The following is a 72,089-nucleotide window of genomic DNA, read 5'->3' as shown; positions in this document are numbered from 1 at the left end:
TTGGCTCCGCCCCCCGGAAGTGGGTGAAACAGGCACCTCAAACACTTGGTGGAATTGTTCAAAAATGTTCAAAGTGTTTTTATTTTTATTTTGTATTTTTCTTAGATGCTTCTTTTTATGCAGAATTTTCCCTTTTTTTTTTTTTTTTAATAATTTTTTAATAATTTTTAATAATAAAACAGACAGAATTGCTCAGTAGCCCCCCCCTGCCCAAGAGGACGTTTTGGTATTGCAGCTGAAAGTGCTGTATAAGCCAGAGACAATTGACTTGGGATGAGTATATCTGAGTGATGATTTAGGCTCAAACCTTTTGAAAAAGGTTTGAGGGACATACACCATATGATATTAAATATCAATTTTTTTTTTTTTAATTCATGGTGTAGATCCTTTAAATGGTCTCTTTCACCGCTGACTGACGGTACATTGGTTTAAAACAAAGAATAGCCAGCATTTCAAAGTCCTTCATTGTGTTGACTAAAGCTGTGACTGAACATGTTGGTGGACTATCTGTTTTCACTGACGAAGACTTTCGTACTGATGACTAAAACTGACTAACTGCTGTTTCCGGCACACAGCTACAGTATAAATAAGTATAAATCGGGCATTATGGCGTCATCAAGTCCTGCCTTAATACAATTTAGTCGACTAAATCAACAGTAGATTTTGTTGACTTGAATGGTATAATATTTAGTCAACCAAAACTAGACTAAAACTAAAACATTTTATTTGACTAAAACTAAATGGAATTTTATTCAAAAGACTGAATAAAACAAGTGAAAATAACACTTGGTGCAGTGAGTACTGACTAACCGTCTACAACGGGACATCATAGACATTGAGACCTTTTGAGCATAAAGTGACCATTTTCTCTTCACACAAATATGTTGACACAGATCTTGCCAAGTGTTCCTCTATTTAAATGAACCACGTTAACCCTGGCATCCCTGGTTTATAACGTTGTTCAGATATTGAAACCTTTCAAAAACAGTGAAAGCATCACTTCTAGAAGCTTGTACATTGACTTGTAGATCGGCTCTAAAATCACTATTTGTTGTATGATGATCATGTGTCAGCCCTGTGTTCCCTCTGGTTAGGGTTACTTAGTGTTGAGGGAACATTGGTACTCCTGTATACACAGGGCTTAGTGGTGAAGGGATCCATCACTGTGATGGCATGGCAGAGGCTTATGGTTATGAATCAGTTATTCTGTCATAGCTTCATTTACATGGTTTTGCTCTACAACAGGGGTCTTCAACAGGGGGTCCGGTACCCCTAGGGGGTCCTCAGAGTTACTACAGGGGGTCCCCCAAATCTGAGTGTGATTTGATTTTTTTTTTTTACCTTAACCACTTCAACCCTAGCGTCCCTTTTTCTGAGGAGAACTTTAGCCAAAAATAACCGATCTACAAGCTCACAAGTTGTGAGCTTGTAGATCTGCTATTTTTGGCAAAGAGTTATATGTGTAGAGGGGGGAAAAAGTCTAATCTGAAACACAATTGTATACAATATAGAGTAGGGGGTCCCTGCTTCATCTCTCTCTCAGCTAGGGGGTCCTTGGCCTGAAAAGGTTGAAGACCCCTGGCTCTGAAATCATCATGTATTGCCTGGAGCTTCTGTTCTCTAGTCCAGGCCAAGGGCATCATTTTGGGGTCCTAGGAAAAGGCAACTGGCGCCCCCTAGTGTTCACATTGGGTTATTGTATGCACATTGTGTCCTATGATTCTATGAAGGTGTTTTTCATGGATTGACACATATCATATAGTAGGGGGTACTAAGTGAAAAATCGTTACGCGGCGGATAAAAGCATGAAATTTGATACAGATGTCCCTTGGGTCATCCTAAAACATCCTAGAAGGGGTGCCCAAAAAAATCTTAAACGGGAAGTGAGTTATGGACAAAATCCAAAATGGCCACCTAAACTGTTGACCGTTGACTCAAAAGACACCAAAATAATCTCCAAAAAGCATAAAATGTGGCACACATGTCCTTTGGGTCATCCTAAGACATCCTAGAAGGGGAGCCCAAAAAAATCTGAAACAGGAAGTGAGTTATTGACCAAATTGAAAATGGCCGCCTAGTGTTGTCGATTGACTCAAAAGACAACTAAAGAATCTCCAAAAAGTATAAAATGTGTCACACATGTCCCTTGGGTCATCCTAAGACATCCTAGAAGGGGTGCCCAAAAAATTCTTCAACAGGAAGTGAGTTATTGACTAAATTGAAAATGGCCGCCTACAGTGTTGGCGATTGACTCAAAAAGCCTATAGAATCTCCAAAAAGTATACAATTTGGCACATATGTCCCTTGGGTCATCCTAACACATCCTAGAAGGGGAGCCCAAAAAAATCTGAAACAGGAAGTGAGTTATTGACCAAATTGAAAATGGCCGCCTAGTGTTGTCGATTGACTCAAAAGACAACTAAAGAATCTCCAAAAAGTATAAAATGTGTCACACATGTCCCTTGGGTCATCCTAAGACATCCTAGAAGGGGTGCCCAAAAAAGTCTTCAACAGGAAGTGAGTTATTGACTAAATTGAAAATGGCCGCCTACAGTGTTGGCGATTGACTCAAAAAGCCTATAGAATCTCCAAAAAGCATACAATTTGGCACATATGTCCCTTGGGTCATCCTAACACATCCTAGAAGGGGTGCCCAAAATAATCTGAAACAGGAAGTGAGTTATTGACTAAATTGAAAATGGCTGCCTACAGTGTTGAAAGATGATGCAAGATACCTACAGAATCTCATAAAAGCATGAAATGTGGTACAAATGTCCCTTGGGTGATCTGAACACATCCTACAAGGGGTGCCCAAAAAGGTTTTAAACAGGAAGTGACCGTCTAAAAGCAGTTGACACAAAAGAAAACATAAGGGGACGTCATAAAAGTGTATAATTTGGTACGTACATTGAGTGCTTCTTAATATATCCTAGAAGGGGTTATTTATTTGTTTGCTTGTTTATTAAACTTTTTAGGAAGGGACCATGTTGAAGAAATTCTAAATGGCTGTTTAAACAGTTGACCATGGCAGTCTGCATATTATGCAGACTCAATACGACAGGTTATGCAGTGCATAACTTGCCGTATTTTGTAGTCTACCTTCTGTTTTCATTTCTACATCACTTATTTATTTTACTTTCTGCATAATTTTTTTATTGTACTCTTTGAATCTTCTTTATTTATCTAACTCTCTGCATATTCTCATTTATTTTACTCTGCATCTTATCTTACTCTGCATATTCTTATTTTACTCTCTGCATCTTATTTATTTTGCACTCTACATCTTCTTGCTTGTTTTACACTCTATCTTCTCATGTATTTTCTTCTTGATCATTACTGTTTTTTTGTGATTAGTGTTTAGTAACTACATGTATTCATGTGTGCCATTTCGCAATTACCAGCACATTGGCATAATGCTCTGCAAGGTAACCCAGCATCCCGGCATCTACACTTTCTCGAACAGAAGGGCTCAGCTTTGCAGCCACACTTGAGTTCTCTACAAACTTAAGCAGCCTCTGGCAAGAGTGTCCATAAAGGTGTCCACGAATCAGCGACTTTAATTTATTTGTCAGGAGATGGTAGAGATTGCATAGCTTTCAGGCTTCTGGACCAAATGCTAGATTGGCTGCTCGATTTGAATATTGTAGCAGTGCCCGTGTGGGAGGAGTGTTTTCCATTGAGAGACTATTCAAACTTTTTTTGGCACCCCTTAGGATGCATTCAGATCACCCAAGGGACATTTGTACCAAATGTCATGCTTTTATGAGATTATTTTTTATGAGTGTCTTTTGCATCATCTGTCAAGACTGTACACAGCCATTTTCAATTTAGTCAATAACTCACTTCCTGTTTCAGATCATTTCAGGCACCCCTTCTAGGATGTCTTAGGATGACCCAAGGGACATGTATGCCATTATGAGATTCTTTAGTTGTCTTTTGAGTCAATCGACAACACTGTAGGCGGTCATTTTCAATTTTGTCAATGACTCACTTCCTGTTTAAGATTTTTTTGGGCACCCCTTCTGGGATGTCTTGGGATGACCCAAGGGACATGTATGCCAAATTGTATGCTTTTATGAGATTCTTTAGTTGTCTTTTGAGTCAATAGATAACACTGTAGGCGGCCATTTTCAATTTTGTCAATAACTCAGTTCCTGCTTAAGATTTCTTTGGGCACCCCTTCTAGGATGTCTTAGGATGACCAAAAAGACATGTGTGCCAAATTGTATGCTTTTATGAGATTCTTTAGTTGTCTTTTGAGTCAATCGACAACACTAGGCGGCCATTTTCAATTTAGTCAATAACTCACTTCCTGTTTCAGATTCCTTTGGGCACCCCTTCTAGGATGTCTTAGGATGACCCAAGGGACATATGTGCCAAATTTTATGCTTTTTGGAGATTCTTTTGGTGTCTTTTGAGTCAACGGTCAACAGTTTAGGTGGCCATTTTGAATTTTGTCCATAAGTCACTTCCTGTTTAAGATTTTTTTGGGCACCCCTTCTAGGATGTTTTAGGATGACCCAAGGGACATCTGTATCAAATTTCATGCTTTTATCCGCCGCGTAACGATTTGGCCATTTTTTGTGCTTAGTACCCCCTACTAATATCAAACATCATTTGGAAGCATGTCCTGCACCGAAAATAGCCGATCTACAAGCCCACAACGCCACGTGCAGGCGCAATGTGTTGAGAGCTTGTAGATCCGCTATTTACGGTTATTGGTTATTTTAAAGATTAAAGGAGTAGTTCACCCAAAAAAATTCTTATTTTCAATCGATTACACACCCCATGAAGCCTGAATTCATGGATTTTAAGCCAATAATTTGATGACCAGCGGAGGCGGTAGGAGACACAAATGACCTGTATTTGAGTCTCCTACAGGAGACACCAACGATCATCACACTATTGTCTCAGGATGTGACAAAAATAAAACAAAATCCATGAATTCATGGCTTCATGTGTAATCAATAGAAAGTAAGCAATGTTTTGGGTGAACTACTCCTTTAAAGAGTGTTTGAAGTGTTCGAAAAATAGAACACATGTTCAGAATCATCTTCCATAAAACACTAATGATCTTTGATATTTAATAATGGCTAAGGTTAAAGCCTCGATCTGTGATTTCTTCAACTGGTTGGCTGTATGTTGAACAGCGAGAACGTCATAGTTTAGAATGATAATACATAAACATGATCATTTTACATAATGTGCTGAAACAACTCTGTTTCACTAATCACAGATTAGGACTTTAGGCCTGATCACATGTTTCAGTGATCAGATATCATTTTGATGGGCGATTAGAGTGTCTCAATCTTCATGTAACTCGTGTTTTCTTGTCTTGTCTATGTTTGTCTATAACGTTCATTAAAGGACAAGACCACTTTAGTAGAGGTTTGGGTTGTGTAGTTATCTTGCCAATGATGTAACTCCAAAGATGGGCAAGAAATCTAAAATAATTGCTCCATTCTTTAGAAATTGATAATTCAAAATATGCTCCTCATTAACTTACGGTGAAACAGATCTCAAAGTCACTCTTTTAGCACAAACAAGGTTGATTCAGACAATATAGAACATCAAAAAACACAGTACTGTTTGTTAAAAAATGTTATAAGCATGTTAACTTACTGTCGATATTGCCATTTTTATTAAGATGAAAACCCTTACTGGATCGCCGGATCTTCAAATAGTAAATTAAACAGGAAGTTAACATTTCTATAAAAAAAAAAAAACAGTACTGGGTTTGGTGATGTTCTATATTGTCTGAATCAACTTTGTTTGAGTTCGTTTACGTGCTAAAAGAGTGACTTTGAGAGCTGTTTCACCGTACAATGTAAGTCAATGAGGAGCAGATTTTGAATTATCAATTTCTAATCAATTGAATAATATTTTTTGATGTCTTGTCCATCTTTAGAGTTCCATCATGGCAAGATAACTACACAACCCAAACCTCTACTAAAGTGGTCTTGCCCTTTAAGCGCTTTCAACCTGCTGTCCCTATTTAGGGCATCACGCCATTTTCTACATTTTTACCGCCCCTAAAACTAGCGTAAAATAGCTGATCTACAAGCTCACAAACACGTCGATCTGCTATCTATGCCATTTGTATTTATTTTTCCTTAAATGTCTACAACTGTGTTCTATCAGAAGCCCACATCCCCCTCTGTCTGTCTGTCTGTCTGTCTGTCTGTCTGTCTGTCTGTCTGTCTGATGTTCATTGGTTTAAAACAGTGGTTCTCAAACAGTGGTCCGGGGACCACCAGTGGTCCTTGAGGGAATTCCAGGTGGTCCCCAGCTAAATGATGGAGAGTTGGTAACCAAATGGACCCTTATAGATCTTTAAATCTTGAGAGTGTAAAATGTAACCAAATGGACCCTTATAGATCTTTAACTCTTGAGAGAGTAAAATGAAACCAAATGGACCCTTATAGATCTTTAACTCTTGAGTGTAAAATGTAACCAAATGGACCCTTATAGATCTATAACTCTTGAGAGTGTAAAATGAAACCAAATGGACCCTTATAGATCTATAACTCTTGAGAGTGTAAAATGTAACCAAATGGACCCTTATAGATCTTTAACTCTTGAGAGAGTAAAATGAAACCAAATGGACCCTTATAGATCTTTAACTATTGAGAGTGTAAAATGTAACCAAATGGACCCTTATAGATCTATAACTATTGAGTGAGTAAAATGAAACCAAATGGACCCTTATAGATCTTTAACTCTTGAGAGTGTAAAATGTAACCAAATGGACCCTTATAGATCTTTAACTCTTGAGAGTGTAAAATGTAACCAAATGGACCCTTATAGATCTATAACTCTTGAGTGAGTAAAATGAAACCAAATGGACCCTTATAGATCTTTAACTCTTGAGTGTAAAATGTAACCAAATGGACCCTTATAGATCTATAACTCTTGAGTGAGTAAAATGAAACCAAATGGACCCTTATAGATCTTTAACTCTTGAGTGAGTAAAATGAAACCAAATGAACCCGTATAGATCTTTAACTCTTGAGAGTGTAAAATGTAACCAAATGTACCCTTATAGATCTTTAACTCTTGAGAGTGTAAAATGTAACCAAATGGACCCTTATAGATCTTTAACTCTTGAGAGTGTAAAATGTAACCAAATGGACCCGTATAGATCTTTAACTCTTGAGAGTGTCCATTCGGGTCCATTTGGTTTCATTTTACACTCAAGAGTTAAATTATTGTTAAACATCTGCATTACTTAATTAAATGTTATTTTGATCAACATTTGCCTGTTATCTCTCCTATGGAACCAACATCAATAAAACATGGATGGAATTGTGGACAAAATCAACAATAACAAAATATTCCAAGTTTTGGGTCAGAGGCTAAATCTCATCAAAGGGAGGTTCTGTGGCTCAAATTCCCAATAAATAATGGACCTTGATATGAAAAGGGTTGAAATCCACTGGTTTAAAACAAAGAATAGCAGCACTTTGAAGTCCTTCTGGTTCCTTTTAATGAAACCTAAAGCACCTGGGCAAACAAACACGGGCGTGTTTCATCGTCAAGCCTTCTTCATTCACCAAACACATCCGTGTTTACATTTGCTCGTGCCTTAAAATCCATTACATTAAGACCTGAGGACGATTCTACGCAGTCTTCTAAAAATCTGTAGTTCTCAAGATTTCTTAAAAAACGTTTCAAAAATAGATGTACAAGCTTGTAGATCTGCTATTTTTTAACAGTCCACACAAAGATCTAAAATGACACGCATGCTTTCCCGGTAGTTCACCCCAAAAATATACTTATTTTCTATCAATTACACAACCCATGAAGCCTTGAATTCATGGAGATTTTTTTGTTTTTGTCGCATTCCTAAGAGAATGATTTGATGACCAACTATAGCAGACAGACCTCAGTATTTAAGTCATGTGCTTCACTTTATCAGCACACACACACCTCTACACCAAACACACTTTATCAGCACACACACCTCTACACCAAACACACTTTATCAGCACACACACCTCTACACCAAACACACTTTATCAGCACACACACCTCTACACCAAACACTCCAAATCTCTGTTCTTTTTATAGCGACCAATTAGAAGTCATCCTTTACAACGCTGACTGTGTAACGAGTCATGTGGTCAAATGTTTGCATGTCTGTCAGCATAATGGATTCAAGCTTCCCTTTAACCCTGGATTCTGTCTGTTGTAGCTCAACTGAGAGGTTCAATACTGTTTCTTTCTCATTTTGACTGAGCCAGATGTGGAGATCAGATGTCATGAAGTCAGATTCAGAAGTTATTTGCCCATTTTATCCCGTAATAGAGCGTAATACACACACACAAATCTCACATCAAAGTTGTAACAAGACTTTTATGTATAAATCAGACACAGTTTTATGACTTATATTACCTAGTACAGCATTGAATTCCCTTGAATTATAACCCCAAAAAAAAGCCTTCAGTAAGAAACTGCAGTTTGTAAAGTACACCAAAGTATGTTGGAAGTTTTACATCACATTAAAATATGTAAAGTAGTTTCAACATGCAAATTTTACTGCTAGAGTATGTCCCTATTCAAACAATGTGTTCACAGATAAGAAAAAGAAACGGCCTCTTAATAGACACGTGTGTGTGTGTGTGTGCGTGTGTGTGTGTGTGTGTGTGATGTCTGCAGGGGGCAAGTATTTTTCTTTTCAATGGCTACACGTGAATTGAATTGACAGGAAAAAAAAACGAAGAAAAAATAACGCACATCCTCCGTCTCTTGGTGCTGAGCCAAACTGTAAGAACAGAATCATGTAAACAAAGGCGGGGCTCACAACTCACTTTATTATGCTTTTTTTATTTTGCGACAAACAGCAGATACAGAGGGTGCGTTCGGAATTGCGCACCAGGAGCGCACTCAACCTATTACTTTGTATTGGCCAGTGCGCTCAGTGCTGTATTTCCGAACGCACCCTCTGTATCTGCTGTTTGTCGTAAAATAAAAAAAACTTGGAGCATACAAACAACAATGGTTTTCATTATGCTGCTGTTTTGTTTCACAGTTCAGTGTCAGAGTTACAGCTTCATTTCTCCTCCCTCTAGTACAGAAACTAGCCGCCGGAGTTCACAGGGTGTAGGTGGGTGTAGTTCAGAGTTGGGTGTAGGTGGGTGTAGTTCAGAGTTGGGTGTAGTTGGGTGAGTCAGAGTTGGGTGTTGTTGGGTGTAGCTCAGAGTTGTGTGTAGTTGGGTGTTCTTCAGAGTTGGGTGTAGGTGGGTGTAGTTCAGAGTTGGGTGTAGCTCAGAGTTGGGTGTAGGTGGGTGTTCTTCAGAGTTGGGTGTAGGTGGGTGTTCTTCAGAGTTGGGTGTAGGTGGGTGTAGTTCAGAGTTGGGTGTAGCTCAGAGTTGGGTGTAGTTGGGTGTAGCTCAGAGTTGGGTGTAGTTGGGTGTAGTTCAGAGTTGGGTGTAGTTGGGTGTAGCTCAGAGTTGGGTGTAGTTGGGTGTAGCTCAGAGTTGGGTGTAGTTGGGTGTAGCTCAGAGTTGGGTGTAGTTGGGTGTAGCTCAGAGTTGGGTGTAGTTGGGTGTAGCTCAGAGTTGGGTGTAGTTGGGTGTAGCTCAGAGTTGGGTGTAGGAGGGTGTAGCTCAGAGTTGGGTGTAGTTGGGTGTAGCTCAGAGTTGGGTGTAGTTGGGTGAGTCAGAGGAGGCGGGTGAGCTCTGCTTCTCATCTTGAACTACATTAGAACAACAACCACAGGAACACATTAATACATATGTTGGACTCTGCGTCGTTTTTAAAACCTTGATTGATTGAATAATTCTATTAGTCAACAAACAAGTCTGTCTGTCTGCCTGCCTGCCTGCCTGGCTGTCTGTCTGTCTGTCTGTCTGTCTGTCTGTCTGTCTTTCTTCCCTCGTTTATTTTCAGTCTGTGTGGATCAGGAGGCACGACCAGCAGCTTAGTGTCTGTCCATCAATCTGTTCCGTCACTGTTGTTTTTAACAACGTGGTGCCTAGAGATCTCAAAGGGCCTGAACATTAAGGGCCCGGCCTTAACCGGGCCCTACTGGGCCAGGCTCGGCCCGACCCAACCCAAACAATTACCATACCTTTAGGCCACTTCGTCATTCTATGTCACACAAAAGTAGCTAAAATAGCCGATCTACAGTACAAGCTCAAAACGCGTGAGATCGGCTATTTTTGCTATTTTTTTATTGGAATCCTGAATGTTTTCCTATTTTTTAATTGGAATCCTGAAAAGTAAAGGTTTTGTTTAATTTCAAATGCATTTAGTTATACTTATGTTAACTTTATGAAATTAAATACAAATACATTGGACATAAAAAAAGACAATAGAATTTTAATACTAGAATTTTAAGTCATTAAAGCGGGTCACGTAGGAGACTCTTTGTGTCTCCTACCGCTGCTGGTTATCAAATTATTGTCTTAGGAATGAGACAAAAACGAATAAATATCCATGAATTCAAGTCTCCATGGAGTGACTAATACATATAGTCCATGAGCCAGAGCCCCAAAATTGAGCAATGATTATCTAAAGAGTGGGCAAAACCAAACCTATATTAAATTGTTTATAGGGTCAATACGAGTAAATAAATATATGATAACCTTTACACAGGAGCAGCTTTTTCATAGTTATCACACATTTTGTGAAAATAAATCACAACATTTAAAAAATAGTTATCATAATGAAACTTCCCCAGTTGATTATCGTATTACAAGTTTTCTGAAATTGTATATTTAAATATGCAAATTTGGGCATGTTTTCCTATATAATGCCTAATTTGCATATTTAAATATACAATTTCAGAAAACTTGTAATACAATAAATCATTGTCTTCATGTAAGTAATCAACTGGGGAAGTTTCATTATGATAACTCTTTTTCACCTGTCATGTACTTGTGGGGAAAATAACAAAATGTGTGATAAATATGAAAAAGCTGCTCCTGTGGAAAGGTTATCATGTCTTATCTTATGTATCTTGTCTGGCTCATGGACTAATAGAAAAAAAGTTATTTTGGGGGTGAACTGTTCCTTTAATGTCCTACTGCACCACGTGCCGTTTTACATTTCTGACCAACAAAGTTTTCAACCAATCAAAAGCCACTTTGAGAGAACCGTCACCACGACGCCTACCGTACCTGTTGTGTCTTTAGCCTTCCGGCCAGCGGGGGCGCTCTTGTGCGTCTTAATGTGGGCCGTCATGTCCTTGCGGAGCGGAGTGGAGTGGTCGCACTGCACGCACGTGTAGCTCCCCCTGGTGTTCACCCACAGAACGCGCCTGTTGTTGCGCGTCAGCAGATCTGTAGGAGGAACACATTCAATCAGGGGAAGAGTTTTAGGTCATTTTACATTTTAGCCACGTTAGAGGCTAGTTAGTATACTACGTATTACTACGTATACTAACCACTGATATAGTCCATGAGCCAGAGCCCCAAAATTGAGCAAAAATTATCGAAAGAGTGGGCAAAACCAAACCTATATTAAATTGTTCATAGGGTCAATACGAGTAAATAAATATATGATAACCTCACCACAGGAGCAGCTTTTTCATGGTTATCACACATTTTGTTATTTTCCCCATACGTACACGACAGGTGAAAAAATGACAAAATTTAAAAAAGAGTTATCATAATGAAACTTCCTGAGTTGATTACTTACATGAAGACAATGATTTATCGTATTACAAGTTTTCTGAAATTGTATATTTAAATATGCAAATTAGGCATAGGAAAAAATGCCCAAATTTGCATAACTTTCCAGAATCAACATTGGACAAAGCCAGAGTCAACATACTTATTTCATTTTGTTAAGATGTTGGATTCAAAGGTTTTTAACGAGGGAATATTCAATATCTGCTCAATTTTGGGGCTCTGGCTCATGGACTAAATGCCTAATTTGCATATTTAAATATACAATTTCAGAAAACTTGTAATACGATAAATCATTGTCTTCATGTAAGTAATCAACTCAGGAAGTTTCATTATGATAACTCTTTTTTAAATGTTGTCATTTTTTCACCTGTCGTGTACGTATGGGGAAAATTACAAAATGTGTGATAACTATGAAAAAGCTGCTCCTGTGGAAAGGTTATCATATATTTATTTACTCGTATTGACCCTATGAACAATTTAATATAGGTTTGGTTTTGCCCACTCTTTCGATAATTTTTGCTCAATTTTGGGGCTCTGGCTCATGGACTAATAGAGCAACATCCTTTCTTTTTCAGAATACTGTTTGTTTTTAGAAGACATTTTGTCACCTTCTTAAAATAATGTAAAGTCATTTTTTGGGGAAAATTATATTTGACATAAAGTCAGGTTTATAATACAAATTGGCCGACAGTAAGTCATTTAATCCTCTTATGTTATATAAGTGTCAGACAGTGTTATTTCTAGGTCAATAGTCATGTATTGTTATAAACTTTTTGGGTGAAACGATTAAAAATATCATATAGTTTGTTTTGGTCATTTCTTTCAGTTTTCTGAAATATCAAAGCCTATTTTATACTCCGACACAATGACAGCGTTGCACGACGATAGTCCATCCAACGCAGCACGCTGTGAGCTTGTAGATCGGCTATTTCTATTTTCTGCAAAGAGATTCGGTGTAGAGGGAAAACCTTAGGGGACCCAGTATACGAGCCCTTGGGGGACCCCGGTCAACTAGAGTTTAACCACTTAAAGCCCGGGCATCCGTATTCTGGGGAAGACTTTCGCTGAAAATAGCAGATCTACAAGCTACCAGCAGGTGGCTTTTGCGAGGCGATGTGAGCTTGTCGATCTGCTGTTTTCAGCGACGATATTTAGTGTAGAGGCAAAAAAAACAAAACAGTAAAGTAACATACAGAAAGTATAGATACAGTATATAGTATAATATAGCTCTTGTTAAAGGGGTAGTTCACCCCCAAACTGACTTTTTTTCCTATGGACTAGTCACCCCATAGAGACTTGAATTCATGGATATGTTTTAGTTTTTGTCTCATTCCTAAGACAATAATTTCATGACCAGCGGTTCCGGTAGGAGACACAAAGAGTCTCCTTTGTGTCTCCTACATCAAATTACTGTCTTAGAAATGAGACACAAACTGAAAAAATCTCCATGAATTCAAGTCTCCATGAGGTGAGTCATCTATATATGAAAAAAAGATATTTTCTTTGGGGTGAACTATCCCTTTAAAAGCTTGAAGGCGTCACCTTGATTCTTCTTCCACACAGCAGAGGGGCCGGAGGCCGCCTGGGGGGCCGATGGGGGGGCCACGGCAGGAGGAGGGGCCTGAGGTCGGGGCGGAGCTTGTGGCTGGTGGGTGTGGTTGTGGAGGCGAGGCGGAGCTGTGATGGCTGTTTAGACGGCAGGATACACAACAAGGCTGTCATTTCTTTTTTCATTCATTCTGTTTTCCATTTCAGTTTCAGTCGGTTAAGTTTATTTTGTTGGAGCAGCACTGCTATAGAAACATACTGTTAGGATTAAAACAACTTTTTAATAGATAGAATTCAAAGATTTGTACATTTTCAAGATTTTTCAAAAATAGCAGATCTACAAGCTATGAGCTTGTAGATCTGCTATTTTTGAATAGCCATATAAATCTAAAAATGACACAGATGCGTTCCCGGATTAAATTAGTTAAAGGAACCATTTTTCAACCTTTATCTTCTACCAATGATGGTCCTCACTAATACAATGCTCATTATGAGATGGAAACATTTATGTCCACTCTCTCTCATTGAGAGACCTCCAGAGGGGGTCCCCAAATGATTTTGGGGGGGTCCACAGATGATTAGCTTTAATGTGCAACACTCATGTTCTCACTCAACAATAAACAAACCAACATACATACAGTATAAGTGTATACAGGGTATCTGTACATTTATAAAGTCACCATTTAAGGATACCTCTAAAATGAAAAATTAAACATTGGCCAAATTGTGAAAATAGCAGATCTACAAGCACACAACGCCTTGTGAGCATGTTACATGCTCACAAGGCGTTGTGTGCCTCAACTCCTACACTTCCAAGTGCTTGTCAGAGTGGGGGGGTCCCCAGTTCAAATATGATTATTTTAGGGGGTCCCCAGTTCAAATGTGATTATTTTAGGGGGTCCCCAGTTCAAATATGATTAATTTAGGGGGTCCCCAGTTCAAATATGATTATTTTAGGGGGTCCCCAGTTCAAATATGATTATTTTAGGGGGTCCCCAGTTCAAATATGATTATTTTAGGGGGTCCTCAGTTCAAATATGATTATTTTAGGGGGTCCCTAGTTCAAATATGATTATTTTAGGGGGTCCCCAGTTCAAATATGATTATTTTAGGGGGTCCCCAGTTCAAATATGATTATTTTAGGGGGTCCCCAGTTCAAATATGATTATTTTAGGGGGTCCTCAGTTCAAATATGATTATTTTAGGGGGTCCCTAGTTCAAATATGATTATTTTAGGGGGTCCCCAGTTCAAATATGATTATTTTAGGGGGTCCCCAGTTCAAATATGATTATTTTAGGGGGTCCCCAGTTCAAATATGATTATTTTAGGGGGTCCCCAGTTCAAATATGATTAATTTTAGGGGGTCTCCAGTTCAAATATGATTAATTTTAGGGGGTCTCCAGTTCAAATATGATAATTTTAGGGGGTCCCCAGTTCAAATATGATAATTTTAGGGGGTCCCCAGTTTTAAATACACTGACCTTGCAGTAGCGACGTGGGCGGGGCACAGGCCACCGTCTGGGGGAGGAGCCGGCAGAGCTGGGACTGCTGTGGTTTGACGACGGCCTGGAACGAGCGGCCGTGATTGGCTACGGAGCCGGAGAGAGGCGGGGCCGAGGACACCGCCTGAGGAAGTGCTGCCGGGCGACCACCAGCAGAGGGCAGCAGCAGTCTGCCCGTGGTCTGGATCTGACCTGAGGGGGGCGCTATTTTCTGCTGCTGCTGTTGTTGTTGTTGTTGTTGTTGTTGTTGTTGTTGTTGTTGTGAGCCTTTCTGCTCAGCAGGGCTGTCATCATCATCATCATCATCATCATCATCATCATCATCATCATCACATTGTTATTGTCATTCAACATAATTGCAATTAAACAATTTAATTGTGTTTTTTTTGGGCGGTGAAACCGCCCCTATAAGTGAGATTTGGAAAAATGTACAAATATCTTGGGCAGTGAAACCGCCCCTAAAAGTGAGGTTTGGAAATTTGTACAATTATCCTGCGCTGTGATTGGCCAATCACAGCCTATTCAGGACTGTGATTGGCCAGTGTCACATGACACATGTGCATAGCCCTATATAAGCAACCATAACTTGAAAAAAAAAAAAACATTGGTTTTTTTCAAGTTATGGTTTTGTCCATCATAAAGAGTGTTTCAATAAATGTATTTATCCTTTGTACATGATTGATCGACTCCATTCAGTATTGTGATTAGCTAGCAAGACACCGCCCACTTCACACAGGGTGTGATTTTTTTTATCTCCGTTTGCCTTTTTAGGTTTTGTAAAACAAAAAACTGCACAGGAAATATGCAAAGACATTACTGAGAATGGCCGCGTTTCCCAAAGAGAATCTGCATAGGGAGTTACGTACATAGATATATATATAAGAAAGGCTAGATGGCTCAAGGGGGCGTCGCAAGCATAGCTCAACCGCGGCCATCTTGCGACAGTCATTCATAACATTATGTCTATGGTGCATGTACTATTGAAATAACCATAGCGTGCTCAAGTTTCAAACGGTTTGGTGTGTTGTAAACACCAAAGATGTAGTTATGATACTGCATACTTATATATATATGAAAATAACATTAAGTATGCAAACCGTTTGAAAATCGGATGAAAATTTAGCACGCTATGGTTATTTCAATAGTACATGTACCATAGACATAATGTTATGAATGAGTGAGCTGACTGTCGCAAGATGGTCCTTACGAAGGCTCCGCTAAGAAGACTGCCTTCAGTTACGGGTGTTTCCCCGAACGCGCACGACACGTAAGCTCCTCCCCCAACACAGCGCTACGCCAGCCTGATCTCCAGAGAACTAGTATACATTGCACGGATCCAGTGCACTTCATTCCGTGCATAGTCGCCTAGAAACCCCGAAATTGCGTGCATATGTACGGCGAGTCCCACGGTGGGCGTAACCAGTCGCAACCCGGAAAAACCCGGAAGCAGAGCAGTCCCCACAACAAAATTTACGATTCTGTGCCTATCGGTACATAACTCAAACGGCGCTGAGTAGGCACAAGGGAATGTCGCAACGTTCGGGACGGCAACTCGCTCGCTTTAGCTTGCTCGGTGGCCCCTTACGTGGCGACAATTCCCTTGAGACTGCGCGCCTCCGAAATGGTTTTGTCACAAAGGGAGAGATGTACATATGCACGGAATTTCTGGGTTTCTAGGCGACTATATGCACGGAATGAAGTGCACTGGATCCGTGCAATGTATACTAGTTCTCTGGAGATCGGGTTGGCTACGCAGTACCTGAACCGGTCGGAGCTGGCCAATCAATTGATGCCAGACTAACCCATTGTTCCGCGCAACTTCCTTATGCGTGTCGTGCGCGTCTTACGCAGCTGCGTAACGCTACGCACGACCTGAAATCTCTTTGGGGAACCTGGCCAATGGCCAATAGCAATACTCAAAATAAACGTACAAAAGAAAACAGGCCATCATTTTAAACTTAAAAAAAACTAAAAAAGTGGAAACAGCCGATCGATATAGATATATATAGATTTCCGCTATTTTTGAAAATGTATGAAAATGTTTACAAATTATGCAAATTAATGATTTAGTGAAATTAGTGATTATCTCACATAATTGCGGTTATCTCACATAATTGCGGTTATCTCACATAATTGCGGTCAGGCGGTGACGTAATCATTATAACGGGCCTACCGGTCAACAGTGGTGGTGGTGGTGGGCGCAGTGCCGGCTTTGGCCTCCAGGGGGGGCTGAGTGTCCATGGGTTGTTCGGCCAGCTTCCCTTTGCTCCGGGACACCTTGGAGCAGGTGTGCAGGTGGGTGAGCAGGCCGCGCAGCGAGCGAAGCTTAGAACGACAACTCTCACAGCTACAAACGTTTGGAGAAATGACAGGAGAAATAATGATGATGATGGCAAAACATCTGTGGTGTAACGGTGTTCACATTATTCTTGGCCCCTCCTCATGGCGACACCATTGTCCCCCTCAAAAAAAGGCCTCAGTGGCCTTCATGCCCCAGCTGACTGACCGTACCACTTCCTCCTCTGTCTCTTTCTTATCAACATGCAGACAGTGTCTTTTGTTAAGATTCAGAAGTCCCCATTTAGACCTAGAACGCATCTGTGTCACTTTAGATTTATTTGGCTATTCAAAAATAGCAGATATACAAGCTCATAGCGCGGCACCGAGTGCCGCGCTACGAGCTTGTAGATCTGCTATTTTTGATTTTTTTTTTTTTTTTTTTTTTTTGATTTCTTTTAGGATTTTGATTTTTTTAGACGCGGCCTCAGGTCTTAATGGGTTAAACCAATCCAGTGACTTTGATTGGTGCAGGGCTGAGCGTGGATCAGATGGTAAATACCATCATTTATTTATTTCACTGCAGATAGTCTACATATTAACTCACTGAGTGACAGAATTATTTCTGGCCAGTGCGATTTTCTTTCTTTTTTTCAAAGTAAAAAAAAAAGTGCTTTGGAAGCGAGATACAGACTTTTTCAGTTATAAGTTATACAAGGAGTGGATGGAGCTGCAAATCTTCAGATAATGATATCTTGGGTTCTGAACAAAAACAAGACCAGGAGACCTGGTTCTGCCAGACCCAAAATGAAGTCCTAGTATGTAACACACCTACAAACCACTTTATAACTGAAGTTCATGATGTCATGAATAGTTCGTCACTTTTTTTTGGCTGGGGCCGGAGGACAAATGACCCCTGCCCATGTATGGACGAAACAGATACAAAGCCTCATGTAAGCCAGACCCCCATGGGTCTGGCAAAAATATATATATGTTTTCCAAAAACACGTGAAACACGTGAATGGCACTAAATGAGTACATCCTTAACCCTTAAAGGAGAATTTTGGACTAAAGTTTTCTTACCTTTTCTATGACGTTATGATATCTTAGGATGAATGGTACAGTAGAAAATTTTCATAACTCCACCCCTGAGCCGCCACAGCTTAAAAGGTGCGCGGATAGGCCTTAGGTTAGATCACATATTTTAATTTTTTTTTTTTTTTTGTGAGATCTGACGTTCATAGTGACAGAACACTATGCAACCAAAAAAAAAAAAAAGTGTTCTGTCACTATGAACGTCAGATCTCACCAAAAAAAGAAAAAGAAAAAGCTATTAAAATATGTGATCTAACCTAAGGCCTATCCGCGCACCTTTTAAGCTGTGGCGGCTCAGGGGTGGAGTTATGAAATTTTTTCTACTGTACCATTCATCCTAAGATATCATAACGTCATAGAAAAGGTAAGAAAACTTTAGTCCAAAATTCTCCTTTAAATTCATTTAATTCTTTCAATGGACTAAAATCTTGCCATAATGTTTGTGATGATGTCATAATTTTGTATTTATTTTAATATTCCTATTAAAGTTGTTTTGTTTTGATTGTGTTCCACTTAGATTAGCCATGTAAAGCGACTTTGAGTATTCAGAAAAGCGCTATATAAATCTCAGGTATTATTATTATTGTCTCCGCCGAAGGTGGAGAATATGTTTTCGCTTCGTCCCGCCGTGTGTGAGCAAACATTGTTAGCCAAGCTAACATTGGGCAAGCTCCACGTGACACGTGTCAATTTGTTGACACCAATGCCTCTGATTGGCTAGAGGGACGCGTGACGAAATAAAATTCTATAAATAGGTGTGTCACTTCAAAAAGCCTTTACTTTTTGAAGTGAGGTAAAACAGGATCAATCAGACTTGATTGGAACAGTACCTTCAGTAAGTCCAAATCACCCGTCTGTGCGTGTGTGTGTCCCTCTGAGAACACCTAACATTGGTCAAGCAAAGGCGCAGAAGGCCAAGCCAAAGCTAAGAAAGCATACTCATCTACAACAGTAACACAGAAGAGGACTATAGTTGAATTGATCCCACAACAAGGCCGAAGTCTTAATACGTGTTAATATGTTGACACCAATGCATTTGATTGGCTAGAGTTGATACACCTTTTTATTTAACTAAAATATATATCTTTTACTCTACTGTATCTCATTAGTTATTGCTATGATAATATAATTGCTATAGTCTGCTGGCGGAGACTTGTGCTCCGAGGAGCACATTTTCTAGTTATTAATGTTTGTGACGATGTCATAATGTTTGTGACGATGTCATGCAGTGTGTGATGACATCATAACGTACAGGAAGTAGACGTTGGGTTTGTGGTGTTCTCTCATGTGTTCCATCAGGTTCTTCATGCTGGGCAGAGAGGCTGGGCATCCCACCGCCGAGCAGCTGAACGTCTTACCTACAAAACACACAGAGGAGTCGCCGTTAAGAGAGACTAGTTGTTCTCAAAGTGGGGTCCGGGGACCCCCTAGGCTAGGGGTCCTTGGTGGGGTTTCCAGGGGGTCCCCAGCTAAAGTAGTTAATATAGCGTAAAAATGGCAGAGCTACAAGCTCACGACACGTTGCAACGCGCCGCGTCGTGAGCTTGTATGTCTGCTATTTTCGATACGCAAAGACACCGTCATACGGCCAAGCACAAATGAAGCTTTAAGGTCGTAACACACGCGACGCGTTGTGAGCTTGTAGATCTGCTATTTTCAAATAGCTGATGTATACGTTAAAGTACTCATGTGGCCCCATAGTCGCTTCTTTTGGGCTGGTTTTCCTAGACCCGGTTGCTTGTTTCTCTCACAGAATCTGGCAACACTGAACACGCGGCGAGCGGTTCGCGCGGGCGGTGCCGCTCGGATCAGCGGCGATCGCGCCGCGATCGTTGTCGTTTTTTTTTCCTCCTGCGCGGTGCGGTGAAAAGAAAAGCTCACCACAATCCAGCTCTTGCCGCCCGCGCGCCGCGTGTGTGTGTCTGCACAAACGAGCACGCGCGCAAGAATTTCACGGGGGCCGCGACCCACCTGCCTCACCGACCCTCAACTTCTCCACGCGTCCCAAATAAATCGCCCGCCTCTCATTGAAAATAAATGACATAGGCGCGTTGGCCGCTTGCCGTGTGAAAGGACCTTTATACAGCTGTCTGTCTGCGTCTCCTCCTGATCAGTGCTGAGTACGGGTCTGGTTCGCTCTGTGTTATGATAAACAGAACCTGTCTGTCTGTCTGCACTGTGTTATGATAAACAGAACCTGTCTGTCTGTCTGCAGTGTGTTATGATAAACAGAACCTGTCTGTCTGTCTGCAGTGTGTTATGATAAACAGAACCTGTCTGTCTGTCTGCAGTGTGTTATGATAAACAGAACCTGTCTGTCTGTCTGCAGTGTGTTATGATAAACAGAACCTGTCTGTCTGTCTGTCTGCAGTGTGTTATGATAAATAGAACCTGTCTGTCTGTCTGTCTGCAGTGTGTTATGATAAACAGAACCTGTCTGTCTGTCTGTCTGCAGTGTGTTATGATAAATAGAACCTGTCTGTCTGTCTGCAGTGTGTTATGATAAACAGAACCTGTCTGTCTGTCTGCAGTGTGTTATGATAAACAGAACCTGTCTGTCTGTCTGCAGTGTGTTATGATAAACAGAACCTGTCTGTCTGTCTGCAGTGTGTTATGATAAACAGAACCTGTCTGTCTGTCTGCAGTGTGTTATGATAAACAGAACCTGTCTGTCTGTCTGCACTGTGTTATGATAAACAGAACCTGTCTGTCTGTCTGTCTGCAGTGTGTTATGATAAACAGAACCTGTCTGTCTGTCTGCAGTGTGTTATGATAAACAGAACCTGTCTGTCTGCAGTGTGTTATGATAAACAGAACCTGTCTGTCTGTCTGCAGTGTGTTATGATAAACAGAACCTGTCTGTCTGTCTGCAGTGTGTTATGAGAAACAGAACCTGTCTGTCTGTCTACAGTGTGTTATGATAAACAGAACCTGTCTGTCTGCAGTGTGTTATGATAAACAGAACCTGTCTGTCTGCAGTGTGTTATGAGAAACAGAACCTGTCTGTCTGTCTACAGTGTGTTATGATAAACAGAACCTGTCTGTCTATCTGCACTGTGTTATGATAAACAGAACCTGTCTGTCTGTCTGCACTGTGTTATGATAAACAGAACCTGTCTGTCTGTCTGTCTGTCTGTCTGCAGTGTGTTATGATAAACAGAACCTGTCTGTCTGTCTGCAGTGTGTTATGATAAACAGAACCTGTCTGTCTGTCTGCAGTGTGTTATGATAAACAGAACCTGTCTGTCTGTCTGCACTGTGTTATGATAAACAGAACCTGTCTGTCTGTCTGCACTGTGTTATGATAAACAGAACCTGTCTGTCTGTCTGCACTGTGTTATGATAAACAGAACATGTCTGTCTGTCTGCAGTGTGTTATGATAAACAGAACCTGTCTGTCTGCAGTGTGTTATGATAAACAGAACCTGTCTGTCTGCAGTGTGTTATGATAAACAGAACCTGTCTGTCTGTCTGCAGTGTGTTATGATAAACAGAACCTGTCTGTCTGCAGTGTGTTATGATAAACAGAACCTGTCTGTCTGCAGTGTGTTATGATAAACAGAACCTGTCTGTCTGCAGTGTGTTATGATAAACAGAACCTGTCTGTCTGCAGTGTGTTATGATAAACAGAACCTGTCTGTCTGTCTACAGTGTGTTATGATAAACAGAACCTGTCTGTCTGTCTGCAGTGTGTTATGATAAACAGAACCTGTCTGTCTGCAGTGTGTTATGATAAACAGAACCTGTCTGTCTGTCTGCAGTGTGTTATGATAAACAGAACCTGTCTGTCTGTCTACAGTGTGTTATGATAAACAGAACCTGTCTGTCTGTCTGCACTGTGTTATGATAAACAGAACCTGTCTGTCTGTCTGCAGTGTGTTATAATAAACAGAACCTGTCTGTCTGTCTGCAGTGTGTTATAATAAACAGAACCTGTCTGTCTGTCTGTCTGCAGTGTGTTATGATAAACAGAACCTGTCTGTCTGTCTGCAGTGTGTTATGATAAACAGAACCTGTCTGTCTGTCTGCAGTGTGTTATGATAAACAGAACCTGTCTGTCTACAGTGTGTTATGATAAACAGAACCTGTCTGTCTGTCTGCAGTGTGTTATGATAAACAGAACCTGTCTGTCTGTCTGCACTGTGTTATGATAAACAGAACCTGTCTGTCTGTCTGCAGTGTGTTATGAGAAACAGAACCTGTCTGTCTGTCTACAGTGTGTTATGATAAACAGAACCTGTCTGTCTGCAGTGTGTTATGATAAACAGAACCTGTCTGTCTGCAGTGTGTTATGAGAAACAGAACCTGTCTGTCTGTCTACAGTGTGTTATGATAAACAGAACCTGTCTGTCTATCTGCACTGTGTTATGATAAACAGAACCTGTCTGTCTGTCTGCACTGTGTTATGATAAACAGAACCTGTCTGTCTGTCTGTCTGTCTGTCTGCAGTGTGTTATGATAAACAGAACCTGTCTGTCTGTCTGCAGTGTGTTATGATAAACAGAACCTGTCTGTCTGTCTGCAGTGTGTTATGATAAACAGAACCTGTCTGTCTGTCTGCACTGTGTTATGATAAACAGAACCTGTCTGTCTGTCTGCACTGTGTTATGATAAACAGAACCTGTCTGTCTGTCTGCAGTGTGTTATGATAAACAGAACATGTCTGTCTGTCTGCAGTGTGTTATGATAAACAGAACCTGTCTGTCTGCAGTGTGTTATGATAAACAGAACCTGTCTGTCTGCAGTGTGTTATGATAAACAGAACCTGTCTGTCTGTCTGCAGTGTGTTATGATAAACAGAACCTGTCTGTCTGCAGTGTGTTATGATAAACAGAACCTGTCTGTCTGCAGTGTGTTATGATAAACAGAACCTGTCTGTCTGCAGTGTGTTATGATAAACAGAACCTGTCTGTCTGTCTGCAGTGTGTTATGATAAACAGAACCTGTCTGTCTGTCTGCACTGTGTTATGATAAACAGAACCTGTCTGTCTGTCTGTCTGCAGTGTGTTATGATAAACAGAACCTGTCTGTCTGTCTGCAGTGTGTTATGATAAACAGAACCTGTCTGTCTGCAGTGTGTTATGATAAACAGAACCTGTCTGTCTGTCTGCAGTGTGTTATGATAAACAGAACCTGTCTGTCTGTCTGCAGTGTGTTATGAGAAACAGAACCTGTCTGTCTGTCTACAGTGTGTTATGATAAACAGAACCTGTCTGTCTGCAGTGTGTTATGATAAACAGAACCTGTCTGTCTGCAGTGTGTTATGAGAAACAGAACCTGTCTGTCTGTCTACAGTGTGTTATGATAAACAGAACCTGTCTGTCTATCTGCACTGTGTTATGATAAACAGAACCTGTCTGTCTGTCTGCACTGTGTTATGATAAACAGAACCTGTCTGTCTGTCTGTCTGTCTGTCTGCAGTGTGTTATGATAAACAGAACCTGTCTGTCTGTCTGCAGTGTGTTATGATAAACAGAACCTGTCTGTCTGTCTGCAGTGTGTTATGATAAACAGAACCTGTCTGTCTGTCTGCACTGTGTTATGATAAACAGAACCTGTCTGTCTGTCTGCACTGTGTTATGATAAACAGAACCTGTCTGTCTGTCTGCACTGTGTTATGATAAACAGAACATGTCTGTCTGTCTGCAGTGTGTTATGATAAACAGAACCTGTCTGTCTGCAGTGTGTTATGATAAACAGAACCTGTCTGTCTGCAGTGTGTTATGATAAACAGAACCTGTCTGTCTGTCTGCAGTGTGTTATGATAAACAGAACCTGTCTGTCTGCAGTGTGTTATGATAAACAGAACCTGTCTGTCTGCAGTGTGTTATGATAAACAGAACCTGTCTGTCTGCAGTGTGTTATGATAAACAGAACCTGTCTGTCTGCAGTGTGTTATGATAAACAGAACCTGTCTGTCTGTCTACAGTGTGTTATGATAAACAGAACCTGTCTGTCTGTCTGCAGTGTGTTATGATAAACAGAACCTGTCTGTCTGCAGTGTGTTATGATAAACAGAACCTGTCTGTCTGTCTGTCTGCAGTGTGTTATGATAAACAGAACCTGTCTGTCTGTCTACAGTGTGTTATGATAAACAGAACCTGTCTGTCTGTCTGCACTGTGTTATGATAAACAGAACCTGTCTGTCTGTCTGCAGTGTGTTATAATAAACAGAACCTGTCTGTCTGTCTGCAGTGTGTTATAATAAACAGAACCTGTCTGTCTGTCTGTCTGCAGTGTGTTATGATAAACAGAACCTGTCTGTCTGTCTGCAGTGTGTTATGATAAACAGAACCTGTCTGTCTGTCTGCAGTGTGTTATGATAAACAGAACCTGTCTGTCTACAGTGTGTTATGATAAACAGAACCTGTCTGTCTGTCTGCAGTGTGTTATGATAAACAGAACCTGTCTGTCTGTCTGCACTGTGTTATGATAAACAGAACCTGTCTGTCTGTCTGCAGTGTGTTATGAGAAACAGAACCTGTCTGTCTGTCTACAGTGTGTTATGATAAACAGAACCTGTCTGTCTGCAGTGTGTTATGATAAACAGAACCTGTCTGTCTGCAGTGTGTTATGAGAAACAGAACCTGTCTGTCTGTCTACAGTGTGTTATGATAAACAGAACCTGTCTGTCTATCTGCACTGTGTTATGATAAACAGAACCTGTCTGTCTGTCTGCACTGTGTTATGATAAACAGAACCTGTCTGTCTGTCTGTCTGTCTGTCTGCAGTGTGTTATGATAAACAGAACCTGTCTGTCTGTCTGCAGTGTGTTATGATAAACAGAACCTGTCTGTCTGTCTGCAGTGTGTTATGATAAACAGAACCTGTCTGTCTGTCTGCACTGTGTTATGATAAACAGAACCTGTCTGTCTGTCTGCACTGTGTTATGATAAACAGAACCTGTCTGTCTGTCTGCAGTGTGTTATGATAAACAGAACATGTCTGTCTGTCTGCAGTGTGTTATGATAAACAGAACCTGTCTGTCTGCAGTGTGTTATGATAAACAGAACCTGTCTGTCTGCAGTGTGTTATGATAAACAGAACCTGTCTGTCTGTCTGCAGTGTGTTATGATAAACAGAACCTGTCTGTCTGCAGTGTGTTATGATAAACAGAACCTGTCTGTCTGCAGTGTGTTATGATAAACAGAACCTGTCTGTCTGCAGTGTGTTATGATAAACAGAACCTGTCTGTCTGTCTACAGTGTGTTATGATAAACAGAACCTGTCTGTCTGTCTGCAGTGTGTTATGATAAACAGAACCTGTCTGTCTGTCTGCAGTGTGTTATGATAAACAGAACCTGTCTGTCTGTCTGCAGTGTGTTATGATAAACAGAACCTGTCTGTCTGTCTGCAGTGTGTTATAATAAACAGAACCTGTCTGTCTGTCTGTCTGCAGTGTGTTATGATAAACAGAACCTGTCTGTCTGTCTGCAGTGTGTTATGATAAACAGAACCTGTCTGTCTGTCTGCAGTGTGTTATGATAAACAGAACCTGTCTGTCTGCAGTGTGTTATGATAAACAGAACCTGTCTGTCTGTCTGCAGTGTGTTATGATAAACAGAACCTGTCTGTCTGCAGTGTGTTATGATAAACAGAACCTGTCTGTCTGTCTGCACTGTGTTATGATAAACAGAACATGTCTGTCTGTCTGCACTGTGTTATGATAAACAGAACCTGTCTGTCTGTCTGCAGTGTGTTATGATAAACAGAACCTGTCTGTCTGCAGTGTGTTATGATAAACAGAACCTGTCTGTCTGCAGTGTGTTATGATAAACAGAACCTGTCTGTCTGTCTGCACTGTGTTATGATAAACAGAACCTGTCTGTCTGCACTGTGTTATGATAAACAGAACCTGTCTGTCTGTCTGCACTGTGTTATGATAAACAGAACCTGTCTGTCTGCACTGTGTTATGATAAACAGAACCTGTCTGTCTGTCTGTCTGCAGTGTGTTATGATAAACAGAACCTGTCTGTCTGTCTGTCTGCAGTGTGTTATGATAAACAGAACCTGTCTGTCTGCAGTGTGTTATGATAAACAGAACCTGTCTGTCTGTCTGCACTGTGTTATGATAAACAGAACCTGTCTGTCTGTCTACAGTGTGTTATGATAAACAGAACCTGTCTGTCTGTCTGCACTGTGTTATGATAAACAGAACCTGTCTGTCTGTCTACAGTGTGTTATGATAAACAGAACCTGTCTGTCTGTCTGCAGTGTGTTATGATAAACAGAACCTGTCTGTCTGTCTGCAGTGTGTTATGATAAACAGAACCTGTCTGTCTGTCTGTCTACAGTGTGTTATGATAAACAGAACCTGTCTGTCTGCAGTGTGTTATGATAAACAGAACCTGTCTGTCTGTCTGTCTGTCTGCAGTGTGTTATGATAAACAGAACCTGTCTGTCTGTCTGTCTGCACTGTGTTATGATAAACAGAACCTGTCTGTCTGTCTGTCTGCAGTGTGTTATGATAAACAGAACCTGTCTGTCTGTCTGCAGTGTGTTATGATAAACAGAACCTGTCTGTCTGTCTGCAGTGTGTTATGATAAACAGAACCTGTCTGTCTGTCTGCAGTGTGTTATGATAAACAGAACCTGTCTGTCTGTCTGCACTGTGTTATGATAAACAGAACCTGTCTGTCTGTCTACAGTGTGTTATGATAAACAGAACCTGTCTGTCTGTCTGCACTGTGTTATGATAAACAGAACCTGTCTGTCTGCAGTGTGTTATGATAAACAGAACCTGTCTGTCTGCAGTGTGTTATGATAAACAGAACCTGTCTGTCTGCAGTGTGTTATGATAAACAGAACCTGTCTGTCTGCAGTGTGTTATGATAAACAGAACCTGTCTGTCTACAGTGTGTTATGATAAACAGAACCTGTCTGTCTGCAGTGTGTTATGATAAACAGAACCTGTCTGTCTGTCTACAGTGTGTTATGATAAACAGAACCTGTCTGTCTGCAGTGTGTTACGATAAACAGAACCTGTCTGTCTGTCTGTGTGTTATGATAAACAGAACCTGTCTGTCTACAGTGTGTTATGATAAACAGAACCTGTCTGTCTGCAGTGTGTTATGATAAACAGAACCTGTCTGTCTGTCTGTGTGTTATGATAAACAGAACCTGTCTGTCTACAGTGTGTTATGATAAACAGAACCTGTCTGTCTGCAGTGTGTTATGATAAACAGAACCTGTCTGTCTGCAGTGTGTTACGATAAACAGAACCTGTCTGTCTGTCTGCAGTGTGTTATGATAAACAGAACCTGTCTGTCTGTCTGCAGTGTGTTATGATAAACAGAACCTGTCTGTCTGTCTGTCTGCAGTGTGTTATGATAAACAGAACCTGTCTGTCTGTCTGCACTGTGTTATGATAAACAGAACCTGTCTGTCTGTCTGCAGTGTGTTATGATAAACAGAACCTGTCTGTCTGCAGTGTGTTATGATAAACAGAACCTGTCTGTCTGTCTGCAGTGTGTTATGATAAACAGAACCTGTCTGTCTGTCTGCAGTGTGTTATGATAAACAGAACCTGTCTGTCTGAAAGTTGGTGACACATTGTTTGCAGGCAACTTGAGGAAAGTAATCAACCTTCCTTGCGCCATCATGACATACAGTATAATAACTAAACAAAACTAAAGCTGTAGGTTTTGCATATGAAGGTTGGTGTGTGTGTGTGTGTGTGTGTGTGTGTGTGTGTGTGTGTGTGTGTGTGTGTGTGTGTGTGTGTGTGTGTGTGTGTGTGTGTGTGTGTGTGTGTCTCTCTCTCACCTGGTAGAGACTGAGCAGGTATCTCATGGTCTTTGATGTGGGCGTGGTATGAAGGAGAGTCAGTGAACACTCTCTTACAGCCGTACAGAGAACACTTCATGTGGGTTCTCCTGGGAGCGGTTCCTAAATTCAAAATAACACATAGAACACTTCATATATATGGGTTCTCCTGGGAGCAGTTCCTAAAGTCACAATAATATGCTTTATACAGTTATAATATATATATAAACTAGTTACTGTCACATCTTAACCCATTAAAACCCGAGGCTGATTCTATTCATGTATTCTACAGCAGAAAATATTTTCCCAGAAGGAAAACATGTTTTTTGGTTGCTCCACAGCGCCCTCTACAGATCTGGTCGATGGAATTTTTTTATTGACCAGATTTTTCCAGTGAAATATTTTATTTTCTGGCCAAAAAGTGTATTATACGGAGAAGGTGGGGTGCTGAGAGGCTTCCCACCTCCGAGAACAGACTTTCAACAACACAAAACAGCCTTTGTTTCGGTGAGTAGTGAAGTGGTTTAGTTTATTTTCACTTCAGTTGGAGCCCTCACAGGGCAGTGGAATTCTTTGTCTATGAGCAGAGCCCAGAGCCTGGCAGAGCGTTAGAGAGCTCACTAACGCTCTGGACCAGGGCTAGGGGGCCTCCAGGCCAGGGGGGCCCCAGCTAAATATGTTATAATACAGCATCACAATCATTTTAACAACTGTATCCATTTATGCGTTGGCTATTCAAAAATAGCAGATCTACAAGCTCACAGCGTGGCACGATGAGCTTGTAGATCTGCGATTTCTGTTTTATTTTTTTGACAAATATCGAAAATGTTTGATTTTTTTAAAATAATTTAAAATCTTTTTACATAAATCTTCTCTCATGGGGGTCCCTTGCACAAAAACAACTTCAGATGGGGGTCCACGGCCAAATATATATCAATTTGGGGGTCCTTGACAGACATTTGAGAACCACTGACAGACTGTAACGGACACTAAACGTGTCAGCTCTAAAATGTTGTCAAAATGAAGACAAACTTTTCGCTTCTCACTGAAACAAAGACATTTTCATGATGTTGAAAGACTATTCTCCACGGTGGGACACATTTCACAACCCTGTATTGTGTAAAATACACTTTTTGTCCAGAAAATTAAATATTGTTGACCTGACGGATATTTGTTGTAGTTTACTCAAGTGTCTGTTACACAGATCAGACCTGTAGGGGGCGCACCTGAGTCAACACAAATAATATCCGTTTGATCGACAATATTATTTTATTTTATGGACAAAAAGTGTATTTTACGCAAAAGTTTGGATAGTGAGAGGTTTGCCACTTTGCCATGGAGGAGATTATTATTTTAACGTCATAAAACTGTCTTTGTTTTAGTGAGAAGCTGAAAGGTTTCCTTTATTTAGACTAAAGTTTAGACCTCACACGTTTAGTGGACGTTTCAGTCCATGTGAGGCTAAAATGCATATAGGGCTGAAGTGGTTAATATATGTTTTGTAATAATAATCAAAATCTACAAAGTAACTAGTAACTACAGTTTTCAAATAATCATAGTGGAGTAAAAGTACAATATGTTGTCTCTGAGATGTAGTGGAGTAGAAGTAAAAGTATTGAAATTTGGATTCCAATAACGTTTTTTTTTTTTTAAATACCTCAAAACTGAAAACTGTACTTAAGTACTGTACTTGAGTAACTGTACTTAGTTACTTTAACACCACTGCATTTTACTTAGCCCTGAAACCATGACTGTCATACCATGATGACAGTCATGGAACCACTTGTTCCTGGTTTAGGATTGTTTACATTTACAACTCTTACATCTACATAAACGTTCAGATTTCAAATATAAAGTGCTGACCCTAAAGCCACGGATGTAACAAGTTCAGGCGCAACAGGTTCAAGTACCCGTATCTTCCGTATTGTTCAATAAAAACCTTTTTAATCCGATCGGCGGACATTTTCTATATATATTTAATGTATCAGAGTGCAATACACCTCCCATCCGATAGGGGCGCGTAGTTGAAAGCGTCGGAGTAAATGGCCTGCGATCGGATTAAAATGCTTTTTATTGAACAATACGGAAGATACGGGTACTTAGACCAGTTGCGCCTCAACTTATAACATCCGTGGCTTGGGGCTCAGCACTTTATATTTGAAATATGAACGTTTATGTAGATGTACGGGTTGTAAATGTAAGATATTCTCAAACAAAGGAACAAGTGGTTCCATGACGCTTGTGACAGAGAGCGTCATGTGAACCATGGATACATTGTATCATGTTTTACCTTCGTTACTGTTTGAAACCAGCCTGGAGGCTGAGGATGATGAGGAGGAGGATGACGTCATCTGTAGCAGGAGATGAAGAGGATCTCTGATCACTTATTGTTATTATTGTAATTATTATAGATATTATGATTTTAATATTTTTTCACCAACAACAAACTGACAAAATATAAACATCTACCCACAATGCAATGCGGGGCAACGCTGAGCGATCCGCGCAGGCGCAGCAGGCAACAGTGCATGGGGTACTTTTGTGCCTTGGTTAGATGTTATGTTTACTTTATATCTTTATTTACATATCTCATATGTTTATGTCTTTATTTACATATCTATGTTTATATATTTATTATTATCACGATGCCTTTTCAATATTAGGAAAAGACAACACTTATGTATTTTATTTTATTTTCACTCTATTTATTCTATTTTCCTTAATTTTTTAAGTGATGTATTGTTCTAGTTTTGTTACTGCAGTTTGAGCTGATATTTTGTAATGTTTATATGTTGTAAAATAAAAATAAAACAGATATAATCCCATCACGACATCACTATCGTTATAATAATCCTTGAAATGAAAAAGGTTGAATCAGATGTCCTTTCTATTCCATCTCTGATGAATTGAATACATGGGACCACAATGGAAACAAGCCCTTTTTGCTGTACTATTTACAAACCTGTTAATAAAGTATTCAATCAACAACAACAACACAATTAAAGTTCCATCTGAATGAGACATTTCAAACCTCTCACTCTCTAACCCGTGTCTTACAGGAACACCTTCAAGGTAAAAATAAGCACCCTGAGCGTCTCTACCAGCAGCACAAGGTAAATGCTAAGCTAAGCTAACAACACACTGTATCTCTGTGTGTTTACTGTGTGTATAAAGTGTTAAACATACATTAATAACTCATTGTTCATAATGATTCATATATCTGTAGTGTGTGTGTTGATCACCCTCTCTCTAAAGCAGTATAACAACCAGTAGCTAGCATGCTAGCTATAGCTAGCTATCATGGACTTAAACCTAAACAGTAGCTAGTTAGCATGCTAGGCTAGCTGTCATACTCAGACTCTAAACCAGTGTAAAACCCCAGTAGAGTAGCTAGCATGCACAGAAACCACTGGTTGACATTTTAACATGCACATGATATATATATATATATGTGTGTGTGTGTGTGTGTGTGTGTGTGTGTGTGTGTGTGTGTGTGTGTGTGTGTGTTTCTAAAAAGGGTCCATTTGGTTCCATGCAGTGGTGGAAAAAGTACTCAAATTCTTTACTTAAGTAAAAGAACCGATACTGCAATATAAAAAATACTCTGTTACAAGTAAAAGTCCAGAATTAAAAATGTACTTGAGTAAAAGTACAAAAGTATTGGCATCAAAATGTACTTAAAGTACCAAAAGTAAAAGTACTAAATATTTGAAAATAGCCGATCTACAAGCTCACAACGCGTCGCGATGCGACGCGTTGTGAGCTTGTAGATCTGCTATTTTCAAATAGCCTAGGTTTAAAATAGGTTTAAAGTGGTTTAACGTATGTTTCATTAAATCATAATTTATATCTGAAAAGTAACTAGTAACTAAAGTTTTCCATTAAATGTAGTGGAGTAAAAGTACAATATTTCCCTCTCAGATGTAGTGGAGTAGAAGTAAAAGTATTGGAAATTGGAAATACTCAAGTAAAGTACAAATACCTCAGAATTGTACTTAAGTACAGTACTTAGTTACTTTCCACCACTGGTTCCATGTGAAACCTTTTCTTTGAGTGGTCTAAAAGTGTAGAAACCAGTAGAGTGTGATCTGAGTTACAGATGAGATCTGTAAGTTACTGTTACAGATCTGTAACAGTAACTTACAGATCTGTGATCTGAGTTACAGATGAGATCTGTAAATGTAAGTTACTGTTACAGATCTGTAACAGTAACTTACAGATCTGTGATCTGAGTTACAGATGAGATCTGTAAGTTACTGTTACAGATCTGTAACAGTAACTTACAGATCTGTGATCTGAGTTACAGATGAGATCTGTAAGTTACTGTTACAGATCTGTAACAGTAACTTACAGATCTGTGATCTGAGTTACAGATCTGTAACAGTAAGTTACAGATCTGTAACAGTAACTTACAGATCTGTGATCTGTAAGTTACAGATCTGTAACAGTAACTTACAGATCTGTGATCTGTAAGTTACAGATCTGTAACAGTAACTTACAGATCTGTGATCTGTAAGTTACAGATCTGTAAGGGTCCATGTCTCATAGAACCCTGAGGGTCCCTGGACCACACTTTGAGAACCTGGTCTCCTAGATAGATGTCATAGACTTGTTTGACAGACACTGTCATCAGTGTTGGATTCATGTTAATGTGTATTTTCAGACAGTTAACCACTTGTACTTGGTCTGCTCTTTATTCCCTTTACACACCAAACCGAAGATATCAGATCTACAAGCTCTCAAGGCGTTGAGAGCTTGTAGATCTGCAATTTTCGGATAACTGTTCCCTTCAGAATATGGATGTTAGGGTTCAAGTGGTTAATGTAAAAAATAAAAAAAAATAAGATCCATTCCTATCACAGAAAGATTTGGCGTACCCCCTGTAGTAACTTTGAGGACCCCCTAGGGGTACCGGACCCCCCGTTGAAGACCCCTGCTTTAGACCAAGGGTTCCCAAACTTTTCAGGCCACAACCCCCCCCCCAAAAAAAATCTTATTTGAACTGGAACGGGATAGTTTTTTTATTTTTCCAGCGCACTGGAATGATGTAATTCATTAATTGGTAGCAGGTGTGTAAGATTCCAATAGTATTAACATTTTAAATGGCTTTCATACACCAGTGATGTTGCTAGGTTGTAGTGAGTCCCGGGACTCACAGGTGGTCATTTGAATGAGTCCCAGGGACATTGTGTGAGTCCTAATAAAATGTGTTGTTTTTGAGAAATTGCAGTGTTAATTATATGGCTATAATCATGGTTATAGTCATATATGTTGATAATGAATCTGGAAAAACTAAAAGTAAAAAAAAAACTAAATCCTGAATCTGAATAATTTTGGGGTAAAAAGGTTTTCCCAAAATGCTCTCCTTTATTTGTCTTATTAGTACCAAAATAAATGAATAATTATTACAATAATAATGACATTTTTTGTGTTAAAGGAGAATTCCGGACATTTTAAGTGTTATCTTTGATGTCTCGTTACTCACCTACCGACGTAAAAAGTGGCGTTGTTTTTTTCCTGAGATTCCCCTGTCGTAATTTTTTCAACCCCCTCCGTTGTCATAATGGGAGCGCGTGTCTTAGGGAAATTCGTCTATTGTAACCGATGCAAAGTTATTTTTTTCTCTACTACAACTCATTGTAGAGTCTCATGATAGTCAAACATGCGCTGAAACTTCCTGAGAGGCTACCGCTATCGCCGACCGATTTAACACTGGTTGCTTGTTTCTATAATTGGCAACACCAAGTTGCCAGGTCTGGAAAGAAACAAGCAACCAGTGTTAAATCGGTCGGCGTTAGCGGTAGCCTCTCAGGAAGTTTCAGCGCATGTTTGACTATCATGAGACTCTACAATGAGTAGTAGTAGAGAAAAAAATAACTTTGCATCGGTTACAATAGACGAATTTCCCTAAGACACGCGCTCCCATTATGACAACGGAGGGGGTTGAAAAAATTACGACAGTGGAATCTCAGGAAAAAAACAACGCCACTGTTTACGTCGGTAGGTGAGTAACGAGACATCAAAGATAACACTTAAAATGTCCGGAATTCTCCTTTAAGTCCAGGTAAAATAGCATGCATCCACTGGACATAAACTGTAGTAACCTACATTTTCAGTGGGTTAGGTATGATGTGTGCTTTATGCATTTCTGTGCCTACAGTACTACTGTACATTGTGTTCACTACTCATTGGAAAGTAAAACACTCAGAATACATAAGTGACAAAGATACAAAGTTCATCATAATAATGAGGGTAAATATAGCTCCTCGCTCCTTGCTGCCTGTAGAGAGACGCAGTCACTCTGGAGAGAAGGAGACGAGTCCCGCTCTGCTTTCATGAAAAAAGCTGGAATGTCCCGCGTTATAAGTGCTGAATGTGTTCATAACGTAGCCGGATAAAGTAGCATGAGTCCCGTGGACGCATGCTACTTTATGATTTGTTTGATTCGTCCTTTCTTATACATGTGCTTCAGAGACACAGGACGCATGGCTAGCAGCATCCCTGCATACACTCTAAATGTTCTTTTTCAAATTAGATTTGGCCGCATAGATGGAATTGTGCTCAGGTTTGGCTATTTTATTTGTGTTCATTTCAATAAATTAATGAATTAGTAAATGTTCGACTATTCAAAGAAACATGTTCAGAAACTGTCTGTGTACAGTGGAGCATCCCTAATTTACACATGAGCCATTCTGTCCTTGGGTTAATTCATAGTCCCATCAGGACTAGAGATGCACCGATACAGGTTTTTTCAATTCCGATCCGATCCGATATATCAATTAGGATATTTTTCGATATCCGATATATCTGCCGATATCCGAGCAAAACTTTAAATACAAAAAAAAATGCATTACCTTTCAATTAAAGACATTTATTACTGAATATTTTAAAGTACAATAACAGTAGAAAAATCACACCCTGTGTGAAGTGGGCGGTGTCTTGCTAGCTAATCACAATACTGAATGGAGTCAACCAATCATGTACAAAAGATAAATACATTTATTGAAACACTCTTTATGATGGACGAAACCATAACTTGAAAAAAACAAATATTTGGTTTTTTTCAAGTTATGCTTTCTTATATAGGGCTATGCACATGTGTCATGTGACACTGGCCAATCACAGTCCTGAATAGGCTGTGATTTGCCAATTACAGCGCAGGATAATTCTACAAATTTCCTGGGCCCAGATCACAGCGCAGGAAAATGTACATTTTTCCAAATCTCACTTATAGGGGCGGTTTCACCGCCCAAAAAAAAACCAAATACACTATGATCTATCACCAAAAGAAAATACCTACAAATAATAAATTGAAACAATGTTACAATAAAAATTGTATTAAACACGAAAAAAAAAAAAAAAAAAAACGGAATGTAGATCGGTTATGTCATGTCCGATGATATCCGATACGTGAAATAAGTCATATCGGTAGCCGATACGGTATCGGTATCTGTGCAACTCTAATCAGGACTATGAAATTGAAGCTAATAACATGATCTCTGTGAGGTTCATATGAATGCCGTGTGTTGCCCTTCAGGCTCCTGACCACTAGAGGGCCCCAGCGCTATACGCCGTCGTCATGAGCGAGCAGCAGCAGCAGGACCGGCTGTCCACCCGTGATGTCATCACCCTGCGCCACCACATCACACTGAGCGACTCCGACTCGGAGGAGGAGTTGACCAGCGTGCCCTTTGACCCGGAAGTGAAAACCTTGTCATCCTCAGACGATGATGATGGTGGTGATGGTGGTGGGGGCGGGGCTACAGGTACACTAGGCCTCTAACGATGATTGATTGCATCATCACCCGGTCGCAATTATCTCAGCCAATCACGATTATTGTAGCATTACATTACATTACATTACAGTCATTTAGCACAGTGTATATCAACCCTGGCAAACGTCCCAATTTTGGGCCGGGGCTACTGCTGAGGTGTGCCGCGCCGTTTGAAGGAGGTTTGAAAAAAAATGATTTTGGGAAAAAAAAAAAAAAAAAAAATGTTTTTTTTTTTTAAACAATAATAATAATCAGGCATGCAAACAGCCCCGAGGTGAAAAGGGTGACAACATGCTGTTTTTTTCGGGTCAGGTGTCACACTATTGCCCTATTTGGATTCAAAACGGCTAGTGGAAGCTGAAAAGCTACAAGTTTGCATGTCTGAATAATGCAAAAACAGAAATATTTGTTTGCATTTGCTTTTTTTCTCCCCCATATATTTTCATGATAAAAAAGTGCGTATCGTATCGAAATCGTATCGAAGTTGTGTGCCCAATATCGTATCGTATCGTTTCGTGAAATGTGAAAATCGGCACACCCCTAGTGTGTGTATATAGATATACCGTATATATATATATAATTATATATACCGTATATCTAGGTGTGCCCTGGGATTTTTTGGCTATGCCAGGTGTGCCTTGGCACAAAAAAGGTTGATAGACACTGATTTAGCAGACGCTTTTATCCAAAGTGACTTACAATAAGTGTATTCAACATAGGTATGGAACGAAAACTACTAATCACCAGAAGTCTTTAGTGCATTTTCTGCAAAAACAAGCAACCAAGAGTATACCGAGCGCTAAGGTAAAAGTGACATATATCAGCTACCTATTTCCTTAAACAGATGAGACAAAAATAGCTAAATCAAATGAGCATGAGCTAAAACAAATAAGTGTATCGACTAAACAAGATCCAATAAACAATACAGCAATAGAAAACAAGCGTTCGTACAACTAGTTAACAACAAGTAGGTCAGGCAGAGAAGCATCATTGTAATTTCACATTCATCTGTATGAGAGTTGATTTTGACAGACCTGGCCTCCATACGTTGGGTATTCAGGGCAAGACGATTAAAAAATGTTGCAACATGTTCAAAGACATTTGTTTTGTAGTAATCCTGGTCACTATACCGCCTCCCCCATGACAGCCGGGGCGCCTGATGGAGGGGAAAGGAACTGGTTGGAATAACGTGTTCCTTCCACGCGCTACGTCCTACCAGGGAAACTCCCCCCTGTCAGGTGACAAGAAGGTCAGACGGCTCTCATGCATTGAAGGAGGCATGAGCTCGGCCCTGGCCTCCCTAGGCTGGTGAGGGGAGTGTAGCGCCCAGGATCACTTAGAGAATTGGCACCGGGTGAAAAATAAGGGTTACAAAATCGTGGGATAAAAAAAAATAAAAATAAAAATTTAACTTGCCAAAGTAGCCGATCTACAAGCTCACAACGTGTTGACGCTTTGTGAGCTTGTAGATTATCTATCTTCGGCTATTTTTGCATAGTATTTACCAAGTATAAATGAGTACATGGCTTTTGTATATTGAGTTATGTCATATCTGCCATGCGCAATTTATGTTTACAAATCCTAAAAGTCAAACAGAAAATATCATATTTATTTAGGCCTACATGTTCTAATGGTCAATGCATCAAAACACAACTAAATCATGAATCTAAATGATGAGTTTTTTATATTATACTGTTAGACTGACGATAGGTTCTCGGTTTACCATATGATCCTAGATTATTATATGATATTTCTCCACGGAACACTGACACCATTTCTCCCAAAGAACATGTATGGTTCTGGTTATAAGTCCCACTTGTTTCTATAATGAAAGAGCAAGTTAAAATGTTACTAACTTTCCGTGGTTTTGTTCGGCTCAGAGGACGCTGTTGTTAAATGAGTTTGGGTTTGTTTCCAGTGGGTAGGGAGCGCACACATGTAAATCCCGCCCACTACATTTGATTGGGTAAAGCGCGGCCTGCTTCCTGATCTGAAGGCACGCCCACTTGTAAGCTAACGTGCACACGTTCTGAACAGGGCTCTAGACAGATTCAGTAGCGCAGCTCTGAATCTGTTCTTGAGAGATTATAGACTGCTCTCAGAGCCGTGCGGGAGAAATGCGGGGCCCTGTGCGAAGTCGCGTGCGCGTGCGCAGCGCGCTTGCGCGCCCCCATCCTCGCGCGGTTTTGTGCGGTTTTGGGCGGATATTTCTGAGTTTTTGGTGGTTATTTGCGGTTATTTCTTTTTATAACTCTTAATAAATGTGATTCTGTTCATTAACCCATTGAGACCTGAAGCCGATTCTACATGTCTCCTAAATCTCAACAGTATTCTGAAAAACCTATGTTTCTATATCAATGGTGCTCAATCTTTTTCATGTCAAGGACCCCCACAATTATATGTATTTGGCCGCGGACCCCCATCAAAATATTTTGTTCCAGGGGACCCCCAGAAGCAAAGATTTGAGTTAAAAATGTTCGCTTTAAAAATATATATATTCAAAGATTTGCACACATTTTCACGATTTTTCAAAAATAGCAGATCTACAAGCTCGTAGCGCGGCACTCGGTGCCGCGCTATGAGCTTGTATATCTGCTATTTTTGAATAGCTCAAAGTGTAAAATAATGCTTTTTAGCTCAAATCTAAAAATGAGTCTTAATGGGTTAAAAAAAAAAAAAAAAAAAAATTTTTTTTTTTGCGGGGCTCCCCCAAGCGCGGGGCCCTGTGCGGCCGCACCGTTCGCACTACCCTTGGTGCGGCCCTGACTGCTCTACATAGAGACTATTAACCGTCTACTAATATGTCACCATGGTGACACATATCTTGTCCGCAGGAAGGCTGGTCTCGTCGGCCTCGTCGTCCCGCGGCGCCTCCTTCAGTCTGAGGGGAGGAAGTACAAGCTTCTCCAGCCGCAGTCGCAGCATCTTCGACAGCCTGGACAGCGCCGCCAAGGAGGCGTCCTCCTCTCTGGGCCAGGACAACGTCATAGACGGCGTGTTCGCCCGCCCTCCGCCCCCGCCCCCCCTCTCCTCCTCCAATGGGAAAAGACCCCGAGGAGGAGGAGGAGGAGGAGGAGGAGGAGGAGGAGGAGAGTCCAGAACGGACCGGCCTCCTGCAAGGTTAGTATCATTTGACATCTTTCCCTCTTTGCATTCCTTGCTTTTATTATTCCGCCGTTTTTTTTCTGTCACGGCCTAACCGTGCGGTAACTTTTTATGAAAATCGGCGATATGGTACAACGGCCAAGCCACGAAACTCACAAGTATTGGCCAAAGGGTGGCGCTATAGCAATGAATCAACTTTGAACAGGTATAACTCATGCCCTGTTTGACCTACAGCCATGAAACTTTGATACACACATGCGTCTCCTCATGCTGAACAACGTTTGTGGTCTGACTTTTGACCTCTGACCTTTAGATCTCTCACCATTTAGAATGATATGAAAAACAGTTCAAATCAATCTCCTCCTGGGATTCTTTTGCAATCTGCACGAAAAGTTCAATCTATTCTTTTTCTACGTCTTATTGTGCTATTATTGCATATTGCTTTTTGTCTTATATTGTCTTGATTTTTTGTTTTTCTATTTCACTTTAGTTTTTGATTCGTTTTGATTGATTTATTTAAAGGCTTTGTTTTTGTTTAATTTTGATTAGTTTTAGTATCAGTTTTTTTTTTTTTTTCTTCAGGGGCTATAAGGGCCGAAGTTCAAAAACCTGGCTGTAGATCGGCAATATTTGCACTTTTTAAAAAGATTTTTGACGACAGAGCTTACTTCAACTTGGACTACTTCACACACAATACAGTTTCTGTTACTTATCCTTTTCTTTTAAATACTTATTTTTATTTCAACTAAAATATATCTTCTTTCAATTGTAGTTTTCATTATTGAATTAGTTTCAGTTAACTCTGCTAACCGTCAACGTTAGTATCGTTTAGAATGTTTAATTTTCCTTTTTGTTTTCTATTTTACAACTTCACTTTAGTTTTGATTTGTATCAAAACAGATTAGACTAAAGACTAAACGTTAGGACGTCTCGTCTCATTTCTCTAGGATTTCACTTGGTTTAGTTTTGTGAACACACTAACTGTTTCAGTGGTAACCGGAACGCTCGCCCCCAGCGGTTCTTCTATTCTTGTATTATCTTAGGTTTAGACATAGTTTTACTGAGGTTAAGGTTAGGAATAAGGTTAGGTTTAGACATAGTTTTACTGAGGTTAAGGTTAGGAATAAGGTTATGTTTAGACATAGTTTTACTGAGGTTACGTTTAGGAATAAGGTTAGGTTTAGACATAGTTTTACTGAGGTTAAGGTTAGGAATAAGGTTAGGTTTAGACATAGTTTTACTGAGGTTACGTTTAGGAATAAGGTTAGGTTTAGACATAGTTTTACTGAGGTTAAGGTTAGGAATAAGGTTAGGTTTAGACATAGTTTTACTGAGGTTACGTTTAGGAATAAGGTTTGGTTTAGGCATAGTTTTACTGAGGTTAAGGTTAGGAATAAGGTTAGGTTTAGACATAGTTTTACTGAGGTTAAGGTTAGGAATAAGGTTAGGTTTAGACATAGTTTTAATGAGGTTAAGGTTAGGAATAAGGTTAGGTTTAGACATAGTTTTACGGAGGTTAAGGTTAGGAATAAGGTTAGGTTTAGACATAGTTTTACTGAGGTTAAGGTTAGGAATAAGGTTAGGTTTAGACATAGTTTTACTGAGGTTAAGGTTAGGAATAAGGTTAGGTTTAGACATAGTTTTACTGAGGTTAAGGTTAGGAATAAGGTTAGGTTTAGACATGGTTTTACTGAGGTTAAGGTTAGGAATAAGGTTAGGTTTAGACATAGTTTTACTGAGGTTAAGGTTATGAATAAGGTTAGGTTTAGACATAGTTTTACTGATGTTAAGGTTATGAATAAGGTTAGGTTTAGACATAGTTTTACTGAGGTTAAGGTTAGGAATAAGGTTAGGTTTAGACATAGTTTTACTGATGTTAAGGTTATGAATAAGGTTAGGTTTAGACATAGTTTTACTGAGGTTAAGGTTAGGAATAAGGTTAGGTTTAGACATGGTTTTACTGAGGTTAAGGTCAGGAATAAGGTTAGGTTTAGACATGGTTTTACTGAGATTAAGGTTAGGAATAAGGTTAGGTTTAGACAAGTGTGTTTTTTTTTGTTCGAGCGTTCTTGTATTCATTTCAGTTAGTTATCGTTAAAGGAGTAGTTCACCCAAAAAATTACTTATTCTCTATCAATTACACACCCCATGAGGCATTGAATTCATAGAGATTGTTTTGATTTTGTCACATTCCTCAGACAATAATTTGATGACCGCCGGAAAGACGCCAATGTATCCGGTAGGAGACACAAAGGAAACTCTTTGTGTCTCCTACTGGAAATACACACGGTCATCAAATGATTGTCTCAGGAATGAGACAAAAACAAAACAAATGAATTCAAGGCTTCATGGGGTGACTAATAGATAGAAACTAAGATTTTTTTTGGGGGTAAACTAACTATGATAACTGTGGTCTCCTCTCCCTACCAGGGTCCATGGCAGAGACTCCAGTGGACCGGTGTCCGGCGTCAGGAGAGGAGGGGGGGTCCCTGACTACCTGCTGCACCCAGAGCGATGGACCTGCTACAGTCTGGAGGACGTCCCGGACTCCAGCGATGCAGACAACCGCGCCGCGGCCCACCAGTACCTGAGCAGTCTGCAGCGCAGGAAGGAGAGGTACTCTATCATCCCTATTCTATCATTCTGGGGGCGGGGGGGGGGGACGTTCGCCACAAATTGCAGATCTACAAGCTCACAACGTGCCAAGCTTGTAGATCTAGCTAAAAAAGTGTTGTGTACCTCTCCTTCCTCCTCTGCAGTCTGTAGAGGAGGAAGGAGAGGTACTCAACTCTTTTTACCTTAACTCTATAACTGCCAAAGACGTTTATAAACGTCTTTGAGAAATTAGCTGTTGCCTGCCAAAGACGTTTAAAAACGTCTTAAAAAAAAAAAAAATCTAAAAAGATTCTCTAATTATTTAGTATTGACACCTTTTCGATATTCCAAACGAATAAGGAGATAACAATTTCCAAAGATTTGCTGCTCCATCCATTTCAATGTTAAAATTGAAACGGACAAACAATTCACAATGTTTTTTGGTTTGAAACCACTGGTTTTGAGCTATTTTCAAACATCAAACAACACATGACAACAAGGTCAAATTGACCTCGTTGACATTTGTGAAACCACACCTGAATCTCATCTGTGATTAGAAATTTTCTGGGGATCAATCATACTTGAGAAAAATATTTTGTGGCTATGCGAAAAGGTACCAAAATCGGTCAAAACCCTGGCAGAGGCTACAGACTGTTCTGAAAAAACTCTGGCAGGGTAAGAGTTAACACTCACCGCCAAAGGGGAGAATTCTCCCCTTTTAATTATTTTTTTTTATTCTGTTTTTGAATTCCTAAAATGTTTCTCTAATTTTTGAGTATACATTTATAACCCTAACCCTAACAAATTAATAAATAAAAAAAATAAAAATAAAAATAAATCCGTTCACTTCAATGTTAAAAAATAAAATTAAAATTAATTCACATTGTTTCTAGAAAAAAATGATTAAAATTCTGGCAGTGGGTGATTTTATTATGAAAAAACTTTGGCGGTGAATGTGTTAACCACTTCAACTATCTTCCCTATCTACTGTAAAACTACTCATAAACAGTTCGGAAACTTAACTTTGGCCGATTATTTCTCCCCTTCAACAATGCCAATTTGTATTGTACTTTATTTGATCGTTATCGTTGATTAGTCACCTTTACAATCAAGTATAACTTGTAAGGATTGTGGAATGAGCAACACAGCTAAACGTGTGGGTAGCGCCCCCCCCCCATTTCTGCCAAAATCCCCCAATATGTTTCTGTTGGTAATCACTCTCGTTTTGAGAGACCTGCCAGCACCAGGTACTGTGTGTGACTGGCACCTGAGCATGGTTCATGCAACTTTGACATCTGAGCTTTGGTACCGTTGTGCAAATCTTGCCTGTAAATCACTGCACCATGGGCCTTATCCTGAAGGGACAAACGTGGCATCTTTCCATGGGGTCAGTGTTACTGCTTGGACCATACACACAAACTCAACAAAGTTGCAAGACCCATGCTCAGGTGTCAGTCACTCACCTGTGACTGGCACTAGTTTTGCAGCTCACTCAAATCCAGAGCGATTACCAACAGAAACATATTGGGGGATTTTGGCAAAATCTTTTGGGGCACTTTTAGCTGTGTTACTCATTGCACAATTGCACAATCCTTACAAGTTATACCTGGTTGTGAAGGTTAGTTACCTTCAACGGTAACAATGATATAAAATACAACAACAGTTGGTATTATTGAAGGGGAGAAATAATCGACCGAAGTTACGTTTCCAAACTTTTTGTGAGGAGTTTCATTCTGGGGGAAACGTTTGCCATAAATAGCAGATCTACAAGCTATTTTTGACGAAGACATTTAGTGTCAATGGAAAAAAGCAGTCCAAGTACAGACTCAGAGGCCAACTCGGATCCATCTCACTAAGTATAGAGGGTTTAAGACGGTGGTTAAGAAAAAATACAAATACCACAATGTAGAAAGAACTGTAAGTTAAAGTCCTGTGTTAAAAACTGTACTTTTTTATTTTTTTATTAACACATTGAATGCCAAAAACGGTCCGGACCGTTTTTGAGGGTCCAAACGAGAAGTGCCGAAAACGGTCCGGACCGTTTTTGACCCAATTCTATTTTTATACATGTGGGCCACGTGGGGCGCTAAAACGAAACTTTGACATCACCCAAGGAGTTTCTGAGAAGAAGAGGCTGGATCTGGCTCCATGTCAAAAATCCTTCCGGTCGGCGTTTTCAATGTTAACTCCTTGATTAAAAGCTTAATATCTCCATTTCTTTTTAACGTGGTGGAAACGAGCCGTTTTCGATCGGCGATCACGCTGCAATGGAGGGTCGCGTTGGAAATATTATTGTTCCAGGCGTTAGTCGGGACCCTCCGCCGTCTCGCACGCACGCTTTGTTTACATGCACTTCCGCGTCAGGGCTTCTCACAGCACGAAATGTATAACGCAAGTGGATGGAAGAAATGCTGGCACTCAACGTATAATATTTTAATAAACCTCTGGCACCCAATGTGTTAAGCTTTTTATGCCATTACAAAAGTACCCAAATTAGTTTTCAAAAAACGTTCAGAATCTTTCGAACATACGTAGCAGATCTACAAGCTCACAATGCGTCGCAGTGCAACACGTTGTGAGCTTGCAGATCACTATTTATTTTAATGTGCAGCATGTTATGTTATCGTAATGGAGTCAAATATTTGCCCCTGAGATGTGATGGAGTAGAAGTATAAAGTAGTAATATTTACAGTAAGTTACAGTAACTTAGTTACTTTGCACCCTGACAGGAAGGAGCAGCCAGACGAGGAGGAGGAAGAGGAGGATGAGGCCTTCATCCCAGCCTACAACCAGAGTCAGAACCAATCAGACTGCAGAAGCTCCCAGCACAAGATACTCTTCTCCAGGTATGGGGCGGCCATAGCTGAGTGGTTAGTGAGCCCGCCTAGGGAGCCAGAGGCCCTGGTTGCCCCAGGTACGATTCCAGGCCATGCCAGCATATGTGTCGATGAAATGAAATTTGTCCCTGAGCAAGACTCTTAACCCCTAATTGCTCACAGGCCCTCATTGGAAACAAGCCCGCAAGGACTTTCATGAACGTCCTGTTAAAAGGAATTATCCTTATCCTTATCTACAGCTCTGTTTTAACACTAAATACTCTTCTCATGACAGGATCTATTATCCAGGTTCTGCTCCACGTAGAAACCCTTTTTACATGCTCGTTTGGTGGTAATACTTAAAGGGATAGTTCACCCCAAAATGACTTTTTTCCTATGTATTAGTCACTCCATGGAGGCTTGAATTCATGGATATTTATTAAGTTTTTTGTCTCATAAGACAATAATATGATGACCAGCGGACCGGTAGGCAGCGGTTCCGGTAGGAGACACAAAGGAGACTCTTTGTGTCGGTGCTGCCGGTCATCACATTATTGTTTTAGGAATGAGACAAAAACTAAACAATATCCATGAATTCAAGCCTCCATTGAGTCACTAATACATAGGGCTGTCACCATTACACATTTAAAGTTGACGATTAATTGTCACTCAAATAATTGCGATTAACGATGTAATTGTGAGTTTGGAACATTATGAAAACAAATGACATTTATTTTTGCCTTTTAGGCTTCGTAATAAAACATTGCACTGAGCAGATATGATATAACTTAAATACACAAAGACATTATTGACATATTTAATCATTTTATACATGGGGAAAATAGCAGAAATAGCTGATCTACAAGCTTACAACGCGTCACTTTGTGACGCGTTGTAAGCTTGTAGATCAGCTATTTCAGCTTTTTTTTAATGTTTTTTTTTTATATTTAAAAATGTTTGAACAATTTTCAACATGGAGACGATTATGAAGATTATGCAAAAATAACTGCTATTATCTCAAATAATTGCGATTAGATGATTATGTAGTAGGTTGTGACCGGCCTACTAATCGATAGTAAAACAGTAATATTTTGGGTGAACTATCCCTTTAACGCATTGATTGCCAAGATATTAAACATAGTTTTCTATCCCCATGCCAGCGTTATTTTACCTTAAATCAACCATCGTTTTCAAACGCCGTGGAAGATACATTGTGTAAAAAAATAAAACACAAAAAAAAAAAGTTCCTGTGAGTAGGCGGAGGGACCTGTGAATCCACAGGGACAATAACGATCCAACCGCGATCCGCCATGTTGGGGCTTTGGTCCGCTGAAAACGGTGGTTTTCAACGCAAAAAAAAAGAAACTGAGTTACAGCTGTTTTTCTGAAAATCCCATCCTTGGGGCGGATGGCTTCCTGTTTTTTTGGAAGGACGTCACCATAGATATATATATATAAAGGCTAGATGGCTCAAGGGGGCGTCGCAAGCGTAGCTCAACCGCGGCCATCTTGAAACAGTCATTCATAACATTATGTCTATGGTGCATATACTTTGAAATAACCATAGCGTGCTCAATTTTCATCCGATTTTGGACGGTTTGGTGTTTTGTAAACACCAAAGATGTAGTTATGATACTGCATACTTATAATTATAATCATGTTTTTTTTTAATAACATTAAATATGCTGTATCATAAATACATCTTTGGTGTTTACAACACACCAAACCGTTTGAAAATCGGATGAAAATTGAGCACGCTATGGTTATTTCAAAGTACATGCACCATAGACATAATGTTATGAATGACCGTCCCAAGATGGCCGCCATGTGGCAACGTCGTACTCCATTGGCCAGCAGCGCGGGTGAGTCATCTAGCCTTTATATATATCTATGGACGTCACATCCAACTACTTCTCTGAGTGACGATAGATCATTCCAAAGCTGTGTTAGGGCGCCCCTTGTGGAATTTTCCCCAAAAAATGTTTTTTTTTGTAAAGAACGCATCAATGTGATCTTGACAATCAATGTGTTAATTACTTCATTAATGCTATTGCGTGGAATTGTCCTTTATCCTTTATCCATTGTTTGATAGTTTTATAAATTGTGAAAAGTTAAATCCTGTTGGTCTTGTCCAGGCCTGGCCGGGTCAGACAGCAGGACGGAGGACAGCAGGAGGTCAGAGAGAAGGAGAAGGAGAAGGAGAAGGCTCTGCGTCACCTGGAGGAGGACCAGGGCAAAGAGGAGGAGGAGAGAGGTGCAGAGAGAGGGAGGAACGACAGCGATGAAGAGGAAGAAGAAGGAGAAGGAAGACTCACCATCAGACCTCCAGACGCCCAGGACATGAAGAGGAAGAGGAAGCAGCAGACAGGAAGTGAGGAGATGGAGGAGGAAGAGGTGGAGGAGGAGAAGAGTGGAGGAGGAGGAGGAGAAGAAGGAGGCTTCGTGGCCTTCAGGAAGTCCAGCAACCGTAAGAACTACAGGAGAACGTCTGAGCAGGACGACCAATGAACTGAGAGAACACATGTCATGTGGTCTGATGTGTCCATATAAGGTCGTTTTAGCTTCTGTGTGTGATTTTTTTTTTTTTTAGATTCCTTTTGGGCTATTCAAAAACAGCAGATCTACAAGCTCGTAGCGCGGCACGAGCTTGTAGATCTGCTATTTTTGAAAAATCTTGAAAATGTGCGCAAATCTTTGAATATATATATTTTTAACTCAAATCTTATTGCTTCTGGGGGGGATTCTACAAATGTCTTCTAAATCCTAACAGTTTATATATCAGTGGTTCTTAAACCTTTTCATGTCAAGGACCACCCAAAATAATATGTATTTGGCCGTGGACCCCCATCTGAAAATATTTTGTTCCAGGGACCCCCCAGAAGCAAAGATTTGAGTTACAAATGAAGATATATATTCAAAGATTTGTACACTTTGGTATGATTTTTTTTCAAAAATAGCAGATCTACAAGCTCATAGCGCGGCACTCGGTGCCGCGCTATGAGCTTGTAGATCTGCTATTTTTGAATAGCCCAAATCAATCTAAAATGACACAGATGCGTTCCCGGTTCCCATAAGTTTAGTTCTAGTGAGCTCATCTGGTTAGTGTGTTGATGTTTAAAGGTAGGGTACGGGATATTGTTTTTGGTAAAAAAACGTAACTTGTTTTTGTTTGTTTCTTGTTAAAAGGTTTAAGTTTTTATATAGTGATAGTAATCATTGCTATAGAGTGTTTGATCAGTAACACTGGCCTCCGTTGTCTCTCCAGCTCTTTAATAAACAGAACATTTTATAATGTCTCAGTTTCAGATTGTGTCTGCTCATTGCTTTGTGTCGTCACTTCCTATTTCACTTGTTTCATCTGTTTTATATGTGTGTGAGTTCTCTCTCCTGATTGGATGAAATTGGTATCCTGACCTGAAAATGCATTTTATGTTTATTAAAGAGCAGGAGAGACATGGAGACTCCTGTTACTGAACAAACACTCTATAGTAATGATTACTATCTGAATATAGAGCTATTTAACACTTTATTTCAACAAATAAATATCACTTTTACCCTACCTTTTTAAAGTTTGGTTAAGAGACATTGTGAGTGACAGTGTTTAAAGTGAGCGAGGTCTGTGTTCAACACATCTGTTCTTTGAGTTTGGGTCTAAAAATAACTTCACCCGTAGAGTTATTATAAATACATATTTTGTCGCACAAAACAGCTGATCAACAAGCTTGTCGATCAGCTATTTTTGGACACAACAAAGTATAATTCAGTCTTTTACAGCTATGAGAACTTCACTTTTCATCCTTATCTTCATATAATTGTTTCCTCACTAATGCTCATTAAAATATAATATATCTTATCTTCATATAATTGGTCCTCACTAAGGCTCATTATAATATTCTATATCTTATCTTCATATAATTGGTTCCTCACTAAGGCTCATTATTCATAATATGACATCATTTCTGTCTTCTCTGTGTCTCAGAGGAGGGTTGTGGACAGTTCAGAAACCTGCCTACCAGTGACATCATTGGTAGGAAGGTTTGGTCATTTCAATCAAGATTTCAAACTTAAAGATTATAATTATTAATGAGCATTAGAGAGGACCAGTTATATGAGGATAAGATATATAATATTGTAATGAGCATTAGTGAGGACTAGAGAGGATACGGTTGAAAATGGGTGAATCTACTATAAAATAACACTTAGTGCTGAAATGAATGAAAGTATCAGATCATAGACATTAATGTTAAACTCTCAGGATGATGCAGATTGATCCACGTTATGATGATGAAAGAGAAAAGTGATTTAAACACAATGATGTAAATACAATGTTTCCCTTTGTTTACTCTAAGTGTTTTTATAGTTTGTGGAAATAGTCCTTAAATGTAATGAAAATATTAAAATCCTCTGATGTTCCATTAAGTTAGTTTATAACTCAAGTAAAGAATAAAGTCCAGTGTCCAAGAAAATGAATTGTGATGCTTTATTTCTGAACAAAAACAACATCAAACAATGTCCTTGTTGTCTTTGCCACTTAAAGGGCCATTTCACTTTAAAACACTTCTTGGGTCGTTTTAACGTCTACTCAGGCTTTTGTTGATTCAATAGCTAGATATTTGACATTCATTTCATCAGACACGCCTCCTCCTACAATATATAGACTCAGTTTTAACCATATTAGACTCATTTATATTTTATTCTGAGTTGCTGACTCATGTGCATGGGTCCATTTGGTTCCCAACTATCAATCATTTAGCTGGGAACCCCACAGGAGTGATGCAACTTTAATGATGCAGAGGGCCACTATATTTACACACTCACTCCAGAGACTCCAGAGGGACACATTATACTGTCGGGCAGACACGTCTTATCTCTGTATTTTAACTTGTTTCGTACACTAATGCCGTACTTCGCCATTCTATGTCACACAAAAGTAGCAAAAATAGCTGATCTACAAGCTCAAAACGTGTCGCAGTGCGACGCGTTTTGAGCTTGTAGATCAGCTTTTTTTAGTATTTTTGAATAGGAATCCTGAATTATTTTTTACTATTTTGCTAATATTTTGCTAACTGGAATCCTGAAAAGCATAATTTTAATTTAATTTCAAATACATTTAGTTATACTTATGTTAACTTTATGAACTTAAATACAAATACATTGGACATAAAAAAGACAATAGAATTTTTGTGTTAGTCATTAAGCTACTAATATAGACTGAAGTATTAAAGCGGGTCATGTTTGCATGTTATGAATCATAACAGCTGAAATCAATAATAATCACTATTCTGATATTAACCTGTGGGCCTCATTAAGTGAAGGTGGGGGCTGCATGTGGCCCCCGGGCCGCCAGTTGCATCATGCATGTATGCCCTAGAACCCCCTCAAGGACCCCTGGAGGTCCCCAGACCCCACATTGACCCCCCCACTGATCTAGACTAGACATGTAAGTGACTCATTAAATAAGTATTGATTATTTTGTTTTAATCTTTCATCAAACTTTCCCAAACGCCTTAATGCAATTCTTCTACATTGACAAATTAATTTATATTGCATCAAGAACCCATCACAATGTTGTAAGTTTTAAAATAACTTGACATTTCATACCAATAAACAACATTATTGATTATTATTAAGTATAAAACATGGTCAGAACATTTGAATTAAAGTTGACTGATTCCAACTTGATACAAAACATGAACACTTGTGACCTCTAGTGGCTGGAAGAGAATGAGTCCTAAACTGAACATGATTTATTAAATCATAGGAAATTATATTTTAATGAATAATTCAGACATTTATCCGATGATCTTATCCAGAATGACTTATAGAGTATAAGATGTAAATAAATGTCATTAACGACAGGGTAAATGGACATATAAGTACAGTGCAAAGACAAGCTTAGTGCTACAAAGTAGCAAAATAGCAGATCTAAAATAAAAGATCAAAAATAGCAGATCTACAAGCTCTGCTATTATTCTTGTATGGTGAAGCAAGGCATTCATTTATGACAAAAAACATAAAAGGTTTAAATCTGGAGATCCAAGGTTTCTGCCCGACAACAACCATATGTTGTCAGTTTATTCCAACATGAAGACAAATGTATGAATTATTGTTCTTTATATTATCAGTAGATCTAAATGTTACAAACTGTACAAATACATGACATTTGTTTCTCAGTTATTCATTTTATTGATTTGTATTTAAGCACATAAACAATTGAGTGTCATGAGCACACACGTGCACGCGCACGCACACACACAATGGTTTAAAGTACATTTACTCAAATACTGTGCTTGAGTATACAATGTTGAGATATTTTTACTTTACTAGTATTTCGAGTTTTTTTTTTGTTAAGATGTTTTCTGACTGACGTTTGACATATAGTATTTCCATTTAGTTTTGTACTTTATACTTCTACTCCACTATCTCAGAGGTTAAATATTATACCTTTTACTCCACTACAATTATTAGAAAACTTTAGTTGTAGTTACTTTGCAGATTTAGATTATTATTAGAAAACATACTGTACATTAACCACATCCGCCCTATATATACATTTTGGTTATTTGAAAATAGCAGATCTACAAGTTCACAATGCGTCGCGATGCGACGCATTGTGAACTTGTAGATCTGCTATTTTCAAAAGATTTTTATACATTTTGAAAACTTGTAAAATGGACATTCTGCATAATGTAAAACATTTTAATTATGATCTTATAAAGGGAGCATGATACACTGTATAGATTATTACGCAACAATTAGTATAATTTTCTTTTTTGTTTTGAAGACCTTCACTGTTGATTGACATTACAGGTTAATAACAGAAGATGCTTAATCTTGTGCCTTTAGCAATTAAACAATGAATCTTTTCAGTCATCTAAAGAATTTATGCCACTCTGCATCCATCACTCCGTTTTGGAGTGACTTCCTGAAAGACTTCCTCTGCCAATCTGTACATCTCATCTGTGTAGCATGAGCCTCCATTGGCTGCAACCATGTAATCAATCATCTGGATCAGCTCCACTACTTGATTTCTGTCTTTGCTCCTGTTGTTAAAGACATGGACCCTGCCTCCACAGCGTTGGATTACTTGTTGAAGAGCTGGATCTGATCCACGTACATACTGTTGAATGGTTTCACCGTCTTCAAGATCATCACCATGGGTGAACAGCACCATCATGTACTTGTCAGCCTCTGGTCCAAACAACATCTGCCAGGCTTCTACTGCATACTTCTCTTTTCTGGTGAATCGACCAACTTGTAAGGCAAGCAGGAACACATGAGGACCAGGACTAGAGAACTGGATACACCTCAATAATTCATTTGTTATGTCTGTCTGAGATATGTGTGTGTCAAGGAATCCTGGTGTGTCCACCACACTGATCATCCTGTTGTTCAATCTGATGGATTCTTTGGCACATTTCTCCGTCACTGAGCGGTCAGAGGCTCTGGAACCAAATCTTTTCTCTCCAAGGATGGTGTTTCCAGACGCACTCTTCCCCACACCAGTTTTTCCAATTATAACAATTCTCAGTTCAGGACCTGATGATGATAATAATAATAATAATAATAATAATGATAATGATGATAAATAAATATGTGCACATTAAAGATGAATACATTGTGTGAGACTAATACTTGTCTGATAAATAATACTAATCTACCAACTGGTTTCATCAGTTAGTTTACTGGTTTGTCATTATATGAATGATATAGATGACATAGATCTGTTGTGGGAACAATAGTTGTTGTGTCTCAATCCATGTTAAATAGAAACTAATCAGTATTATAGCATATAAACAACTATTCATCAGGGGGATTTAATGAGAGACCATTTTAATTTCCATTACAGCGTTTATCTATAATTATGTATTGTTTCAAAATATCCTCAGACACTAGGACCCTGCAGGGTTATGATTGAATTAAATGGTTCTGTAGATCATTGGTTCTCAAAGTTGGATCCGGGGACCCCCAGGGGTCCTTGGAGGGGTACCAGGGGGTCCCCAGCAAAATGAGTTAATATATAGCGACAATAACTTTAACCATGTTTTATACTTTAGCTGTTCAAACAGCAGATGTACAAGCTCTTAGCGCTAAGAGCTTGTACATCTGCTACAGACAGTATGTTTGAGCATTTTTGAAAAATCTTTAAAGTATTGAATTTTGAATCTTTTTTTTTAACACAAATCTTCTCTTCTGGGGGTCCCTGGCACAAAATAAATTCAGTCCACGGCCAAATATATATCAATTAGGGGGGTCCTTAGCATGAAAAAGTTTGAGAACCACTGCTGTAATTCTCAAATGGCCTTAATGAAGAACTGATTATTTATTTCCCGACAATACATTGTATTTCATAGTTTCCCATATTTATACAATACAATGTATGTTGTTTATAAATATTGGCATAATGGATGATGCATCACATTGAGGTGTGTCTACTGTCTAGTACTGAACCTGATGGTAGCAGCTATAAGGAACATCATGGTAACTATTTTAAGAAAGACAATCATTGGGAATAAACACACCTGGTGGCTGATTGATGTCCATCATTGAAACACCCTCTGCAATGTCCTTTTGGGCCTGGAAATATGGAGGAGAAAACAGTAAGAAAGCAAAGAAAGACACATTTTAATAGACAGACGGACGGACAGACGTACAGACAGGCGGATGGATGGATGACACACCCACACAACACACACACAACACACACACACACACACACACACACACACACACACACACACACACACACACACACACACACACACACACACACACACACACACACACACACACACACACACACACACACACACACACACAGGAAAACAAATGATTGAATTACAATACTGCGTCCCAATGTCCCCCTGTATGAATGAATGAACCATTGTAAAGCGCTTTCAGCACTTGGAAAAGCGCTAAAAAAATGCAATTCATTATTATTATTTTTATTATTATGAAACAACTGTGTCAGACTACTGTATATAAAAGGGTAACAGCATTGGTTTAAAGTGAGGAGGTCAGTGTTGACTGTGTGGATTCATTACCAGTTCTGTTCTGACTAGGTAGACAGCATGTTCAATCCCAGTCTTGTTCCTCTCATACAGAGCTTCTGTCACAGCAGTGCATTCTGGGAAAAGTAGATTCAGTTTATCAGACAGACTGCAGTTGATTCCTAGAACCATGACTAGAACACTGTTCCACTATTCTCTTCTATTCTCTGTTCTGTTCTATTCTGCCTTGCAAATCCTTCATTTTCAGGAACTTTATTCAAACTTTTAAATGTTATTAGCTTCATTGGGAATCACAGGCTTCTATACATTGTTGGGGGATTTTTTAATATATATTTCTGACTCTAACTAGTTCCTAACTAATTTTAATTTACAATGGAAAGTCTATGCACAGAATCTTGTTTTTTTTTCTCACCTTTTTGCAGTTCTACTACTTCACAATGCTTAACCTTACAGACTTTAAACATCACACAGCAATTGTGTCAGCAATTCTATCTATACAGGTCAGAGGTCTAAAACCATTCAACTTTCCACAGTGATGCAGTGCTCCTTGCACACAGTGCTCATTGCACGTGGTACCACCGCGTCCCGCCAGTCTTTTGAGCAGGAGAACGCACACACATGCACGGATGTGCGTCTACCTCACGTATTGATCAAAAACAAATATTCACACCTCTTTACAAAGCTTACAAAAGCTGCCGACTCTGCCGAGTGTCTTAACATAGCGTGAATTAACATGAAAGACCCTGGCTGGATGCATATCAATGTAATTTTTATCACAATAATCACAGCTTAACAATGAATTAATCATGATTAATCACCATTCGAACTATGTCCAAAATATGCCATTTCTTTCTGTATATTGTTGTGGGAATGGAAAGATAAATGACAGAAGGCGGATATCTACATTTAACATACAGTTTGTATGTATGTATTGTATGTATATTTATTATAACAAATCCACAGTGTGGTATTAATATTGAAAAATGTATAATATACACTATAATACAATGACAACATTTCATCATCTCATTGCTATTCCTCTAAACAAGTGGTTCTCAACCAGTGGTGCGGGACCACTGGTTGAGATGCTTTAAGTGGGCCCGCTGACTGCCACGGCCCACAAAGTGCGCCCAAATCCTAACAAAATAAAAGGTCCGCCACCGGCCCGTAGGCGGCCGCCTACCCAGCCTACCCAGACGCTCCGCCCCCTTTTCAACATCTTAAAACCGTCTTTGTTTTGGTGAGTAGCGAACGTGTATTTTACATTTTTACTACAGACGAGAGGCTGCACAGCCTGCGCTACCGCAAACGGCTCAAAAGTAACATAGCGTTAAGGAGAACTCCTTCTAACTCTATGGACCAGAGCTAGGGGCGGGCCATTCTGCGCATGCATTAAATGCGTCAAATATGTTAACGCAATTCATTCCAAAAATGAATTACCGCCGTTAACGCGATCATTTTGACATCATTAATATATCTCTCTCTATATATATAGAAAAGTACTGTAGCGGTAGGCATACTGTCAGATGTTCTGAAGCATTCCAAAGAGAACGTTTGGATGACAGTGGCTGATGGATTCATGAAATAAATTACAGAAGTGACGTCTGCAAGTTAAATGCATAATGACAACACTAATCCCCTTTATGCAAGTAGAATAAAATTCAATATATATTTTGGGTTAATAAATAGGCCTACATGTTAAAAAGCTTATTTCAATCGGCGATCGCTCGCGTGCGTGCAACGTTGTTTAAGATATCGTCCCACCAGTTAAACAATCACCACTACAACACTGACTTTCCATCCAGGTGATGATCTTTGCAGGGCAGTCTCTCACCTGGAAAAAGAGGTCTTTTGTCTGGTTCTTTGTGCCAGCACCTCTCCATGAGTTCTACCAGGTCCTTCAGCCCTGGAGTCTGCTCTGTTTTAATCACATCCAGGGACGGCCTGTCTCCCATGGGAATACGTAACTCTATGAGGCTGTTGGTGGCATCTGAGAGAGCGGAGAGGTGGGAAAAGATGGGAAGAACAGAAGAGAAGAGATCTTAGTAATCCATAGCACCTGAGACACATCGAGGAGGACCTCAAATGGGAGACGCACTCCACACACGTGAGGAAAAAGGCTCAGCAGCGACTGTACTGGCTCCGCCGCCTGAAGAAGCTCGGAGTAGGACGTCGCATCCTCAGGCTGTACTACAACAGTTCTGTCGAAGGCATCCTAACAGGCTGTGTCACGGCCTGGTACGGGAACTGCACTGCCCGAGAAAAGGTCAGCCTACAACGAGTAGTGCGATCGGCAGAGCGGATAATGGGAATCGAGCTCCCAGCGCTCCAGGAACTGTACAAAAAGCGGTGCGTGGTCAAAGCCAAGCGCATCATCAAGGACAAGCACCACCCAAGTCATAGACTGTTCAACCCCCTACAACGACCGCGACCGGGCAAGGGGCTCTACCGCAGTATCAAGAGTTCCACCACCAGATTTTGGTGTAGTTTCAATCCAGCCGCTGTCAGAATGCTGAATGGGGCATAAGCCTGGATGAGTTCAGCAGCCTGACAGCAGGCGGCGCAGACTTTTCTGGCTCTTCCTGAACACACCTGTGGATTATACCAGGGACAATGACTTGGACTTTAGCCCCCCCCTCGGACACACCTGTGGACTACACCAGGTACAAACGACTTTTTGTTGCACTCCCTCATGGAGCTACATGCGGATTATACTAGGGTCAGTCCACTCTAGGTGGACACGCACTGACCTTTTGCACCTTAATCCCTTGTATAACGCACTGACTTTTTTTGGGTCTTTTTATTGTGCTCCTTAAGCACCTTAACGTCCTTGTCTATCATGCACAGTATAAGTATAACATGCACAGTACAATACATTGCTGCTATGCTCAGGCACCTTAGTTTAGTTTTTTTAGTTTTATTTATTATCTCAGGTAATTTGTAAATATGTAGATAACTTGTCTGGCCTTCTGTTGCTCTCTTGTTTTTGATCTCCTTCCCACCTGCCCCCCACCCTCTTCTTCTCCCCCCCCCCTCTTCTTTCTATGGAAACTAACGTTGCGATGGGAACGATGTACAAAAAAGAATTTCACCCACTTTTTTACCTTGTAAACCTGTGATGTGACAATAAAACTGATTCTGATTCTGATTCTGATTCTGACAATGAGATCTTTAAAGACGTCATGAAATTATCAATGCTAGGTTTATCTATGCTGCTCAAAAATAAGAGCCTGGCTCTTAAAGCTGTTGACGTTCCTGGCATATAGGAAGTGGGAGTCAACCTTTCATTTCCCCAACCAACCAGAGTGCAGTGGGCGTCACTCCAAATGTTCTGATGTCAGGGCTCTCAATGCTGCACATTGGGGGAGGGGGAGGGGCGCGGGGCGGGCACACAGATCGGTGAACCAATGGGAGCCCACGTATGTTTTCTCCGGAGATTTTGAATCCGCCCCTCTATGCCAGATATCAGACGCGCTAGGGCAGCCTAAGTGCATGCTAACTCTTTGCTGTGTCTGGCTTATTTCCTTTTAGAGTGAAGAAAACCTTTGGGTGTATTTTAACCGTACTCTGTGCCTTACAGTGTGAATGTAAGTGTGTGTGTGCTTTCTGGTGGCGGTGAATCTCTAGCTCTCCCCTCACTCACTGCCTTCCCCCTGTGTGTGGGGACACCATTGGCCCTTTCTGGCTATACTGGTAAGGTATTGGACATGGGGTAAAGTATTTTGCCCTGAGCCTAAATAAAATACTATATGTTTGTAACTGGAAACACACGTCTCTGTTGCTCTTTCCTCTTCTAAACGTTGGGTATTCAGAACGGTGAATGTATGTGATATTCTCTGGGTGAAACTCCCAGGGTGGCGTAGTCTGGTATTCTGTTTCCGGCCTAAATGTCCTGGTTACATTAAGAATGTCCTATGACCACTGATATGCTCTAAAAGTATGAAAATAATGTTTTATTTAAATTTCTTTATGGATGAAACGATTGATGGAGAAAACAGAAAATGAAGACAACAAAGGAGAAGGCAAGAAAGAAAATGCAGAGAATCACTCACCTTCATATGGTTCTTTACCCATCACAATGAACCACAAAAGTATCCCATAACTAACATAAAAAGAGAGACATACATCATCGATTAGCTTACATATCCATATATCATACATTGGACAGATAGCATTAGCAACTAATTCTCTGCATCACGTTTACAGTTTGACAAATAAGAACACTATCAAAAACGACAACATAGCATCTGGATAAAAATCTCCAAGCACTGTTGTTGTTGTTGTGTTATTCATCACTGTACATTTGCACATAAGTTAATTTCATTTAGTTTGCACATAAGTAGCTAAATCAAAACAATAGATTAACATCTAATAAAACAGAAGGACCAACATGAATATTCAACTTTGTACTTGCTGGTATGGAGGAGTGTTACTGAGTGTACAGCACTTTGGTTCAATGCTGTTGTTTTAAACATGCTCTATAAATAAAGTGGATTGGATTGGAGTTGTTGAATTACAGTCACACAGGGAATGATGAATACCTGTAGACATCAAAGGCAGGGATGGATGTGTATGACAAGGATAAGGCCTCTGGTGGCATGTACTTAATTGTCCCTGCACCCTTGCTACGAGCGGACGTCGCAGTGTCGACAAACTTGGAAAGGCCAAAGTCAGTGATCTGGATGAATAAGAGAGGAGAATGGAGAGAAAATAAAGGGAACAGAGGAAGGTAGAAGAGAGACATGCAGAAAAGTGGAAGGAGGAATAGATGGGGGAAGTAGATGGAGAGCGAGAATGAATGATGTTGCAATAGCATTTCTATTTCTCTGGAAGATAGATGGATACATATAGATAGATAGATACTGCAGATAGACAGATAGATAGACAGACAGATAGACAGATATATTCCATGGGGGAAATGCAGGCGCCAGAGAAAACACAGCAGATTAAGTTACAGCTACGGGGCATTAGAAGTACAGTACATGAGAGTAACATCACAATAAAGACACCATCAATAATTAATGAACAAAATATACAGATGTATACCCTATAGTTATACAATCATTCTGCCTAATGCAGAACAAGAACAAGTTATGACATCAGTACAAACCGTAACACGCATGTGTTATAGAGGTCAATGATTCCCTGGTTCATCCAGGGTTTGTCATTAGAGAAGCAGCGCACCTTTTTTGAAGGGATGCTCATGCTCTCATAAAACCTGATATAATCAGTGACAGCCTGGCATATTGCTGTCTATGGCCAAATTACAACACCCACATCTCTGCTCACTCGCTCACTTCACACTCTGTCCTCCAGCATAACCTGGAAATAGTTTTGTTCCAAATGGTCATTTGCTTTTGGAGGAGCTGAGACCGGAGAGACAGTGGCCTCTCCAAGCCGCTTGGACGTCAAACAGCGAGTGTACATCGAGTGTCGGCTTCAGCCTGTTCTCGTCCTCTCCTGTTGACTGCCTATCTGTTTTTGATTGATTAATTGAACACTTTATTAGTCAGAAATGTAAACAGCACAAGGTAAAGTCAGACATTTCTGATAAATCAGTGGAGGGTTTTTTTCAACTTAAAGAGAATGAATGTGGAGCTGTGGGATAAGAGCTGCAGACATTTTCCTGTCGGACGCACAGACCAAGTGTAATATTAATAATTATTACTCCTCTGATCAAAACCCTGTTTAAGAAAATAAATGTACATTAAAGCCATAAGCCTTAACTATTACAAAATAAAATAAAATAAAATAGTTCAATCAAACAATAAAGTATTCAATCAATCAATCAAACTGGTCAGGATTTCTTTGAAATGTCAGTGAATCCAGGACCGCGATTGGCCGCTGCCTTTTGTCTGGGTCTCACCTTGGCATTTAAGTCTGTGTCCAGCAGGACGTTGTCAGGCTTCAGGTCCTTGTGGATGATGGGAGGGTTGAGACCATGAAGGTGGTTCATGCCCTGAGCCACTTGGTGAGCCACTCGAAAGACCAGGGACCAGGGTAGAGGGTGGTTTAATTTTTTCTGGTGATGGAGGGGTTAAAATAGAAGAAAAAGGAAAAACGGGGTCAGTGAATGACACGTCCTTTCGATGTAAATTTACAGTAAAATTTGTCCACCCCCCCTTCTTTGTTGCCTAGAACTGGACAATTTATTGTTGGGGTCATGTGATCAGTGACATACAGACGGTGTACTCTTTGGCTCCGCCCTCTAGGCTGCTGCATTCACTAGAATTGGGAATCTCACTTCCAGCTTTACAGTGCTTACAGAAGTTAGAGCATTTTCAGCTAATTCTATTATCTACATGTACTATGTCTTGTGAAGTGTGATATATAACCATATGCCATTATGAACTACTGCAAGTTTCAGCGCAACTTTTATTTATTTCAGACTATTATTTCAGATTATTAGACTACTTAATATTATTTCAGTCTATTAGACTACTTATTTCAGACTATTAGTGTGCTCGCTGCTGCTGCAGCGAGCACACTAATATATAATAGTGAGGATAACTATAGTGTGCCACTATAATAACAGAGATGATCCGCTGTGTCCCCCATGGGAATTAGCTCGAAGAAGAAGAAGAAGAAGAAGAAGAAGAAGAAGAAGAAGAAGAAGAAGAAGCAGCAAGGCAACAGAGGAGACATTAGAGAGGCAGCAACGACAGCAGAGGAGAGCAACAGCAGCACAATGGCACAGCCAGGAGAGAAGCCAGAATGACAGGTAGGCAGAGAGGATTAAATAGCCGCCCAGATCAGGAGAAGAGAGCATGTGACTGGTCACCTGATCAGGTTGGTGCGCTGCCTTGAGTTGACTGCCTGAACTACAGCTACGCTGGCTGCGCATCATTGAATATAAATGTTCTGTGGCCAGTTGGGGAGGTGGGAAAGACGTGCATTTTTGACGGAAGATGCTGTTTTCGGCGTGCTGCGAAAAGGTAAGGCACCATTGCAGGTGAACATTCTTTTCCTCTGGGGGACGGCCACTGATACTGTTTGTGTTTGTGATGGTCCGATGGTAGATCATAATGGATTTAAATTTGCTGTGACCAGTTGAAAAGGTTAAAAAACACTACTCTGGCGCAGTGAAAGAGTTAATTGTCAGATCAGTTCAACGTACACAAATATAACCATAATCATAACCTTTTGAGATGAAAGACAAAAAATATTTTTTACAAGGATTTGGAAATTGTTCAACCAGTGGCGTAGACATAATGCTAACCTAGGCTGGACCTAGGCAGGAGCGGATACCTATTTCGGATACCTATATATACACTGTTATCAAAATGGCTGAATATGATTTTTTTTTGGGGTGGGCAGAAAAACCAAATGGGTGGCCCCAGGCCTACCTATGCCCACCCGTGGCTATGCCCCTGTGTTCAAAATCACTGGATCATCAAATAAATCAGTGGGGAAATATAAAGGGGAAAAATATGACCTGCAAGGAGGCGAGGGATCCTCTCTCCATCAATTCCATGACCAGGCCGATCTGTATGCCTGAGACAGATGGTGGACGGCCCCTGAAGACCCCCAGGACCTGGGTGACATGGGGGCTCGCTGCCCGTCGCATCAGTTCAGACTCACGATCCAAGGTCTTATCTGAGTTGGATCTGAAGATGAGAGGGTTTCAATATGTATAGTATAAGTATTTCATTTAAATAGTAAACAGTGTGTGTGTGTGTGTGTGTGTGTGTGTGTGTGTGTGTGTGTGTGTGTGCGTGTGCGTGTGCGTGTGTGTGTGTGTGTGTGTGTGTGTGTGTGTGTGTGTGTGTGTGTCCAAGAACAAAAGCAGTGTTAGTACTTTGAAATACAGTGTGTATCTTTTAAATCCTCATCACCAGTAACACGTAACAGTACTCATCAGTATCACCTCATCACTTACCCGTCATCAAGACCTAGTAGTTTAATGGCCACATCCCCTCTCTGAAGATGTCTGACCTTAAAGACTTGACCAAATCCACCTTTACCAATCACCTTCCAGCTCTTCTTGTTCAGACTCTTCTCATTAATCACTGCTAGATCTGGGCAGCTGGCCATGGTTCACTAAAGAGAGACGAGAGGATTACAAAGACAAAGGTCATTTACATACTACACAAAAATACCGGGGGAAGTCTAGGGATGTTGCAATAATTGCATTATTGAAATACCACAATATTAAAAAGGCAATCTCAAGAGCTGGGAAGAAACCGCACTAACTGCACGTGCCCGCCCATTTGAATTAAACTAAATAATGTAACATAAACAATTCCTTGCATACGGTTTGCATGTTTGGGGGTGGACAAATACAAGACTGATGTGTTCCGTTTTTATTTGCATTTAAAATATACAGCCTACTTCGTGCCCCCCCCCCCTTTTCTTTTCTATAGTCACAACCAAAGGCCCACAATGGAAATAAGCTTTTGAGCTTTCTTGTGTCTATCCTTTAGACTATTGTGTGCACCTTTTATGATGTTTTCCATAGTACTTTATATGTCTGTCATTAAATGTCTCTATGAATTGAGTACAAAGGACCCCAATGGAAACAAGCCGAGCGATGGCTTTCTTGGGTTTTAAATCCTTTTAGCAGACCATGTATTGAACTGTAGCCTACTTGACTGTGCTTTTTTTCTGCAAACTGCTAATAAAGTATTCAATCAATCAATCAATCAATCACTTGTCCGATCAATTAGAAAAATACATTCTCATGAGAGAAAGAAATCAGCCCGATCCCAGCTCTAGTGTGTATTACCCACGCCACCGCTTGCCCTTGAAGGATGCGTTTGTGATGTCACTACGGAACTGTTCCCTCCCTGCTTACTCATCCTTGTTCACTCTACCTTGTGGCTGCAGTGCCCATTGATGTATGCTCTCTCTCTCTCTCTCTCTCTCTCTCTCTCTCTCTCTCTCTCTCTCTCTCTCTCTCCCTTTCTCAGGGAGGGACAAATTATGTCTATTATATTCTATAACTTCAATGCCCTGGCATGTGTCCTCAAAACAATAAGTATAACTTGTAAATATAATGTGAATGTATGTAAAGGTGAGACGTGTCACTGAGGTGAACAACTCACTGGAAAAGGAGACAGTTTTAGCCCTTTAAGAATTTTAGCCCTGTTACCGATTTCTATAATGCCTTCTAAAGCAGTAGTTCTCAAACGTTTTCGTGTCAAGGACCCCCAAAATCATATGTATTTGGCCACGGACCCCCATCTTAAAATGTTCTGTGCCAGGGACCCCCCCCCCCCCCCCCCCCAAAAACAAAAAATAGCAGACGTACAAGCTCGCTGTGAGCTTGTAGATCTGCTATTTTTTAATAGCCAATGCCTTGAATAGCCAATGCCCAACACGCACGCACGCACGCACACACGCACGTACGCACGCGCACACGCACACGCACAGCTACAGAAGGTAGAAAGGCAGAGAGAAAAGGAGGAGGGACGTTGTTTTTATTTTACATTCAACTAAACTGTAGAAAATGTTCTGGTCCTTTTAGCTGCTAATTGTATCTTTTTAATAACTCTGTTAACATGAACCCACTCGTCATCACAAAACTCCCAGAACCATTATCCTGAGCCTTATTTTAAAAATAGTGAAAATAGCCGATCTGGTGACACTTTGTGAGCTTATAGATCTGCAGTTTTCATTATTTTCTGTAAAGCGCAATGCATTGATATTAAAACAGAAAATGTACTTGAATACGTAACTATGTTTCAAAGCAGAGACCTGCAGAGACACAAGGCAGAGGATGTGGTCAGGTTGAAGCTTTCACATCGTCACATGATCTACAGCCTTCTCTGTGACCACATCCTCTCCTCTCCTGCTGTTCTCTACACCAGTGGTTCTCAACCTGTGGGTTGGGACCCCCAGAGGGGTCCCCTACATGATTTTGAGGGGGTCCCCAGATGACAGTAAAGTGACAATTTAAAGACTTTTAAGACCTTTTAAATACAAAACTTTACAAACTGGTCAAACATTGGCCAAATTGTCAAAATGTGAAAATAGCCGATCTACAAGCTCACAACGCCTTGCGTTGAGAGCTTGTAGATCTGCTATTTTCACCATATTTATCTGTGGAACCCAGTCAAACAAAATGTAATGCCTCGACGAGTTCAAAAAGGATTATTTTGGGGGGTCACGGCCTGAAAAGGTTGAGAACCACTGCTCTACACCACAGCAGACAGAGCTGTTAGCTGTAGTTTCATATGTTCCACCAACACACACAATCATCAACTTTACCCCGTCAAAACAACATGGTCCAAACAACGTCAAAACAACATTTAAATAGCACTCCTCTACAGCGACGTGCTTTACACGCACGCACGCACGCACACACGCACGCACGCACGCACGCACGCACGCACGCACGCACGCACGCACGCACGCACGCACACACACACACACACACACACACACACACACACACACACACACACATAAAGAGCCTTATCTCCTTATGCAGTGACAAGTGAACACAGGGTCTGTAACAACCAGTCAGTATAGGATGTATGTAACAGTCATAATGATATAAATGTATTATTATAGGATGTATGTAACAGTCATAATGATATAAATGTATTATTATAGGATGTATGTAACAGTCATAATGATATAAATGTATTATTATAGGATGTATGTAACAGTCATAATGATATAAATGTATTATTATAGGATGTATATAACAACCTTACTATAGTGACCATGTGACATCAACAACCTTACTGTAGTGATTAACTTAAGACCATAATGTTCATTCCCTGTAATTTTTATTTATGTAAAAATCTTTACAAAGATTTCACTATGATCCTTTGCTGTAGCATCTGTTTAATAAAATACTGTGTCATAAAATAAGTTAATGCTGCCATCAGCCTATCGCTGTGCCGTGAAAAAAACTAAAAAACAAATAACCGTGGCCACGGTCCCACAGTGACATGCCAGCCCTCATCAAAACATCCTTGTCACCAGACCAACAACCCTGGTGTCAAAACTCTAACGCAACAATAACCTCCATACCAGCATAACAGAGGGAATTGTTATGGAACATAATATATATAAAGATACTTACTCTACATTTATCACACCACACTAGAAGGATGTATTATATCTGCGTCGTCTCACTCCTGTTCTGTTCGTCAAGATGGCGTCTCAACCACTTACTTCCTGTACGTGGCGTGTTTCAAAATGGAGGCTGTAGAGTGTCAGTGCATAGAGAGAGAGACAGACAGGAAGTGGGGGGAGGTAATAACCACAAAGCAGACGTTATTGGCGTTGTCAGGCAGAAACCTTGTATCTTCATATTCCATCATTTTATGTCATTTCCCCCCATAAAGAAGGCTAATGTCATATTTTATAAATTGGTGAAAATAGCAGATCTACAAGCTCACAAAGCACAGCCATGTGATGCGTAGTGAGCTTGTAGATCTGCTATTTTTGACATGAGTTTTATTATGATTTTTGCTTCACTTTGTACATGCCAACAATGGGTTTGTCAGGTTTAAAGTTAAAGGGATACTTCACTTTCACATAAAATAAACATTAAAAATATATATTTAAAAAAAATGAAAGAAGTTATGGCAAAATAAAGGCCCCCTCACACATTAGTAGGACACTCTAATGCGTGAGGGGGCCATGAATTTTCCATAACTTTTTTCATTTATTTTTAATATATTTTTTAAATGTTTCCCCCCGCCGAAAGTGAAGTATCCCTTTAAGTATATGTTTTATAGATATTGAATCAACATAACATATTAAGTAAATAATAATAATAAAGGATTTTTTCCCCCATTTTCTGAAAAGTTAAGTAAGAGTTTTACAAGGTTTCTGCCTAACGACAACCACATGACAGCATGAGTACAGGAAACTGTCTCTACCACACACACACACACACACACACACACACACACACACACACACACACACACACACACACACACACACACACACACACACACACACACACACACACACACACACACACACACACACACACACACACACACCCACCCACCCACCCACCCACACACACACACACACACACACACACACACACACACACACACACACACACACACACACACACACACACACGCCTGTCATCTGCTGGTTCATATTGTAACTGAGGTCACGTCAATGTGTTTCCTGTCAATTCAACCGTCTGTCTGTCTGTCTGTCATCATCACCTCTCTCTCAGCTAATCTTCCATTTTTATACAGTATTGGCCCAACGCTGGAAGTGGCTACTGCACATTTGCAGGTTTCAATGGGCTCTAATTAATCTTAAGCTTGTTTTAAACTCCAACAAAACACAATGCATGGTATTTACTAGGTCTACACATATAAATCCCTTTACTGGTATTTACACTCTTAAAGGACAAGTCTGGACTAAATTACATAAAGGCTCATTTTCCTACTTATATTGATGCCAAATGACTGACCATGGGGTCTAGTTGCAGAATTGCCCCTGTCGTCCAGTAGTCGCCGTAGTCTGCTAAACAGATACAGATATGTGTTTTGCCAAGTCCCTGGAAAGACATGCTGTGATTGGCCAGTACAGTCACTTTGATATATATATATATATATATATATATATATATATATATATATATATATATATATATATATATATATATATATATCGTCCATACAGAAAGTCGTCCGTGTGCAGCTCGTGGAAACGTGGAGATATTTGTCTAAACACACGTTTTTTGGCAGAACTTTCAAATGGATATGAAACTAGAGGACAATATCTGACTCCAAGTCTTAGGAATTAATTATTGGGTGAGTACAGATGGAGTTTAGAGCAGTTTGCTCTACACAGCACGTTGGCCAGACTGATCTATGACTGTCTATTTGAAATACATGAAATGTATGTAAGATGACAGACATTCTAGGCAGTGGCGCCGGCGCCTGTTTAATTATACCATGATTACCACTATTCAGTCCAGCCAAAAAAAGAAAAAAAAAAAATTGTATTTATTTTTTATTAATAAAATAAGTCCAGTCCCCCGCACCTTGCGACCACCGCGAGCACGAGGTGGGGGGCCCAGGCTGGGTGGGTCCCCCCACCGCGGTGCTCGCCGCGAGGTGGGGCTGGGGCCACCAACCCAAGTCACAGACATAGGTTACACGAATACACTGTCATTTACGGTAAGAAATGTGCGGCCGAGAGCTGGTATTAAGGTAATTGCAAGGCGCAAAGTCACAGGTCAGGAAGCCTTTGATCTACATCCACCTGCCTCTCTGCCGCGCAGCCCAGCCCACCTCAAGAGTTTACTTAAACTTTACTACTCGCCATACATCCAAATGCAAATACAATGCTACAGGATCAAGAAGGATCATGAAGTCAGCAATTTACAGGTGATACTTTAAGTACTTTAAGTACTTTAAGTACTTTTTTCCACCACTGCTATTGTGTTAAGTGGCTTTCATACTTTTGTTTGTTTGTTCTTTCCTGCCTGGACCAATCAATGCCAACCTTTTCAGGCACTCTGCCATTATACCAAAGAAGAGTGTGTGTGTATTACCCATTCCCCCGCTTGCCCTTCAAGGATGCATCTGTGATGTGACTACGGAACTGTTCCCTCCTAGTAACTCATCCTTGTTCACTCTACCTTGTGGCTGCAGCGACCATTGTTGTATGCTGCTTTGACTTGTCTTCAATGGGCACACCTTGTATTCCCTCCCTCCCTCCCTCCCTCTCTGTCTCTCTGTTCCTCTCTCTTACTCTCTCATCCTCTCTCTCTCTCCCTGCCTGCTATTTTCACCATATTTATCTGTGGAACCCAGTCAAACAAAATGTAATGCCTCGACTCCTACAAATCCAAGTGTTTAATTCTAATTCTAATATGGTTATTTTGGGGGGCCCCCAGTTCAAAAATGGTTATTTTGGCTTTAGAGAGAGAGAGAGATGCGTTTGTCTCCACTTTGGTTTCAGCCAAACAAGTTCTAACAAGAGAGAGAATAGACGTTGCAATGTAAATAAATGTTGCATTTAAATAGCACCTCTCTACAGCGACACGCCACACACACACAAACGCACGCACGCACGCACGCACGCACGCACACACACAGTTAGAGAGGCAGAGAGAAAAGGAGGAGGGACGTTGTTTGTATTTTACTAAACTAAATTTTACTAAACTGTAGAAAATGTTCTGGTCCTTTTAGCTCCTAATTTTATCTTTTTAATAACTCTGTTAAAGGACAACTTTGTTTTTTTTACAACCAAGGTCTATATTTTAGCTTGTAATTACATTTTTTCATTTACTGCTTTCTATAGTTTTAGCACTTTTCGCGATATTTTTTACAGTGGGCGGGGGCATTCTGTCTGGTGGCTAAATATGTCTTTTTTACACAATAAAAAAGGTCCTGTGGTCTTTGATGGCCAGATGTGAGTTATTGGGGGCTAGAAGAGCTACTGTAAATAATAAAGAAAACACCGGGTTATTGTGTAAAAAAATACATATTTAGCCACTGGACAGAATGCCCTCGCCCACTGTAAAAAAGATTGCGAAAATTGCTAAAACTATAGAAAGCAGTAAATTAAAAAAAAAGACCACTCGTCTTTTATTTACTTTAATTACAATCTAAAACATAAACCTTGGTTGTAAAAAAACTAAGTTGTCCTTTAACATGAACCCACTCGTCATCACAAAACTCCCAGAACCATTATCCTGAGCCTTATTTAAAACATAGTGAAAATAACCGATCTGGTGACGCTTTGTGAGCTTATAGATCTGCACTTTGAACTATTTTCTGTAAAGCAATGCATTGATATGAAAACAGAAAATATACTTTTGAATACGTAACTGTTTCAAAGCAGAGACCTGCAGAGACACAAGGCAGAGGGATTCAGGGTCAGGTTGAAGCTTTCACTTCATCACATGATCTACAGCCTTCTCTGTGACCACATCCGTGTTGTGAGCTTGTAGATCTGCTATTTTCACCATATGTATCTGTGGAACCCAGTCAAACTAAATGTAATGCCTCAACTCCTACACAATTCCAAATGTTTATCAGGGTGCAGGGGTCCCACTTCAAATAGGATTATTTCTGGGGGGTCCCCAGTTCTAATATGATTATTTTGGGGGGGTCCCCAGTTCAAACATGATTATTTTGGGGGGGTCAATATATCGAGTAAAAATACTTTAAATGAGTATAAATACTTTAAAGTACCTAAAATTTGTAAAAAAAAAAATAATAATAATACTTAAAATTTGTAAAAATACTAACATTTTGTAAAAATACTTAAAATTATGGAAACAAGCCAAGCGTAGCCGTCCAAAAAACGTACGAGAACGCGTATCTGGCTGGGGGGGGGGGGGGGGGGGGGCAGCAAGAATGTAAACTTCCAACCCGATCTCCAGAGGAAACGTTCTCTTTGAACGTTTTTGAACGTTTTTGAACGTTTTTGAAATTCCGTGAATAGACACGGAAAAACCCGAAATTCCGTGCATAGCCGCCTCGCATCTCCCCCATTGTGACTAAACCATGACGGAGGCGCGCAGTCACAGGCGAACTGTCACCCCGTGAAGGACCACCGAGCTGATTGTATGACATTCTGTATAGTAGTGTGTATATCTGCCTGCCTCTTATATTTCATCATGATTTGTGTGCATGGGGTTCTCATCTTAAAAAAGCTTAGTGCTTAATGAGGGTTTCCAGTTTAGTAGACCTTGTATTGTGAATTTGTACTTCCATGTACTGTTATGTACTGTCATGTACTATTCTCATGTCTTTCTAAATAAACTACATCAATCAATCAATCAATCAAACCGAGGGAGCTAAGGCGACCGAGTTGCCGTCTTGAACGGTGTGACGTTCGCCTGTGCCTACTCAGCGCCGTTTGAGTTATGTACCGATAGGCACAGAATCGTACATTTTGTTGTGGGGACTGCTCTGCTTCCGGGTTTTTCCGGGTTGCGACTGGTTACGCCCACCGTGGGACTCGCCGTACATATGCACGCAATTTCGGGGTTTCTAGGCGACTATCCACGGAATTAAGTGCACTGGATCCGTGCAATGTTACGGAGATCTCTGGAGATCAGGCAGAAACTTCAGTCAAACAGCCGTTGTCATGTGATAATGTGGGGTCTGAGGTGAAGGCTTATGTGTGACTATATTGTTTTGAGGTGATAATGACCGCTGATCGTTAGAGTTTTGAATAGTGTTGATTTTGACAGCAAATTTTGATTCAGTTTTAGTCATAGTCTTTTGAATCAAATTCTATAGTTTTACACATATTTTAGTAATCTGAGATCTGAGATGTCTATAGTTTTAGTTGACTAAATATCATAAGATTTTAGTCGACTAATGTACAGTTTATTTAGTTGACTAAAATGTATTTTGGCGGTGCCTTGATGCCGTCGTAATGGCTGATTTTACACTTGGTTGCAGATCTACAAGCTCACAATGCGTCCCAGCGCGACGCGTTGTGAGCTTGTAGATCTGCTATTTTCAGAGCGCAACCACACATACAATGACGTGTCTTTTAGTTCTACTGGATCTCTTCTCCACTAGATCCTCACTAACATTTTAGGTGAGTTTTTATTTGTTGACAAAATTGCAATATATTTAGTCTTAGTTTTAGTCATCGTAGCTTAGTTTTTATTTAGTTTTCATCAGTGAAAAAAAGTTGTGTCATAGTTTTAGTCGACAAAATCAACACAAGTAATTCAAACATTGACTACTTAACGGCAGTTAAGTTAGCAGTTATATAATTTGTGCCGTGCGCGTGGGAGGGAATAATTATAGTATGCCCTCCGAAAAAACCTAGAACACACCACTGAATCACACAAACCATTAGTATTGTTTCCTGGTATAATCCTTACCTGGTGAATTCAAGTCAAAGAGTCAGAAGGTTCCTTGTCGTTAAACGTGTTGTTGATGTTGTTGTTGTTTTAGTTAAAGCTTCTCTTATCAAAGTAAAGTCTTTGTTTAAAGTTGATGTCTGTCTGTCTGTCTGTCTGTCTGTCTGTCTGTCTGTCTGTCTGTCTGTCTGTCTGTCTGTCTGTCTGTCTGTCTGTCTGCCTGTCTGTCTGTCTGTCTGTCTGTCTGTCTGTCTGTCTGTCTGTCTGTCTGTCTGTCTGTCTGTCTCTCTGTCTGCCTGTCTGTCTGTCTGTCTGTCTGTCTGTCTGTCTGTCGGCATGTCTGTCTGTCTGTCTGTGTCTGTCTGTCTGTCTGTCTGTCTGTCTGTCTGTCTGTCTGTCTGTCTGTCTGTCTGTCTGTCTGTCTGTCTGTCTGCATGTCGGCATGTCTGTCTGTCTGTCTGCCTGCCTGCTTGTCTGTCTGCCTGCCTGCGTGTTTCGATCTAATCTCTTTCTCAAACCACATCATGGATCCATGCCAAATGTCTTGCACTCACTGCCAAGTCACCTGATCACTGTTCACATACATGTGTCACAAAAGATGGGCCTTTTTTCTACTTTGCTGAACCTTGACAGGAGAGCAGAATGTAGCAGAATGTAGCAGAATGTAGCAGAATGTAGCAGAATGTAGCAGACTGTGATGTTATTGTTGAGGCCGATGGAACTACATGTGTAGAGATGCATTGTATTAATTTGTATAGGTGGAATCTATCCAGCTATATATATTCATATAAACTACTGCAGGAAACAAAAAATGTCATTCACAGTGTCACTGAAATACCGGCAACTAGAGTCGACCTAGACTACATTCCATGTTCTGGGTCCTCCTCCCTGGCATTCAAGTAGCAGATGAAACATGCGAGAGAGAGAGAGAGAGAGAGAGAGAGAGAGAGAGAGAGAGAGAGAGAGAGAGAGAGAGAGAGAGAGAGATAGAGAGAGAGAGAGAGAGAGAGAGAGAGAGAGAGAGAGAGAGAGAGAGAGAGAGAGTAGGGGGTACTAAGTGAAAAATCGTTACGCGGCGGATAAAAGCATGAAATTTGATACAGATGTCCCTTGGGTCATCCTAAAACATCCTAGAAGGGGTGCCCAAAAAAATCTTAAACAGGAAGTGAGTTATGGACAAAATCCAAAATGGCCACCTAAACTGTTGACCGTTGACTCAAAAGACACCAAAATAATCTCCAAAAAGCATAAAATGTGGCACACATGTCCCTTGGGTCATCCTAAGACATCCTAGAAGGGGTGCCCAAAAAAATCTGAAACAGGAAGTGAGTTATTGACCAAATTGAAAATGGCCGCCTAGTGTTGTCGATTGACTCAAAAGACAACTAAAGAATCTCCAAAAAGTATAAAATGTGTCACACATGTCCCTTGGGTCATCCTAAGACATCCTAGAAGGGGTGCCCAAAAAAGTCTTCAACAGGAAGTGAGTTATTGACTAAATTGAAAATGGCCGCCTACAGTGCTGGCGATTGACTCAAAAAGCCTATAGAATCTCCAAAAAGCATACAATTTGGCACATATGTCCCTTGGGTCATCCTAACACATCCTAGAAGGGGTGCCCAAAATAATCTGAAACAGGAAGTGAGTTATTTACTAAATTGAAAATGGCCGCCTACAGTGTTGAAAGATGATGCAAGATACCTAAAGAATCTCATAAAAGCATGAAATGTGGTACAAATGTCCCTTGGGTGATCTGAACACATCCTATAAGGGGTGCCCAAAAAGGTTTTAAACAGGAAGTGACCGCCTAAAGCAGTTGACACAAAAGAAAACATAAAGGGACGTCATAAAAGTGTATAATTTGGTACGTACATTGAGTGCTTCTTAATATATCCTAGAAGAGGTTATTTATTTGCTTGTTTATTAAACTTTTTAGGAAGGGACCATGTTGAAGAAATTCTAAATGGCTGTTTAAACAGTTGACCATGGCAGTCTGCATATTATGCAGACTCAATACGACAGGTTATGCAGTGCATAACCTGCCGTATTTTGTAGTCTACCTTCTGTTTTAATTTCTACATCACTTATTCATTTTACTTTATTTTTTTATTGTACTCTTTGAATCTTCTTTATTTATCTAACTCTCTGCATATTCTTATTTTACTCTCTGCATCTTATTTATTTTGCA

General features: G+C 40.1%; 3 protein-coding genes across 4 annotated transcripts; 1 reads left to right on the top strand and 2 right to left on the bottom strand.

Moving 5' to 3' along the window:
* Positions 1 to 8,947: 8,947 nt before the first annotated feature.
* On the bottom strand, positions 8,948 to 30,304 carry znf414 (zinc finger protein 414). Its single transcript, XM_080433859.1, has 8 exons — positions 30,116 to 30,304; positions 27,826 to 27,948; positions 19,312 to 19,417; positions 16,861 to 17,034; positions 14,667 to 14,971; positions 13,179 to 13,322; positions 11,124 to 11,285; positions 8,948 to 9,697 (listed from the first exon to the last, which is right to left on the bottom strand). Exons 1-8 carry the CDS (start codon positions 30,174 to 30,176, stop codon positions 9,636 to 9,638), a joined length of 1,137 nt encoding a protein of 378 aa, XP_080289985.1. The 5' UTR covers positions 30,177 to 30,304; the 3' UTR covers positions 8,948 to 9,635.
* A 599-nt stretch (positions 30,305 to 30,903) lies between these two features.
* On the top strand, positions 30,904 to 46,890 carry tssc4 (tumor suppressing subtransferable candidate 4). Of its 2 annotated transcripts, none has more exons than XM_080454411.1 (6): positions 30,904 to 30,938; positions 35,363 to 35,591; positions 38,435 to 38,720; positions 41,136 to 41,321; positions 44,030 to 44,146; positions 46,252 to 46,890. In XM_080454411.1, the coding sequence occupies exons 2-6, from the start codon at positions 35,405 to 35,407 to the stop codon at positions 46,622 to 46,624; spliced, it is 1,149 nt and encodes a 382-aa protein (XP_080310537.1). In that variant the 5' UTR covers positions 30,904 to 30,938; positions 35,363 to 35,404; the 3' UTR covers positions 46,625 to 46,890. The 2 variants fall into 2 exon arrangements, with proteins under 2 accessions (XP_080310537.1, XP_080310538.1); XM_080454412.1 differs by lacking the exon at positions 30,904 to 30,938 and adding an exon at positions 33,772 to 33,829.
* Positions 46,891 to 49,861: 2,971 nt separating this feature from the next.
* LOC308087075 (receptor-interacting serine/threonine-protein kinase 3-like) lies at positions 49,862 to 70,038 on the bottom strand. The gene is made up of 11 exons (XM_080430733.1): positions 69,923 to 70,038; positions 64,163 to 64,285; positions 61,007 to 61,167; positions 60,563 to 60,734; positions 58,994 to 59,149; positions 57,669 to 57,805; positions 57,180 to 57,229; positions 54,962 to 55,117; positions 53,161 to 53,243; positions 52,639 to 52,693; positions 49,862 to 51,655 (listed from the first exon to the last, which is right to left on the bottom strand). The coding sequence occupies exons 3-11, from the start codon at positions 61,159 to 61,161 to the stop codon at positions 51,000 to 51,002; spliced, it is 1,620 nt and encodes a 539-aa protein (XP_080286859.1). The 5' UTR covers positions 61,162 to 61,167; positions 64,163 to 64,285; positions 69,923 to 70,038; the 3' UTR covers positions 49,862 to 50,999.
* Between the last annotated feature and the right edge of the window lie 2,051 nt (positions 70,039 to 72,089).

This window comes from Gymnoscopelus braueri (genome assembly GCF_963280865.1).
Source record: "Gymnoscopelus braueri genome assembly, chromosome: 1".
Classification (NCBI taxonomy): domain Eukaryota; kingdom Metazoa; phylum Chordata; class Actinopteri; order Myctophiformes; family Myctophidae; genus Gymnoscopelus; species Gymnoscopelus braueri.
Note: the sequence above shows the minus strand (reverse complement) of the source record. Positions and strands in the feature narration are given on the sequence as shown.

Excerpts from the sequence above, each read along its gene's own strand:
- LOC308087075 (XM_080430733.1), bottom strand. The coding sequence starts at position 61,161 with ATGGCCAGCTGCCCAGATCTAGCAGTGATTAATGAGAAGAGTCTGAAC. Across the intron at positions 60,735-61,006 it reads CTACTAGGTCTTGATGACGG|ATCCAACTCAGATAAGACCT; the intron begins GTAAGTGATGAG and ends TCTCATCTTCAG. Across the intron at positions 57,230-57,668 it reads CCTGCCTTTGATGTCTACAG|TTATGGGATACTTTTGTGGT; the intron begins GTATTCATCATT and ends TTTTTATGTTAG.
- znf414 (XM_080433859.1), bottom strand. The coding sequence starts at position 30,176 with ATGACGTCATCCTCCTCCTCATCATCCTCAGCCTCCAGGCTGGTTTCA. Across the intron at positions 17,035-19,311 it reads AAACCCAACGTCTACTTCCT|CTGTGAGAGTTGTCGTTCTA; the intron begins GTACGTTATGAT and ends AAACGTTTGTAG. Across the intron at positions 14,972-16,860 it reads ACCACCACCACTGTTGACCG|CCCTGCTGAGCAGAAAGGCT; the intron begins GTAGGCCCGTTA and ends TGATGATGACAG.
- tssc4 (XM_080454411.1), top strand. The coding sequence starts at position 35,405 with ATGAGCGAGCAGCAGCAGCAGGACCGGCTGTCCACCCGTGATGTCATC. Across the intron at positions 35,592-38,434 it reads TGGTGGGGGCGGGGCTACAG|GAAGGCTGGTCTCGTCGGCC; the intron begins GTACACTAGGCC and ends TCTTGTCCGCAG. Across the intron at positions 38,721-41,135 it reads ACGGACCGGCCTCCTGCAAG|GGTCCATGGCAGAGACTCCA; the intron begins GTTAGTATCATT and ends TCTCCCTACCAG.